The following is a 72,089-nucleotide window of genomic DNA, read 5'->3' as shown; positions in this document are numbered from 1 at the left end:
CTCTCGTCTGCATTTTGAACCAGCATGAATGCTGAAATCTAAATGTCAAGCCAATCTCAAGTCTGTGGGGGTTTGTTTAAGTGAGCACTGAGGAGGGGAAGGAGAGGCAGAATGGAATCCTATTTCTTCTGCTCTGAATGAAAAAGAAAGACCTGTAACAGGACCTAGAAAATGGACCCACGGGGGATTCCAGACATGAGCTTGCTTGTGCAAACATTTCAGGCATGGAAGAACAGAGACTCAGAAGGTGCAATGGAGTTTTCTTGAAGTTCTGTGCCAGTTTACCAGGGAAGGAACTCAGGGGAAGTGTCTCTCCACAGTGAAATTGACTCTCTTGGAATCGCTGCCCAAGGCTTGTTGTTTGTATAGCTGAAAGGAAAGAAATCATGCTTAGGTAAATTGTGTTGTTAGCCAAAGACCCCTGTCACCGAAGAGGGCTCAGAAGGTAGACAGGGATGATGGGGACCCCTATACTGAATGTTGACCATATCTTACTGGCTGTGTCTGGACTGTGTCTAAGGGTTATATCGCTTGCATGCTGGACATAGTAGTAATTATTCATGTCTAAATCTCTCTTCCTATTTTACAGAGCTTTTTGTTTATTTTCTCATGCGACCTTCCCAATAATTCTACCAGACATATAATATATGCCAGAACCACTTTGAATTAGATAAGTAGATATGTTTGTAACTACATATTAATTTTTGTTATTCAACGGTTAGTACATCCTGTAATAAACATATCTGAGCTATACTGAAATTATTCATTTGTGTGCATGCCTGTTCATGCACGTGTACGTTGATCTCTCTATCACACACATGTGATTTTCTTCTTATAACATTGTAATAGTCATGTGTGCATGTGTGTTGGTATGCATACAGACAGCAGAGATCAACAGGGATCTCTTTCACCAATTGCTTTATGCTGTATTGTTTTAAGACGGGATTTCTCAGCATATGTGTCTAGTTAGAACCTGCTTTCCTCAGACCTGGTGTTCTCTTTTCAATGCCAGAACCACCTTGGATTAGATAAGTTACTGGCTGACTGTTACATGCAACCCCCAGGAGAGTTAAAGGAGCCTGCATCACGCAGATGTCGGCCAGTGTTTCCTGAGTCAAGTTCAAACTGACCACAGTCAACCTCTGTCCCTAGTGTGAAGCTGGATCACTGAACAGGAGGCCTGTGATTCAGCTGTTCAATTTATTATCCTCTCAGTTTTTCCTTCAGCAGGTATCTGTGGGTCCCAGGGAAGCCCAGGAGGAATTCTACAGCATCAATGTTGGCGGGGTCTCTGCTTTCCAGAGAGATTTTGACCAGCTGGCAGGTCAAAGTTGAGACCTCACGTGTTAGAAAGAATCTGAAAGGCAAAGTTGAAGCATTGGTGGTGGTGGTGGTGGTGCTGCTGCTGCTGGTAATAATGGTGGTGCTCGTGCTGCTGGTATTGGTCCTGGTGGTGATGATGTTACAGCTACTGGTGATGGTGTGTTAAAGAAAGCAGCATTCTTGGCAGACTGCTGAGTGTCCCTCAGAACCCCTAACCTTAATTGGTCTGATCAGCTAAGAGACCTAGGTGGAAGTTTCACCTGGCAGAGATGAGCTGTATCCTTGGTCATCAATCTTGCTTTCACTGCATGAACATCAAGGCTCAAGGAGGAAAATAATTCATCCACATTTGGAAAAGTGCAGCTATAGGCAAATGTAGTGATCTCTCTCTCTCTCTCTCTCTCTCTCTCTCTCTCTCTCTCTCTCTCTCTCTCACACACACACACACACACACACACATACACACACAAACACACACACTTTTCTTGTCATAACATTATATTATAATCACCATGTCTTATTTTTTAACTTCCTAAACAACAGTTTGCCTTTAAATAGGGATATGATTTAAAAAAAAAAGCTCCCACTGTGGTTGATTCATCCAAGGTTCCAATCACTGAACGAGCCCTGTCTACACACTCACAGTTCTCTCGTAATGCCCAAGCATGAAGTCTGCAAGTGGGCAGTAAGAAGCGTAAACATGGATGACACTTATAGGACTGTTGTCCCACGGTAGACACTGGCATGTTTCCTACACGTGACTTTTGCCCACAATCCTATACAAGTGTGATCATCCCTAGATGATCTGTGATACCTATTCTACTAGGGACTGCAGAGATGGTTCTGCAGTTGAGAGCACTTGCTGTTCTTTTTTTTTAAAATTTGGTTCAAATTTTATGTTTTTTCTTATTTTTATTGTTTTTATTGAGCTATACATTTTTGTCCACCCCCTTTCCTCCCCTTTCCCTTTTTACCCTCTCTCGTGACCCCCAGTCTCCCAATTTACTCAGGAGATCTTGTCTTTTTTACGTTTCTATACAGATCCCTGTATGTCTCTCTCTTAGGGTCTTCTTTGTTGTCTAGTTTCTCTGGGGTTGTGGCCTGTAGGCTGATTTTCCATTGTTTCATGTCTAAAAGCTACTTATGATTGAGTACATATGATATTTGTCTTTCTGGGTCTAGGATACCTCACTCAATATGACGTTTTATAGATCCATTCATTTGCTTGCAAATTTCAAGATGGCATTATTTTTTCCAGGTGTGTAGTACTCCATTGTGTAAATATACCACATTTTCCTTATCCATTCTTTGGTTGAGGGGCATTTAGGTTGTTTCCAGATTCTGGATATGACAAACAAAGCTGTTATGAACATAGTTAAGCACATGTCCTTGTGGCACAATTGGGTGTCTTTTGGATCTATACCCAAAAATGATGTTGCTGGGTCTTGAGGAAGGTTGTTTTCTAATTTTCTGAGAAATTGCCAGAGTGACTTCCTGAGAGCCACAATTAATAAATGGGACCTCTTGAAACTGAGAAGTTTCTGTAAACAAAGGACACGCCAATAAGACATAATGCAGCCTACAGAACGGGAAAAGATCTTCACCAATCCCACATCAGACAGAGGACCAATCTCCAAAATATACAAAAAACTCAAGAAACTTTGACATCCAAAGAACAAATAATCCAATTTAAAAAATGGGGTACAGACCTAAAGAGAGAACTCTGAACAGACGAATCTCAAATGACTGAAAGACATTTAAGGAAATGCTCAAAATTCTTAGCCATCCGAGAAATGTGAGTCAAAACAACTCTGAGATTCCATCTTACACCTTTCAGAATGGCCAAGATCAAAAACACTGATGACAGCTTATGCTGGAGAGGTTGTGGGATAAAGGGAACACTCCTGCATTGCTGGTGGGAGGGCAGACTGGTACAGTCACTCTTGAAATCAGCACTTGCTGTTCTTGCCCAGGACCTGGCTTCAGTTCTCAGCACTCGGATCAGGGGACTCACAGATGTCTATAACTCCAGTTTCTGGGCAATCCGATGCTTTCTTCTTGCCTCTGTGGGCAGTGCATGCATGTGGTGCACAAACATACCGACATGTAGGTACACACATAAGCAATTTGTAAAAAAGCAGCAGTGCTATGTTAATTGCTATATCAATGGCAGCTACACGTCATTGCTTAAGAAATGAAGACAACAAAAAAGACTGTACAGACCCATTAGTGATGGAACATGCACATACCTGCACTCACACACATCTGTGTTTGGCTGAAGTGAGTGTGGAGCTGCAGAGTGGATTCTACTGTTGATTCAGAAAGGGTGAGATTTATTCGTGTTTGGAAATATTGCACTGTTAAGAGGCTGCTTGAAATCATCTCAGCTCCTGAATGCAGCCCCACCCCCTGGTCTCAGCACCCCAATTACAGAAACATTCCTGGATTTTTTAGTCTGGTGTGCACTGTGCTTTGGGGCATTTTCCACAGAGAGGGGGATATTTGGTCATGAGCCTTGCCAGTTCTTCCAGGCACTATGGAATACTTCTGTCTCCACATCATCACGATGTCTTTTGGATAGATAGCACAACCAGGTCTTTAGCAAATGGTTTATAGTTACTTATGCGAGCTTGCATGCCTCTGGAGGGTACTCAGTGTGCCTAATTCCTTTTTATGTCTCCCCAGCTTTAAGCACGGTGCCTGGCACATGGGAGGTGCCCAATGAGGGTTTGTTCAATTAACTCTGGAGTTTACTGCTCTGCTTCCGTTAGCTTCAAATTGGTTTCCCTCTCTGAGTTGACAAGCTTCAACTCCCACAAAACGAGAGCAGCACGTATCTGTGTAAAGTTTTAATGATTAAAATAATTAAAAGGCAATAGAACGGAATTATCTTCCCAACTTCCTCAAAGGTGAACCGAGTTGAACGCTGTGAACTAATTACCAATCAAAGGCAAACTGAATGTTGGAAATTGCCAATTGTTTGCCAAGAAATGTCACCATTGTCCCTAAAGCATATTTTTTTCCAGGCTTATGTTATTTCAACCCTTCTACAGGCACTGGAGACCTTTGAAAAATGAAGTATGAGCATTCTATTGATAAAAAGATAACCTTTAAGGGATTTTGGAAGAGCAGAAATAGAAGTCCCCAAGAGAGCCTTCCAGAGCCTTGTAAAAATGCTATTGGTTGAATTATTGTGATATTTCTACTTTGTTTCAAAAAAAAAATCCCTGCCAGGATTGAAAAATACCAGCCAATTAGCCTTGCCGACAGCCGGAGAGCCGTCATCAGCCTTCAGATGCTTGCTGAATCCCTCACTCGCGCCCACGCTGAGAAGAAGGCTCTCCCGTGGCTCCCACATAAACGTAATCAATAGACGGAACATATCACTTCTGGCTTCGGGTGCATGTAAAATCTGCATGTGAACAGACAGTCACCTTCTCTGGGCTTCTCTCTCCTCACTGTTTTCACGATAGTCCGTGTTCCTCAACATGTGGAATGTGCGAAAGAACCTGCTAAGCCCAGAGCTCCCAGTGACCACCCCTCACCCTGGACAGAGTTCCTGGGAGCTAAAGTCTACCCACACTGCACCTGTCTTTCCTGGAAGCCCCAACATACCAGCCTTTATGGATGCTGTTTCCCATTATGTAACGATGCACCTGAAATGTCACCTTGAAAGTACCATGGCAGGTAGAGGGATGAAGCAGAGCGGTAGATTCTGGATGAACTGAACACCCCTTCCTCTGGGCTTCTGGTCCCTGTGGCTTACCACAGAATACGTTCTCTTCCAGCCTCCCAGGCTCAAGAAAGCAGAGTAGTCTGTGCAAGGAGCAAGCCTTGCAGTGAAGGCTTTCTGGCTGCCTTGCTTTTTCTTTTTGGGCAAAGGGCAGAGCTCTTTAAAGGATGTGAAGTACAGTGGCCTTCGCTTGGAGAGCACACCCTGAATTTGTCCTGTCCACTTGGAAATAGATCAGTTTCTTTCCAATACAATGTTCTACCGATAACAGAGGGGAACACGCTTTCCCAAGCATCTCCCTCACAGAAAGAGTTAAGCTCATGCCCAGGAAGAAACTGAATTCCCATAACCTCTACGTCACACACAGAGAACTGTACAAGCACCTCGATAGTTGTGGGAAATTAATGAGTTTGAAATCTACCACTGATAAGGGCTGTTCTCACCATCCCCCAGCTGGAAGTGTTACTTTAACTCATACTTTCTAACCCAGACAACTTTTCATGCCTTGTGAAAACTATACTCAGCCTTCCTGACCCCGGGCATCCTCCCTGTCGCTCTGTGTCTTGATTAGACATCTCCATGCCCCAGTGGATGCCTGTTTCCATGCTTAGCATCAGTCAACCTTATGGTGCTTTGTCTTCTATTGGTGTCTGTATGTTTGGCTCTTTGCAGGCAAAGTTTGCCATAGTCTCTGTTGTATCTCCAGACCTAGTCAAATGTGCAAAAAATGACAGGGATCTCAACTGATGCTCAAAAAGTAAACTTAGAGAAATGATTCACCAAGAGGCTTAATTAAAGAAAGGTGCACAAAACACAACAAGGGAATTTAGGAAGCCGGATAGGAAATAGGAAGGGGGACTGGAGGGGAGGGGATGTCTCTTTAGATTAAGCATACAATGAATAGCTCTGAGGGTAATGTGCTTTCTGAACTTAAGAACTGTAAGCGGTCTTCTGTGGCTAAGGGATGTCCGAAGGCAATAATGGAAGGAAATTATGGGATGCTCTGAAGACCGGACTGAGACTTGGCAAGCAAGTTTTTTAATGAGTAAATCCTCTGGATGATTCTATTTCCCATATTTGTTAAAAAGGTAGAAATTGTTTTCTTGAACCTTAGCTCAAGTTTGGAGTAAAGAGGGGACTGAGACTCGGTGGGTGGCCTGGAAGCCCCTGTGGTCTACAGTGAAGGATTTCGGGTGGAGCATGGCTGCCCCATGTCCATGAGATTGTAGAGAGGACCCATCTAGGATCAGCATCATCTGAGTCCGGGATGCCAAGTGATTATGATGGCCGTTTATCTAACTCAGCATGCTCCTGATAATGGAGAAACTTATTTAATTCAGGACTTTAAAAACACAGGAGGTAAAATGAGATCTCAGCACTGTTCCTTGACAGGGTGTAGGAGCCATGGTAGGACCCCCAGGGTTGGTAGAGAACCCACATAGAGCTGAGCATATATGGTGGCTAACTTTGGTTGTCAAGTTAACATACATGGAGGGGGGATTCTCACTTGAAGAATTACGTACAAGAGTTTGGCTTGTGGGCATGCCCGTGGAACAGTTTCTTGATTGCTAATTGATGGAGCAGGGTCTGGCCTCCTGTGGCTGGTGCCAACCCTGGGCAGACGAATCCATATTGTTAGGTTTCTATTGCTGAGATAAAAATATTGACCAAAAGCAATGTGGGGAGGGAACAGATGATCTAATCTTGCAGCTTGTAGTTCATCATCTGGGGAAATCAAGGCAGGAAGTCAAGGTGGGAACCTGGAGGCAGGAGCTGATGCTGAGGCCATGAAGGAATGCTGCTTACTGGCTTGCTCCCCACAGCTTGCTCAGTCTGCTTTCTCACAATACCCAGGGTCACCAGCCAAAGGGAGGACTGGCCACAGTGATCTGGGCCCTCCAACATCAATCAAGAAAGTGCCCCCAAACACTTGCCCACAAACCAATCTGGTGAGGAAAGTTTCCTAATTGAAGTTCCCTTTTCCCAAGTGAGTCTAGATCATACCAACTTGATATAGAACTAGCCAGGGCTGTTGTACAATAAAGGTACCTGAGCAAGCAAGTGAACAGCTAAGCCACTAAACAATGCTATTCCATAGACCCTGCTTTAGTTCCTAACTCCAGGTTCCTGGTTGAGTTCCTACCTGGGTTTTCTTTGATGAGATGCAGCCAGTCAACCAAATAATCCTGTTCCTTCCCATGTTGCCTTTGACCAGTGTTTTATGATGGCAACAAAAACTAAACTGGATTAGCGGATTTTGGGGTGGGGGAAGAGGAACTCTGAGGAGGTCCCATAAGTCAGATGTCAGAGTAGGTCACTCACTATGAAGGCCAGGGCAGAGTTACCCAGAAGCAGAAACCAACCCTTGCTGGATCTGAGTTCAAGTACTTGAGGGGTTCAGTGAACCCAGGGCAGCCACCCTGCCATGATGCTTTTTATGATTCCTGACTCCTGATGTGTAAAAACCTACACATTCCAAATTTACATGTGGCAATTTGGAAGTAAGTCCCTCATCATAATGGCTAATAGCAAAACCCTTAGGCTAAGAGAACTAAGTTAACCACCACACATTGAAAGTAATATTAGTTCATTTGGAAGGTAAGGAGAGAGCATGCCAACATAAGAACCTGCATTCTTAGCCCCAGAACCCATGTAGACACCTGGGCGGAGCAGTACATGCCTGCAGTCTCAGAGCTCTCATGGTGATTTGGATGAAAAATTCTCCCACAGACCCATGTGTTTGAACACGTGGTTCCCGATGATAGTGCTATTTGGGGATATTATGGAACCATTAGGAGGTGGAGCCTCAATGGAAGAAGTATTGCTGACTAGGGGTGGGGCTTTGAGAATACAAACACACACACACACACACACACACACACACACACACACACTGTTTTCTCTATGTGGATGAGAATGTAACTAAGGAGGTTGCTACTCCTATGGCCATGCTCCTCCTAACTGTTGCTATGCCTTCCTCACCATGATAGACTCTATCCCTCTGGGACTGTAAGCTGAAATGAACCTTTTCCTTCCCCAGTTTCTTTGGTTATAGTGTTTTAATCACAATGACCACAATGAAGGTAAGACAGGTGGTGAGGTAAAGAAAGGAGGAACCAGGGAACCCCATAGTTAGTCAGTCTAGCTGAATCCGTGTGCTTCAAATTCATCGAGAGACCCTGGCTCAAAACCTAAGGTGGAAAAATATCAAAGAAGACACCTCTGGTTGGCATTATGTGTGTGCATAGATGTACACACACACATGCACACACATGGACACACACACACACAAACCAACATGTGTATGCATATGCCACACAATCCGTACACACAGTTATTTCATTTAGTATGATAAAAACATTTCTTTCCTTTTATTCATTTATTTTTTGAGAAACAGTTCTGTATAGCCGTGGTTTTCCTAGAACTTTCTCTGTATACCAGGCTGGCATCAAACTCAGCTATCTGCCTGCCTCCTGATCTGCCTCCCGAGTCCTGAGATTCAAGGCATGCACCACCACTGCCCGCCTTCATTTCATCTTTTAAAAGATAATGTCCAATAAATCCTGAATTTATGCTGTGAGACCACATAACAGCATTTCCCCTACAGATGTACCTATGGCCATCTAAAAATAATTCATATTCCACCTATACCACAGCAGAATTGGAAGGTAAAAGAGTGAACCAATTCCTCTAGACTCCGGTTAAAATATGATCCATGGACCAGTGGGGAAATCATAATCCTAAAGATGGAAATTATAACCCAAGCCTCACTCTGCAGATTCTCACCGTTGACTCCTGGAGCTGGTTGAGGTGTGTAAAACTTTATTTTTTTTATATATTATAAAGTGTAATTTAAGTGACTGTTGAGCTCAGAAGGTATTTCTGGGTGTCAAAGGAGTTTACGGAGGAGAGGGTGAGTTGGGGTGATAGTGGTCTGCGAGATCATAGGCCCTTGTGAAGACAGGATTTATTTTGAGTAGAAAGTCACCACTCAGGGGTTATTTAACGGCAGACTATGGATGCAACCAAACTTTCCTATCTCTGAGTCCAAGGACACTGGTGCAGAAAAAAGTAAACCAATTACATGTGGAATACACTTCACGACTATCACCCCGTGTCTTAATGCCTGTGTGTTCACAGGGCTTGTCCGGCCCTGTTGATGGTGTCTGTAGAACACTGATCGCATTTTCCCCAATGAAAATGCACCAGCATGTTGCTGCCTGATCATCGCCGGTTTTGGTAATTCTCTCCTGACGTTGCTGCTGCCCTGTAATTTATCTGTGGGGCAAAAGGTAGAATGGTCGGTTTCTTTTTTAATTTCTCCTCTCAGTCCAACATATGGTTCTGTTTAAATGTGTCCATGTTTGCAACTCACGGTTGACGTTTTTGGCGCTCGGAATAGCATCTCGCAATTATGCTTTGTTTTGAGAGAAGGGTCTGCTTTACCAGCGCTAGCCAAATTTATTGGCTGCTGAGAGCCCTGCAGAATGTAGACGTCTGGTCTGGGGGAGCTCAATGGATTTCTGTTCTTGGTACATGCACCCACTTATGTGCTCATGTCCCACCCCCCAAAACTCCCAACCACTACATGAAAGTATCTGAGTGTTGTACAAGGCTAAAGCTTTTTGTGTTAATCTATCCCATATGGAGTAGGCATTAAACAGACAGCAAATTCAGTCAGAGCCTGGGGCAAGCGTGTATTTGTAATGTGGGACACTGTCAAGGGACTTTTGTAGCAAAGAATAAGGGGCGGGGGGAGTCCAGAGAAAGGGGCATATGGAAAGTAGAAGAGAGCTTTTCAGGCTACACACAGACTGAAAATAATTATGTGTGTAATGACTGTGCGCCTCTGGGTCCTATAGATATCCACGGATGCTGAAAAGCTGCTGGAGGAGGGCTGGTCCTCTGGCATCCCTGGGTCTACAAGACTCAGACTTACCCAAGGTCGGGATATTGCTCTAGGGATTAGGCTAAGCTAGACGGAGGGCTGGTGTGAATCCAGTGTGCTGAACCTGACCCTGAGTACACGGAGAGTAATGAAAAACGAAGGTTCTGCAGAGACAACACAAGGGACATGGGAAGCCCTTTGTAATTTAAGCAAAAGGACTTGATCTTTGAGGTGTGTACTTCTGAGCAAGCGAGAGAGACTCAGATTGCCTGATGGATCGTATATCTAGACAGGAAACAACCAATGCTCTAGCCAGTTCACCATCTGGGACCAGGGGAGAGTTCTGAGACAGAGCCTGAACAAGGCCGCCATCTGAAGCAAGCCAGGCAGGGCTAGGGGGTGGGAAAGTGAGAGACCACGTGTGTGGCTGGCTCTGGAGAGAGGGTAGTTCATTCCTCAGATGGGGGAACTAGAAGATAATCTCAAAATGCCAGCTTTTCTCATTGATGTCTGTTTTCTGGGGCACGATGCTGCTGCTACATTAGATGTAATATGTAATATGTAATATGTAATATCTCACTTGTGGGCAGATTCTTCTGGGTATTCTCAGCCTTTATCAGTTTTCACACATTTGTTTGTTTATTTGTTTTTCTGTAGCTATGGAGCCTGTCCAGGAACTAGCTCACGTAGACCAGGCTGGCCTTGAACTCACAGAAATCTGCCTGCCGAGTGCTGGGATTAAAGACCACCTAGTGGTTTTTACACCATTTCTTATAGGTTCTTCCCAATAATTTAATACTATTACACTTTTATGTAGGACTTTTTCAGGGAACGAACCTATACAAAGACTAGAAGACCATTTCTGAGGCAGAAAGCATGCCTTGGCCACTTTGTAAACAGAAGGGAACTAGGACTGGGTCCTATCTGGTATCTTCATCTCTGATATCATCACTTTTTAAGAGATGTCTGTCATGTGCATCATGCCCAAAACACTGACCATTAAGCTTGTGTCTTTCCACCATGTCAGAACTTACTGAATAAGTTCACAAGGTTTAGAGCTTTCATTGACAATAGTTTGTCGTAGAAATACAACTTCCTCAGTCACCTGGCTGAGGCAAACGTGGGTTCTTTATTACAGTCTTAATTACTAATATTAACTCTCCTATTACATAGCATACAATATATCTACACATCTGTATATATATGTATGTATGGGTTACGGAATAAACACAAGTCAAAAAGGCTACAACAGAACTCAAGAGGGTTAGAAGCAGGTTGAGAGACTCTACATTGGTAAGAACCTGACCAGTGCAGGAGGGACTGGCTTCTGGTTGGGCTGCTGGAGGAGCTATGGGGTCAGGTTTGAGAGGGAAGCTGCAGAACCTGGCTCTGAGGTGAAAGATTGGGATACTGATGCATCAAATCCAGGTCCAGACAGGTGAACGGATGGACAGCTAGGCAGCTGAGTTGGCTCTTTGTACAGCAGGGGCTGTTACTGAGTTTGGTGAATCCTTATACAAATATCAGACAATACTTGGTGTTATGGGACCCAACCATCACAATGATAGGTATCCATCAATCCATGGGGTATAGATGAGGACTTTATAACCTTCCCTTGGTTTGGTGTGTCCGTAGCTCCCAGGCCTAACTTCCTGGGTAGGATTTTAGTATACTCATGCACCTCCATAGCTACAATTCACCTCGCTGTATGTATTGAATGCCACCCTGTGATTTATCTGTTTGACAGATGGCAGTTTCAGGGTCTACCCAGGGTCTACAGGCACCCTTCTCTCTCAAAATGGAGTCAGAAGCTTCTGGTAAAATAGAGTCTCCTAGGGCAGTGGGTAGCCTGAAAAACCATACATACATACATACATACATACATACATACATACATACATACAGTATGGAGTAACTTGGGTTAGGACAAAGCTTGTTGTAAACAGTGTCTGAGCTCAAGAAACCTTAGCAATCCAATGATCTCCACTCTGTTGTCTGAAGGAAGTAGAGGGACTAGCACTGCCCTGCCCTCTATGCCAGTCAGATCTGGGTCTTTCCAGTTGTCTATAGCTGTTCAACAAGTGCCAACCTCCTACTAGGTGCCAACCATAAATGCCAAGCTCCTACTAGGTATCAACCACTGAAGGAGCAGATGCCAGCAGGCCAGCAGAGTCAGAATAATCTCTGTAAGTGATGTGAGTGTGTGTCTGTGTGTGTGTGGGGGTGTTCTCAGGATATGTCTCACTTGCTCTGCAAGCATGAGGACCTGAGTTCTAATCCCCAGTACTCCCATTAAAAAGTCAGGCAAGGCTGCATATGGGAAGTGAACACAGTAAGATTCCAATAGCTCCCAGCCAGCCAGCTGAGACTGCATGGTGAATTTTCAGATTCAGTCAGAGGGACTCTCTCAGGGCATTCAGGTAGAAAGCAACAAAGGAAGACACACAATGTCCCGCTCTGCCCCCAAGATGAATGTGTGTGTGTGTGTTTGTGTGTGTGTGTATCTATACAGAACATAAATACATATAAACAAATGATAGAAAATAAAGCCAACCTAGTGATGGCATCTGTGCTTGGTGTCTAGTAGGAGCTTGATGCTCGTTGAACAGATCTATTCAACTGGAAAGACACAGCTCTGACTGACGTAGAAGGCAGCTTCTGACCCTACAGATGGAGAGGCAGAGCCAGGCGGATCCCTGGAGCTCCCTGGTCAGCCAGCCTAGGCTTAGAGAGCTTCAGACCAGAGACAGATAGATGGAAGCCGCGTGAAGAATAACACCCAAGTTTGGCATCTGACTTCTACGTGTACACATACACACAAATACACACAAACACAGACATACTTGTTATGAGAGGATTAAAGGAAAGAGACACACTCTTACTTATGGTCAATCAGAGAAATGGGGCTTCGGCTGGGTCCTACAGAAGTAACAAAGGGCCCGCAGTCGGAACAGACAGAATAAGCCTGAAGCAGACTACAGGATCCTGGAACCATGAACCTAGTTGTGCTGCTGGAGGCCAATAAATGGGAGACATTCTGTGGCGGGGTGGGGGTGGGGGTAAAGGCTGGCCTGCTGAGGGGCTCAGCCCCGCAGGAGTTCCGCCCTTGATCCTAAATGGAAAGGAGAGGCAGCGGAGGCTTTAAGCCGGAGGTTGACATAATTGGATTTGAACTTGAAAGGATCAATTCAGCATCCACTTTCCCAGATAAAACTAAGCAGAAACAGTTTTTGGATCAATTGCAAGCTACACACCTAGCACAGACCATTTCCAGCCATCTTCCTGGGCTTGGGCAGATCAATGGCGGGACCGTTTTTTCACAGATGTGAAAGACGCCAGCCAGTTGGGCTCTCTCACACATCCTGTGGCCAGGAGCTGTTTTAGTCTTTCTGAAGAGTTGAGTCTGACGAGGGAAGGCCAGGAGCGGCAACACTCAGGGCTTGTTTGGAGAAGTCCAATTAACTAGCGTAATGGGAATACTGACCACAGAGATTTGTAGGCCCAGGATGAGGTGAAGAAGGTCATATAAAATAGCAGAAGTCTGATGTGTACTCTAGAAGGAAAGCCTAATTGTTTTTATCGCCCTCTCCCACCGTGCGCATGTGTGGGCATGTACATTCATGCATACATGCACATAAATTTGTGTGTGTGTTCAGGTAGAGGCCAGAGGTCATCCTCCGGCGTCATTCCTCACCAGCATTCTGACACATCTTTTGAGACAAAGTCTCTTCTTCTCAGAAGGCTCACTCCAGCTTAAAGCCTTCAGTGGCTTCAGGGCTGAACCCCTCAGCAGACCCGCCTTTGCCCCAGCTCTCTCCTGTGGCTCACTGTTTTTAACCGAGGCTAGCTGGCCAAGGAGGCTCAGGGCTTCTCTTCTCTCTACTCTCCCATCCCTGAGACTGCAACACACACTACTAATGCCCAACCTTCTCCATGCTTGCTGGGACTTGGACTTGTATCTTCCTGTTTGAAAAGTAAGCTCTTTACCCAGTCAGCCTAGCCCCCTCCCCCTGTCCTGCTTTTGAACAATGCACGTTGACCATATTCTGTGCTGAGCTCGGGAGATTGGTTGATACAAAATAAGTTGTGTAGGCTGACCTTCAAGCCAGTGTCAGCATACTGGGGAGGACGGGAAGCCACCTTTATGGAGTGCTGGATGCCTTAGACAGGGTCTTATGATTTTCATGGTTGTGCGCTGTTTAATCCCGGAAACAGCTGCTGCAGCCTTCAGCAGCACTGCCTCGACTTACACAGGAAACAAAGAAGCAAGGCCCCTGTTGAGGCTGGACAAATGGGTGACAGAGCATGGTCACATACAGGTTCCTGAAGTCTAACGGGTGTGCTCTGTCCTGTTACATGCTCCCAGCATCCAAGAGTCAAGAGATAAGTGTTTGAGGGGAGGCGAGAGCACACAGAAGGACGGAAGCAGTGGTAGTGTGCTAATAATAGCTTGCTCGGGCTTTCTAGGGCTGTCTGAAGGATCACATGTGTTTATGGACCAGAAAGTTTGCTGGGTAAATAAAGGACTTCTCTCGTACCTACATCAGCCGGGATATGTTCACGTGATTGTCTGTGAGGGGAGCACAAACTTGGCCTGTAGCTTTTACGCCATTTATCTTCAAGGCTTTCTTGGCATCTCCTGAACCAGAAGGGAGGGTCAGGCAGCCCACAACCTCACCCATTCTAAATCCAAGGCAGACCCATCTGTCAGCTGTGTGGGGACATTTTTGGCTGCTGTGTGCTGTGGGCACCCAAGGTTTTTGTCTCTGAGTTAAATGTAAATAACCATGGTAGCCTACAAACTCTCTGGTGCCAACGGGGCTCCCCCCAAGTGCCTATGCCTGAACCCCCACTCAGTGCTGGGCCATTTCCATTTCCTGGTGGGATGGCAGCAAGATAAGTTTCAGCCAAGACAGACCCAGCCAGATTGCCCTGCGGTGGTGGGGTCAGGGAGAGCGTGGTTGGGAGAAGAGAGCTGGTTAAAATTACAGGGATTTTCCAGACTGCCTGCAGCAAGCTGGACTGGCTGGACTGTAAGCAGCTGTGTCTGGTAGCCAGGGTGTGACAGAAGGACTGTGTGACCCAAGTCTGCGTCCTCTAAGAGAAACCGTGTGACCTGGGTGAGGGTGGGGATGCTGCCCCAGCTGCTTCTGTGGTCAACATGAACACTACGGGCGTAAGTGCCTGTTTAATTGAGCACCACTGCTGATCTTTGCCTAAAGTTCCATCAGTCTTTCAGATTTAGGCTTCAGGAAGCTTAAGTTTATCACCACTCAAGAAAATTTGCTCAGATGGCACAGAGCTCCTCCTGGCCTCCCTTTTGTCTCTTGATATATAGAATTATGTCATTCAGATGATGGCCTAAGGGTCAAGTCTACACATCAGGCAAGCTCCCTTCCTCCGGAGGCTGCATTCTTCCAAGGTCAGGCAGAGGCTGACCCACTGCGCAGAAGTGAAGGCTTCCTCCCCCTTGCCATCTGCTACTTCTGCTCCACCATACTCTTTCTCCCTTGCCCTGGTTCCCCCGCCCCTCTGGCCCCTTCCTGTTCCCTACCCCATGCCCCCAGACAATAACTGCTGTCCAACCTTCTCTTGGTCCAGATCATTTATCCTCCTTCTTTCATGGCAAGGGGGGTCTCATGGCAGGGAAGGTTTCCAAGTCCAGCAAGGACTGCTCTGAGGCCCCCCTCTCCCCAGGATTCACTTCACTTAGCAGAGGCTTGTAGGCAAGTCTGGGAATTGCAAAGGCAAAAGTAATAAGAACCAGATGAGAGTGCTCCCCAATACTCCAAGGAAAGGGGAGATTTAAACCAGTGTGATTGACATGGAACTTACTGATAAGCCTCTCAAAGACATAAGCCACATCCCAAGGAGGACTCCAGGATGCTGAGAAAAGGAGGAAGGCAGATAGTCTTGGCTGAGACAGCAATTACCAAAGACCTCTCTATCAAGGATGGCAAAACACCAAACCGTGCTGACCTAGAGCCAGGATTCTGCAGCCCTGACTTCAACTGTTGTTATGCTCCGCTAACCTTCAAATATAAACTGCACCTCAAAGTCACCTCAAAGTCACCTCACAATTTCATTTACACACAAAAAAGACATTCTTTAAGCTAAGAGTAAATGCAAATTGTTCCATATATTTTCCCACAAAATTATTAATTTATTCGTTTACTTTGTGGGCAAATATGTGAGCATGTGGGTGCTCCTTTCATGCCATGGAATAGACATGTGGCTCTCGGGGCATAATTGCACAAGTCAGTTCTCCTTTTGCCATGTGGGGGTTCCAGGTTGTTACAGTTGACAGCAAATACCTTGACTCAGAGAGCCAGCTTGATTTAGTATTTTTCACTTACTTTTAAAACTTATTTTATTTTTTTGCTCTTAAATTTGCTTCATCTTTAAACCTTGGATAAATACAGCCTAAAAAAAAAAAAACAAAAATAAAAAAATCACACAGAATCATATGCGTGCCTGGACCCATCCATCTGTATCTTGAAGTTGTGTGCTCTTGGCCACACTTCTCTTTCTTGAAATGTCCGTGCTCAAGCTTGTTGCTCTGATCCTTTTTCTCTACTTAACAAACTTGCTAATTCTGCTCTCTAGTCACTCCTGGAACACTTCTGCAGGTTAGTCAAGGATCTGATTGGAGATCACTAGCAGTTGCTAAAGGATGAACTTTCCACTGGAGAAAGTGTCAGTCTGTGCTTCTCCAGTTCCTCCACTGTTGTTGACACCGTTGGTGGCACACATGCCAACGTGGCCTGTGGAGGTCAAGGGACAGCTTTGTGGAAGGGGTTCTGTAGGTGACAGCTTGGCTGCCACTGACCTGCCCAGCCTCTCTTGTATGTTTTGTTTCTCCCCCCTCCATGCCTTTGTGTTACGTTTAAGGAGTGCTGCAGGCACCAAGGATATGGAGCCCTGTGGATATTTCCACACCCATTTCCCTACTCAAATGAAATAATCCATCACTTGCCCAGGAGGAGGTCATCATATGTCTTGGTCCACCAGGTAGCCTAAGCTGTCTTTTGCTTCTTACAAAAGCAGGAAAGCTACCCGAGGCCCCGTTAAGGTGAACTAGCTCTTGGTAACATCCCAAGAGAGAGCGTCTTGACTTAGCACGTTTTCAGATTCAAAGCATACTCAGATGGCCACCTCCTTGCTTTTATCTTCCTTCTATGGGTCTGAAGGATTTCCTATCGGTTCTCCCTTCTCTTTGTGTACAGCCTATGATATCTCATCAGCCTTTCTCTGCGTACTGTTCCATAATCTTCTACATAGGACGTCAAACTTTTTCCTTATGTGGATTTTCTGAACCTTTTCTCAAATCTTAATTGAGGAATGTTTTTTGGAAAAGGGACTCTAAAGTTTTCCAAAATACAAATAAATTAATTTAAATTTCACGGACTCTCATGATGTTGCATATTCTGTATCTTAGAAGGAGAGAGGGGAAAAGGGAAGGGAGTGGAGAAAAATGTATAGCGCAATAAAAACAATTTAAAACAACAACAAAAAACAAATAAAAAAAGTTTAAAAAATTTATACTAAAGATACACAACATACTCAGAGAAGGTCCTCCAGGTAATAGGAAGGCAGCAAGCCATGTGAGCCTTGGGAATGTCCAATAGAGTCTTGGGAAATTCCAACACCCAAAAGCTGGCTACAGAAATGACTGGCCCAAGACAAGAGCTCAAGGGCAATTTGATTATCCTAGGGTCTCTAAAGCAAAACACACAGTGAGGCTGAGTACCCCAGGGTTTTCATTCCTGTCCATTCCAATTTTGAGCCTCACTATGAATTAAAACAAAAACACCTTGCCCTAAATATTCGAGGGCACACCAGTGCAATATAGTTGTATTCTCTGTTTTTTTTCTTAGTTTCTTATTTATTAGTCTGTATTTATGATAATTGATGATTTTCTAAAATGTATTTTATTTTGTGTAAGTGTACTTACACCAAGTGCATGCAGTAACCACAAAACCAGAAGAGTTTGTTGTGCCCCCTACATCTGGAGTTTCACACGAGTTGGGAACAAAACTTGGGTCCTCTGCTAGGGCAGCCGGTGCTTTTACCCACTGAGTCATCTCTCCAGCCTAATAATTGTGAATCTTCCTTCATCACTTACGTGTCATTCTGTCTGTATTTCTGGTTGTTATTCTGTATTTATGATGTGACGTTTTTGCTTTGTATGTATGAGAAACCACAATATGGAGGTTTTAGCCTCTTCGTCTAAGTATCTGGATTTTCTTTTCCTGGTCCTCTCTGAAAACTGGTTATTCAAGATTGCTTTCTCAAGCCAGTCCTAGCAAAAGTGCAGACACACGAGAGTTAATTATCAGACTGGTGTGAGACTAAGGAAAAGCTCAGAGGAGGAAACATTTTAAAATGCAAGTAGAAACGAGCTTTATTTAAGACAAAAGCCAGCAACAGCAAAGGTTTCCAGTTTGTCAAACAGCTGAGTATAATTTCTTTCCTTAATATGTGTCTGACACTCCTTTCTATTTATTAAAAAGTGCAAGTTTTTATCTTAACTTTGGTGCGCATGTGTGTAACGCATGTATGGATTCATAGTTATGTGTTTGCATGTGTGCATGCAGGTACACGTGTGTGGAGGCTGGGGGTTGATGGCGAGTGTCTCCCTTTATCTCTCTCCCCTTCTCTTCTCACAGGGGCTCTCACCAATTGGCTAGACCGAGTGGTGAACTCCAGGTGCATCCCCAATGCCTGCCTTTTCATGTGGGCATCGGGGATCAGAACACATGTTCATGCTTGCCCGATGGGCACTTCTCTCACGGAGCCGTCTTCCCAAGCTTCTAACAAACACTCCTTCTGGATCCCTTCTAAACTGGTGCCTATGTGTTGCTCTCTAATGTTTTCTTATGACTAAGATTTCAACCTAAATGTTATATCATCTTGGCTTGTAAGTATGTGTGCATCCCTGCATGCAGCTTTAGGGTACAGGCTTTATGATAAAGTCCAGCAGCTATATCACATGGGCTTACACATAAGTTAACAGTCAGTGTAAAGTTTGGCACAGAATTTGTTCAGATTCCTTGCTTCATAGGACTTAACCAAATACCTACAAAAGGTTAATATCGATTTTTGGAAGACATAATGAGCAGACCTCTGGGATTATAAATCTATGATTGCCCCTGTTTATAAGTATAGTTTGCTTGAGGTACAGTGTATAAGTTTTCTGTGTTTTATATACAGCACCCTGAATTTTCACAAATACATAAAGAATTATTCTATTTTGATTAAATATTGTAATTAAAAATTATATAGTATAACGATACAAAAACAGAGCCCCCCAATGCAACAAAGAGACAGAAAAAGTTATAGGTATAAACTATGTTTTGCGTAAGCAAGATTAAAAGAAAGGATACAAAAAATGTATGGCAAGGCGAAACAGAACATAGATGTTAGTCTCTACTGTTGCTCTCTGTCAGAGGTGGAACCTCACTGAAGGAAGCATGTCACTGTGGGTAGCGGTGAAGTTTGAGAGTTGATCCCACCACCCCTCTTCCAGTTGGCTGTCTCTGTTTCCTGTGTGTGCTTGAGACATGATCTCTTGGTTTCTCATTCCTGCCATTATGACTTCCTTGCCATGATGGACATTGACCCTAGCACTGCAGTGTGTTGAGCTTTGGATGTGGTACCCAATTTCTGTTCTGTTTAGTGTATGTCCTTAGCTGTTCCTTGTTTATAAATCTTAGGGTCAACAGTCACCAGCGATTTGCTCACAACCACACTGCTGACCCAGTGGAACATGTTTTGTCCCCAACCTACCTAGTGTTAAGTATTTTCCTAGTTTTACAACTTGCTGAGAAATCCTCAGACCAGCACTTGCCTGGGCTCCCATGGAAGTTCTCCTGACTCCCATTCTGTTGCCTTCTCCAGAACAAGTAGAATATTTCTCATGGATTTCTCTTCCAGATTATAGAAAGATAAAAGATTCATTTATGGAATGGTAAAGGAAAGGTTTTGGACATGAATGCTCACACAAAAGTGATAACTCTGGGGGATTAAGTGAAGGGTCAGAGGTTAGAAGCATTTGCTGTTCTGACAAAGAACCTGAGTTGAGCCCAGAGCGCCTGCGTCAGGTGTAACACTGGCTGCAAGGGTTCTGATAGCCTCTTCCATACTCCACAGGCGTCTGTATTCATGTGTGTGTTTCCACACATGTCCACATACACATACATAGACGGAAGTGTGAAACTCGGTATATGAGCCTTGCTCCCCTTGCAGCACATGTGTCCTATCTTCGTGGTCAGTTCCACTCTGAGCTTGCAGCTTTCTTTAGCAGATGCTTCAGTGCCCTGGTGTGTCTAAAAGCTTGGGGTCTTCACTACAACCTAGATACCATCTGGACAATGTTATATGTCTCAGGGACTCCTTGGAAGGAAGCCAGTCCTGTCCAGCAGTGCATGACCTTGGTGACTTTCTGGAATTGGTGGAGGCCTTGGTTACTCCATTACCTATGCCTTTTACAAAAAACGTGGATGACACTGTCAAGATCTGCTGTCGGTTTGAGATGCAGTCTGTATCAGAAAGCATGAGGTTTCTCATCTATCTATCTATCTATCTATCTATCTATCTATCTATCTATCCATCTATTTTTCTATCTATCTCTGAGTAGTTGCCCTTGTGGAGAAGCTGGTGCACAGCCCTATCAACTGCTCAAAAATCATTTGCAACTATACTAGACAGTAATCTTAAAACTTAACCATCACTTTACTTTTGCAGGATCCTATAGAAAGAACATCAACCCCATGACAGCTGAAAGCAATTCTAAAAGACGATGTCCCCTCTCCCCACAAAGTTTGTCATCAGGGTTGGAAACACCATTTACAGGTTGTTGATTGTTACTTGTATAAGGTAGAAGGTTGGGGTGAAAACCAAAAAAAAAAAAAAAAAATGAGATAATAGATAATTTAATGTAAACTAATTCACACTAATAATAGTGAGTAATAGAGTAAATACTTATGAGCTATTATTATTTATAGATAATTTACATTGGTATAGTTTTTTGCATATTGTCACAAGTTCAAATTATATTTGCTATTTCTGTTTACAATATGAAAACATATCCAGAAAGTTGTATCAATACACAAAGTGTCTAAACAGAGGATATGTTTTCATATTACATTATAAATTATTCCTACCTCTAATCAAGATACTTATACATTGTTTACATTTTGAGGACATTGTCCTCTTTTGCTGCACATTTGTTTACAGATTATTTAATATTCTAACATAAAGTTTTAGTACTTAAGTTATACAGGTATTAAATATTATAGGTAAATAGTTGTTCATGTTTGTTATACATATAGTCAGATTAATTAGGTTCTTTAAATATACAGAAATTGTATTCTGCCTAGGTAGCTAATCTTCAGCCACTTCAAGGATCTATAAAACATGGCATTTAAATAACTTAGGGTTCTGTTGACATGAGACATGATTGTTCCTGACAGCACCAATCTATTCCTGAGAGAATGTTGAGCACTGAAGACACTCCACTCAGAGTTTGTTTTCTTCTTGGCACAATTGGCCTTTGGGCAAGGAATTGTTCATGCCTCAACCACTGACAAAGTACATGGTATTCAGACTTGATAAGCAGGACACAAGGAAAAGGACTGTCAAACCTTGCCAAGCAGGGTAAGACGGTTCTAAAAAATTTCCTGCCTCTAAAAAATGGTCTGTCAGTTACGCTAGGCCTTAGCCAAAGTTGGTTACTTAACACTGCAAATGAGACTTTGGGTGATTGCTCAGGTAGCCAATTGTCTCTGTCATATACTGCTTGCTTTGGAAGCTGTTTGATTGCACTTCCAGACTACTCAAGTAATATTATGTCCCTTCTCAGGCCTTCAGTGGGGTTAAAGATTAGATAGTAGTAGTTACCACCCTCTTATGATTTAGCCAAGCCTATTTCCAATACAAGACTTAGACTCTTTGAGATAAAATGTTTGTTAAAACATTTATCATGTGTTCCTTTTAATCTTGTTTATGTTGCTTGTAATTTTATACCTAACATCTGTTCTTATTGTATATAGTGTTGTATTGGGTTTGGATTGCTCTTATTTAGACAAAAGGGGGTGGTGATGGGGAATCTTTGCCAACCAATTATCTTTAAGATAATTGTTAGTTACCTTAGGGTGTGGCTTTCTGGGACCTGGAGAAAAACAGCCCAGGTATGCTCTCTCTGCAAAGCTGAACTTTGACTTCTCGTTTCTGTTTCATGAGTTTTCCTTTTATAATAAATAAAAATATAATTGTTTTATTTTTTAGTTATTTCCTGAATCGAGTTAACTTCTACACAACTGTCCACTGGTCCCATTTGCCCTGTGATCCCCACTTGTTACAAGACACCCCTTCAACTTCTCTTCACTCTTTACCAGTAAGAATTGTCTCCCAGTCTGTTCTTGTCTGATCCCTCCCTTTATTCCAGGACTTTTACTCTTATTTTTATCTTTTATTTTTTTTGAGCATTTGTGACAAGGATCAGGAATGGAGAAACAAGGAAAGGAAACTCAGAGATCCTGGAGTCAAGAAGACCTGCATACTGGAGCATGGGTGAGATAAGGAAGGAGAGGAGGAGGACAACCTCGTTCCTGCAGAAGGGAAGCGTTGGAGGTGTGAGCCATGTGTGATGAGTGGCTTTAATTCAAGTATCAGCCGGGTTCTGTGGTTTAAATAAGCATAGACATGAGGGGGTGAGGAGGTAGTGGAGGCATGGAAGGTATCCCTAGGGGAAGGTATATACTCTGTGAGGCATCAAAGTGTTCTTTCTTGATGTTCAGAGCCTTGCTTTCCCTGGGTCAGCAGCTCAGAATGGTGATACACATAGGCATGACAATCTCTAACACTTCATGAAGAAGCCTTTCTTGTCTTAAGTCAAATTTGCCATAAAAATCAAACCGGGTACCCAAAGCATCCTACTGCACATTGATGCACATTTTGGCTTTGACACAAGAATCTATCTTCTCTGCTAGATAAATCCACTGAAATAATTTATGCAAACATAGCACTATGGGCTTTTCCAGAAAGAAGTTACATGAGCTCCACCGTAGGCCAGGAAGTCTGCAAACACATGGTGCCTCATGCCCACAGAAGCTTCTGCCATGTGCTGAGCTAGGCAAATCTCTCAGACATCTTTCATCTGTGCTTTTGCAAGGACCATGGGTTTGTGGACAAAGGGTTATTTTCGTGTCTGTCTTCATCGTTATTATTGTAAGAAATTAATATCACCCACCTTATCTAGGAATGCTTCGAGGGTCTTGACCTGACCCGAACCATGAACTTAAATTCAACTGAACCACATTGATTTGCAAAACTGCCTGCTGAAATTGAACCCCCGTAGTAATTGGAGCTGAAATGTACACTGAGATTGTCTTCGAAAACTAGACTTGGCCCTATGTTATTTTGAAAGGTAATTAAGGTTTGTAAGAATGCCTCTGACTGGTCGGTCATCAGAGGTCTGTGTGTAACATGATCCGGAGCACATGCAGTGTGACCAAAATAATTAAAGAAGAGAAAAACCACCCTAGACCCTAACATGACTGAGCTATCAGTTTTCAAACTGTTGCCTGCAAGAGAAGCCAACAGAGCCCAATGCAGCCTGGGCTATCTGCGTTTGATCTCTGGGACAGGGGAGGGATGTTGCTTGGAGCCAGCTCCTAGAGAGGCAGCCTAGGGCTTGGGAGGGCCACGGATTCACACTGAGCAGAGACCTAGATGTGGTGGCAGCTCCTGTGGGAAGCAGGATGGGAGAAGAAAGATCATGCATATAAATGAGTGGGGGGCACCTTTCTTGTTCAGGAAACAGATTTTGTTTTTAAGCTGGTAGAAAAGAAATAATGCTAGCTCACAATAGTACCCTTCCCCTCTATCTACATTAGTCTTTAATTAGTAACTTGGCTTTGTTGAGTCCCTCCACTTTGGTATATGGATGAAGATTTAGAATTTGAACTTGTCAATCATCCAGGTCAGGGAAAGGTTTTGGAGGTAGGACAAAGAACAGAAATAGATAGCCCCATCGCTGCTACCCAAGGACTTAGATGTGTGCGCACCTCTCCTGCTGAGCAGACTGAGGGCTTTGCAGGAACCATGACCCTGAACTTTAAACACTGCCAGGTAAAGCTCAGCAGTAGATGAACACACAAGGAACAAAACCCTGGGGTTATGAGAGAGAGAGAGAAGAGTGGGGTTGGGCAGTGGAATTTTTAACCCAATCATGGAGACTGCACATAGCAACAGCTCACCCATTCTACACCAGTGCTGCTGTGGAGGGAGCAGAGAGGGACACCTGTGCTGGGTGGGGCAGGGTTGACCCCTGCTGATGGCAGACTCTCAGGTGGTAAATGATACTCAGAACCAGTCTCTCACCGTCCCCATCCAGCTGGGCAGTGTAAAAACAATGGGTATGGGGCTGACCTTGTCAGGGTGATCAGGGTGGAAAATAAGCACATGTCTAGTGTCAATCTTTACAAGTGTTTTTTAATCACTGGATAAAAGAATACAAAGAAAATGAAACAGAAACAGCAAGCCAAGCATCTTATATATGAGCTCAAACAAGTAAGTATGTACGTGTGTATGGGTGTGGGTGTGTACGGGTGTGGGTGTGTATGGGTGTGGGACTTTATCTAACCACTTGGAGGTGGTTGCACTTTATCTGTGTCTTCACGCTCCAGCTGAGAGGCCAGACACACACAGCCCATGTTCCTGTCCTGAGAAGGAGTCGTCATATTTACTATGCAAAAGAGTCCCCTGCTCTAGCATTCAAGAATGTCACAGGTCCCAGGCTGTCATAAGCGGCACAGCCTAGACCCCATCTCAAAAAAGAAAAAAAGAAAAAATCAACCAAATAAACCTTGACTTCACACAAAGAATAGGTCTCTACAAGATCAGTGTGATGGATTGTACTGATATTAATGTTGACAAGATTCAGGGCCAACTGGTAGACACACCTCTTGGGGAGCTTACAGGGGTGCTTTCAGAGCAGTTTAACTGAGGGAAGACCCACCCTGCACGTGAGCATCACTATGTGGTCTGGCGTTTCAGACTGAATACAAAGAAGAAAAAAACTGACACCAGCATTCATCTCTCTCTGCTTCACAACTGTGGATTTGCCACATGACCAGCTATCTCCTGCTGCCACAATGAACCGGGTCCTTGAGCTGTGAACCAAAATAAGCTCATCCTTCCTTAAGCTGCTTATGTCAGGTGCTTGCCACAGAAAATTGGCCCTGAAAACTGAGGCCCTTGCTGAGATAAACCTGACTATATGGTTTATAGGTCTTTGAAACTTGTTTTGGGGAGGGATGAAGAGGAGTTGGAATAGATAAAGGCTAGAGAAAGCTGCAAACAGAGCTTAATGAACAATTCTCACAGGGCGCAGAAGGCAAGAGTGATAACAGAAACGCAACAAAGGTCACACTGACAGGATTCGGTGCCAAGGGAGCAAGGACCAAGTTGGGAAAAGGGCTAGAGCCCAATTTTGTTACATTCTGTCAAAACAAACAGAAAATCACCAAAACAAGAACAATTGGCTGTTTGTTGGGAGAAGAGTCGCTTGTTCCTCCAGGCTGCCCAGAACCTAAAATAACCACACAGAAACTGTATTAATTAAAATACTGCTTGGCTCATTTGCTCTAACTTCTTATTGGCTAACTTTTACATATTAGTTTAACCCATCTCCATTAATCTGTGTATTGCCATGTGGCTGTGGCTTACTGGCTAAAGTTCCAGCGTCTATCTCGGGTGGCTCCATGGTTTCTCTCTCTCTCTGCCTTCCTTCTCCCAGGATTCAGTCCAGTTTTATCCTTCTACCTAAGTTCTGCCCTATCAACAGGCCAAGTCAGTTTCTTTATTCATTAACCAATAAAAGCTACACATAGACAGAAGGCCCTCCCACAACAGCTGTTCTCTGTCTGTGTCCTGAAGATAGAAGTGAGGGAGATTAAATGCTGTAGACAAAGTTTCAATATACTATGGTATGCAGGCTATAGCATGGTGTTTTTCAGTGCTCTTAGTCACACCTATAGGGACAGGAAGCACAGCTGCATGCTGGTTGACAAAACAGAAACCTTATAATGTGTAAAGTTGGAGACATGAGGGATGGAAAAAGAGAAGTTATGATTGCAAGGGGGAAAAAGACTAGATTAATATCATTAAAGGGAAATGTCTCATTCTGTATTGGGACAATAAGAAAGGTGACCTGAGATAAAGAACTCACCCAGCGAAGGTTCAAATGTATGTAAATGCAAATTCATTTGGTACAGGAGAGCCTGGAATAAGAATGACTCTTTTTTTATTTTTGATGTAGTTTATTTTTTATTTTGATTTAAAGGCAAAGCTCTGAAAAGCAACAGAGATTCAATCAGCAGCAGTGTTAGCCATGGTATAAAAAATCCAGGGGCAGTTTCTGTAATGGTTGCTCTAACTTCAGATACTCTGGTGTCCATGGGATCAAGGCTTGATTCCTTGTTACTGGGCATTCCAGTTGGTAACTTGGAGGCAGCAACATCTTTGGCAGTAAACCATCATTTTTTCTTTCTTTTTCTTTCTTCCTTCTTTCCTTCCTTCCTTCCTTCCTTCCTTCCTTCCTCCCTTCCTTCCTTTTCTTCTTTCTTTCTTTCTTTCCTTCGTTTTTATTTATTCATATATTTTATTGGCCACCTCAGCCATGAGAGTTCTCCTACTTTGAGTCAGAGTCTATGACAATGGACTTTTCCCTATGATTATTCCCTTCCACAGGACACCAGAGTGGCTCTCTCCATACAGAGCTTCTTCCTGGGCTCCATTAGGACCAATAGGGAGCCCAGGAAAGCCTCACTCTCATCATCTAGTTCTGACAACACTCTATGAGCTGATTTCCTCTGGTTCCTTGTGGGTGGAACAGGCGAAGCTCCCACTTCCCCAGACTGGGTGGGAACAGCCAGGCTCTGTGGTCTGCCGCCAAACCAGGAGAAGGTAAGGGGCTAGGGCTGCAGTTGGCTGAGGCTGCCAAAAGAGTTAAGAATCAGTGTGACCTTGGGGGCATAGGAAAGGGTGCTGAGTGGCCACTGGGGTACGCCCTGGGGGCAGCATAGGCTTGGAAACTGGACCCAGCTTCTCCCCAAGACTGAGGGATAGCAATGGCAGAAAATCCTGAGGTCAGAAGGTCACCATCGCTCAACTACAATCTGTGGCCTCTTGGGAGTAAGAAATTATCGACCAAAGTCCCGTTGGCTGCTGTGGTCCTCCAGGCTGACTGTATGGTCATCTCCTTGGAGCTCAGCAAGCAGCTCTGCATGGACCTCAGAGAAGAGGTCCGGCTCCTGCTGGGGCTGAGGGGCCATTTCACACAGGTCAGGTGCAGTTCAATGAATAGGTGTACCCTGACCTGGATGAAGGTGTAGAGATCACCAGCCCTGACTCCTCCTATGTGCAGCATCTAGAAGCAGCACAGCATGGTGGGTACCCCCTCTGAACCTCTTCTGCCACCTCAACAGTTCATCACCTCTCCTGTTACTGGGCCATGCACCGAGGGTTTCAGTTCAGTGCTATCTGATATCAACAACTGTACTGTGGGTAATGCCAGCTTGAGAAAAAACAGATTCGGAGCACCAGAGGCCTGGACATGCAACGCAGTAGTGGCTGTTAGGTTGAGATTTAAAAAACCAATCCAGGAAAGCCCTGATGTGATGCAAAATTAGGAAGACATCTGCCGAACATCCTGGGAGGCTTTAACAATCCTTTCCTTTGTTGATTGCAGGGTAAACTGAGGAAGGGACTCTATACCCTGCCCCCTCATTCCCACTGCAGTTTGACAGCCAGGAAGCTGCAGCACAGACTCCAAGAATGACTCTTGATGAGAAACAACAACACAGGGAAGTGTTTTCTCAGGTTCAGTCACTGAGGTACCCAAGAGGTTTTTACAGCTGTGGTAGAAGAGGCAGACCATATCTCAAGTTGATAGCAAACCCAGCAGCAGCAGCAACACAGCTGATTTTTCAGTTGCAAGCATTATGGGGTCATAAGGGATTCCACTGAGCTCTTGAGACCAGGCAACCAATGTGTGGCTGGGTCAGATGCCCCAGCAAGGCCTTTGAATGGAGCTGTGAAGATGAAGCCTAAGTTACAATGAACCCTAGGATGTGGGGGGTGCCAGGACCATGGGATGGCTACTGAAGAAAGTTGCAAGCACATGTTAGAACCATGGCAATGGAGAGGTCACATGTGCCGCAGGCAGCAGAAATGGAATATTGGGGCTCTACCAGTCTGTTGGAGCCCAAGGGTGCTGGCTCAAGCCCCAGATGCTGCACATGGAGCTGCAGGATTTCCCCCTCACCCTGCTGGGTTTTGGTCTCGTTTTGGTCTTATCTTCCACGTCTCTATTTCTCTCATTTGGAAATGCAACGATTAATCTGTGCCATTGGGTATCACGAGTTTGGAATTGTTTATTTTTGATGTTCAATCTTTTATTTTACAAGAGCTCACAGAGAAGAAAGCCAGTCTTGGTGGGAACTCTGCACTTTTGAACAACGTTGGAACTGTAGAGGCTGGGGACTTTCAGAGGTGGATGGTTTGCAAGTTGCATCATGAGATGAAGCCAATTTAAAGTGATGCATTTAGGTCCCAAGCTTAACAAAGGACGGACTCTTCTTCATTGTCAGCTTGACTGCATTTAGAAGCACCTAGGAGATGCACATTGGACACGCCTGTGAGGGTTTTTCAGAGAGGTTTTATTAGGAGGGAGGAGTCACCTGAATGGGTACTCCATCCCAGGGGCTGGGGTCCTGGCTTAACTCAAAAAGTGGATGAGTGGAGCACCAGCATCCACTGCTCTCTGCTTCCTGACTGAAGGTGCAATGTGACAGTGGCCTCATGCTTCTGCTGCTGCAGGGGAGAGCGCCTCTACCGCCACACCTTCTCCACCAGGGCAGACTGCATGGCCCCTCCCATGGTGAAACAAAACAGACCATGGCTTCCTTTCGGATACTTCACTGGGAGGAAGTTAGAGAGCCGTTTTGAAAGGACTTCTAATGAAATGGAACACGTGGTCTAACATACACTCCAAAACCATTCAAGTCACTTTGGAGATTTATTTTGAATTATATGTCTATGTGGGGTTTATGCCCCTGTACACAGCTGTTGTCGTAGACGGGAAGAGCATGTGAGCTCTTCTGGAGCTGGAGCTACAGGTAGTTGTGAGCCACCTGATGTGGGTCCTAAGAATCAAACTGGGGTCCTCTGAAAGGACAGCAGATACTGAGCCATCTCCCCAGGTACCACCCAGCTCATTTTGATGTGAGTTTATGCAATAAAAAAATGAAATTATTTGGGTGATAGAAATGCGCAAGGCACGTGGTACAATAACAACGTCTCCATGGTTTGCCACTACTTCTATTCATTTCTAATCCAGAACGGGAAATGAGAAAGCACATTAGGCCAATAATGATGATGTAATTAAGAGTCAAACTAGAAGGAAATTCATTTAAAAAGTAGGTTATACAGAGAATGCGGAATGCCTAAGCTGTCTGTCAACATATGCACTTACTCTTCGGGGTCTCAGACAGATGGCTCAGGTGTCCCTTCTAGTCTTCAGACTGAGCTGTGTGACATGGGGCTTTGTGCTTAGTACCTGTGACTTTTCATTACAGTTTGCCTATTGATATCACATCCACAGCAAATGGCATCTCCCTGGTTCTTGTGAAGCCTTGTAGAGTAGCCCGTCAGATGCCTAGTTCCGCACATTTGGTCCACGTCCATCCAGGGTTTTGCTTTTTCTTTAAATCTACGTCTGAACAGCTTCTCAGTGCTAGAAAAGAAATCAGCTCACCCAGGGAAGAAATCAAATCAGCTGGCTGGGAGCTCTCCCCTCCCCATTCTGGGAAGTCGTTGCTTTGCCACATTAATTTCTTCATGAAATACTCATATGCTTGCTCATCTCTAATGCAGCTGTCTGGGAGCCCTGGAGGAAAAAAGCGTTCCCTGTGCTCCATAAGAGGCTACCCAGAACTAACAGACACATCCACGCTCGTGCGGTGCAGGCAATTGCGGAGCCCCTGATGGCTGGAGGAGGAGTGAAAGTGGCTGCGGTACAGCTGGTCACGTCAAGGGCAAACCTCAGCTTCTGAACCTGACCGCCGCAGCTGAACACCCTCCTCTGCGTTCTTCCTCCGCCTCTCTCAAGAACATCTTCACTTACTCCCACATCACTGAAGCCACAGGGCCCAGGTAGTCAGTGGCTTTTCTGTAACCCGTTCTCAGGTGAATCCTTGGAAAAGAGGGATAAACGTCACCCTGAATGCTAGGAATAACTGGTTTCTGGGAAGCACTCCAATGGCTGACCTGGGATTCTCAAAGACAATTTCAGTGGCCCAAAAGTCATTTGTATCTTTAGGTGTTGCCGTACACGATCAATGCTTTCTTTAGTTTCCTTCATGCCCTGTGATAGTGCATTCATCTAGAACCTGGAGAAGGAAGTGGAAGATGGGGTCAAGAGACACTGTCCTGCCCTTCTGCTGGCTGTGTCTGCCTATGTCTGATTATAGTTTACAGCACTCATTTTCGGGGCTGTTTCATTTCCTTGGTTTAGGGAACTAGTTTGCCTTTGAAAAAGATCTGGTGATGGGCAAATGCATTTGCAAAAAGAAGCACAATCACCTTCCATCTTTCAGTGAGGACAGACTTGATGAGCAACCATGTCATCAAGTTTATTTCTCACATTTCTGGGGGTAGGGAAGCACAAAATGCTAGGTACAGTGTAAGCCTGTCTTTGCGGTCTTGCACCAGACAACTGAACTGTCAAGGGTGTCTCTGTCAAGGCACTAATCTTGTCCAGAAACTGCTTGACTCAAGTGCTAATAACTCCAAGGCCTCATACATTCAAACTGGAGCTAATGTTTGATCACGTGAACTGGGAAGGTGGAGTAGGGGATGCAGACATTCAGTTCCTGAAAGAGTGGTTATTTTTGTCTATAGGTGAGGAACCTGAGAGTTTCCTGTGTCAAAGACCACAGGATTAGGTCATGGCGGAGGCTGTGTCTTACCTTTTCTAGCCATGCACATATATTTAAATGGAAGCAGACTGTATGCCAGTACAGTTTACTAGAAAATAATTCTTCACCCAAGATGCTTGATGCTTTGGCTTAGGAGAGCCTGGAATGCTGGCAGGTTGTTGATGACCCTTCCATCACCTGGTCCTTCTGTTCTACAAGTAACAATGCACCAGTTTGGACTACTGGCTTGCAGAACCCGCCAAGCCACCACACGATCTGAACGAGTCAATAATGTGACTTACATACAAAGCGGAATATCATCACTCGACCATTAAAACAAATGAAGTATGACAGGGATAGGAATCCATTAGAGTGATCCTGGAAGGCATCATTCAAAGGAAGAAAAAGAAAGAAAGGAAAAGGAAAGGAAAGGAAAGGAAGGAAGGAAGGAAGGAAGGAAGGAAGGAAGGAAGGAAGGAAGGAAGGAAGGAAGGCCAAGTACAAAATTTATAACCTTGAGTCAGTGAGAGACTCAGGTGGTAAAATACTTGCTGCACAGGCTTAATCATGTGGATTTGATCTCCAGAATATCCTTAAAGTTAGAAGGAGAGGCCAACTCCACAAAACTTCCCTCTGGTTTCCATGTACATGCTATGACGTATCACACACACACACACACACACACCACAACACACAGACCCCAAACCACTTTCAGCCTTGTTAAAATCAGTACAAACACACTTCCAATCTAAAAATAGAAACAATGGGAGCCTCCTTGGGTAAAGACACTTAGCATCGAGCCTGTCGACTTCAGTTGGATTCCAAGAACTCACACACAATATGAGAGCAGTAATTGCAGCAGGTTGGCCTATGGCAACCATACCCGCATGTAGCATGTGAACCCACTCACAAACATCCACTCACACATGTACACACATAAATGAGTAAACGTAATAAGCTTTTCTTTTAAAAACAAGAGCTCCTATCCAAGGCCCCAGAGTCATCTCGTCCCCTGTAATATCATTTTTATTCACATAGTGTCCCTTATTTCTCAGCCTGCCTGTTGCACACAATCATAGCAGCTTTGCCCAGTATCATATTGTTAGCATGTCACATTCTGACTGAATATTTACAAAACTAACATGAGCAGCGACCATGGCGCTTTAGAGGTGTTACACGGACATGGTAGATGACTGGACACAGCTGGCTGTTCATGTCTACTGGTAGCTTTAGAAGGCTTTCAATTTTTCAGGCAACTTCTGTGTGAGCAGAAAATAGGGCTGGGGCAGGACCTAAGCTGAAATAAGGGACCCGGCTACCCATTACTAGCCAACTGAACACATAGATACCAGTGTATCCTGCTCTTATAGAACACTAGATTGAGAGAAGTCCCAAATGATTGAAACCCATGCTATATGAAATACATTTTTTGTTATGGTTTGCAATTTTCTCAATAAGCATTGTTTCCTGAGCATCAGCCCTGACCCATTAGCCATCCTGGTATGGCTGTTCTCACCCCACCCCACCCCCCGAAGATATCTGTGATATCTAGAAACATCTCGTTGTCTCAACTGAGGGACGGCACTGAGATCTGGTGAGTAAAAGCCAGGGATGCAGCTAAGCATTCTGTGTTGGACTGAAGCCTTGACAGACCAGAACCTCTCCCTTCTTTCTCCATAACCTGCCCGCAGGAGACGGGATGGCAACAGGTGCCTAGGACTCTAGTCTACTGTCTTCTCAGACTGCTGGTGGACTGGATAAAGTGAAGTTTTAAGACTCAGCTTCTTACAGAGGCCTCTGTAAGCAACAGGTAACACCAACTGAATTCTGATTTCATTACCATTCCTGTTACCATTAAGGGTAGGGTATATTTATAGCTATCAAACAAGAATTGTATGGGAGACCCACACTTTAAAAGTTCTTGTAAGATCTGCACACCACTAAAAGGGCGGACACTGTGGTCAGACTTGCAGAGAAAATAGATTACGACTACTGCCTGCTCTTCCTGCATTCCTGTCTATGCAATATTCCCCAACTCGAACAGTCAATGCCACAAGAAACAAACATGTCAAATTAAATTTTCCATATTCCAAGACATGTTGAACATTGGCCAGATCTGTGATCTATGGATTTGTGTGTGTGTGTGTGTGTGTGCGTGCTGATACCATTTTGTAAAACTGAGTATTTTTTTAATTGCCTATTAAAAGAAAAGAATCACTTTACACAGACCCTAAACACACAAACATTGGCACGATGTGTAAAGCTGGGCGTACAGCAAGTTCTCAGTAACTGCCCTTGAGATTTTGACTGATGAGGCTCTATTGGTTTGTTTTAGCTTCGTTTCTATTGGTGTGATAAAATGACATGATAAAAATATATCTTAAGAAACATGACAGGAAAAGCTACAGGGGCAGGAGCTTCAGACAGTGGTTACCTCACATCCGAGAAAGAGTCCAAGACAGGCAGTAAATGAAGTCATGTATGCTTGCATGAGCACTTGCTTCACATCCTTTTTTTATACTTTCTAGGAGCAAGTCCATGGAATGGTGCTGCTTGCGTTCATGTGGATTTTCCCACCTCCAGTAACCAGATAAGAAAGATCCAGTAACCAGATAGATACTCCACTGTAGACACCGCATTGTATACACCCCACTGTATACACCCCACTGTACATACCCCAATGTAGATACTCTTCTGTACCACACTCCACTGTACACACCCCACTGTATGCACCCCACTGTACACACCCCACTGTACACATCCTACTGTGCACACCCCAGTGTACACACCCTGCTGTACACACCCTACTGTACACACCCTACTATACACACCCCAGTGTACACACCCCAATGTAGATACTCTACTGTACCACTATCATGGTAGTCTCAGACTATAGCTGCAGTAACAGCGTTTATTGGTCACAGGGTAGGTCAAGCATAGGTTCTGGGTGATTTTCCATATAATAAACCATTTCTTCCTCACAAGAACTACATCAGTCCACTCCAAGCCCCAGTAATGGGGACACTGAGGTCATTGCTATTGAAAGAGTTTAAGTGCTAAGTGAAAGGATGGCGGTTCTGAAACCCAAGAACCGCGAGGGGTTCTTGCCGATGTGTTCTGGCCTTTGCAAGTTAAGGGTAGATATGTTTGGTCAAAAGAGCCCTGAATACAAGCATGACAATGTTTTCAACCAGCTAGGATGGTCGCATCAGCTAGCAAAGACATCTTCCAGCTGGGAGCTTCCGAAGCCCGGGAACCAAATAACTCCAATATCTATGCAGTGACAGCAGTGTTACCCCAGGAACCCAGATCTCTGGAGCTTCAACTCTGTTCTTCACACACACCCTTTACCCTCCAGCTACACGGCCCTATCCTGGTGTGTACGATTAACCTCTGAAACCACTGCAGAGTTTAAATAGCCGTGTCTCCTCTGGCAACCATATCCTTTCCACGGGAGTCTTAAGCAGATAAGTTAAATCAGAACAATATGCCATACCAGAATAAGGGGAGGGTTGTGAAACCATTTTCATAGTGGGGGGGGGGCATGGCTTCAATGGGTAGTAGGTGTTTATGGACGAACACTAGAATAAATCCAAATATCTTCCCACTTAAGATGTATTGTGATTGACTTAGCTGGGAGGGGTGGGGATAAACAGCCTTCAACTCAGATGCACTCCCCTGGAAGTGGTGTCTTCCTCCTAGCTGGCACACTTTGCAGGGGCTGATTGTGCTCAGCTTGGGGGCATGAGCATTGTGGCATCGTGGGATGTTCTCTCAGTCTGTGACTTGAAGGTTATGAGCTCGGAGAAGAGATAGTTAAAGCTTCCTCGCGCCAGCGAGATGAGTTGTACCACACAGCGCCCATGCCAGGTCAGCAGTTTGGATGGAGCTGAGACACTTACCGGCTGTGCCAAGCAGTGTCAGACACCTCTGGAAGCCCCTGCCTAGGACCCCGAATTTAGATTCATGCTGCAGTCTGGGGAATGTTTTTGATGTCTGCCGGGCTACAGGGAAAAGCGCACTGCATGCACACTGCCTCTAAGAAGAGACAGAGCTCTCCAGGCTGAGCATCAGAGGAAGCTGGACCTGGGCAGGACTGCTCAGGTGAGTCGGGGCTGGGGGACCCAGAGGCTGGCCAGCTGGTTCCTGGCTCTGCCATGTTTATGGGAACTGTCGTTCTGCTGAGGCTGGCGCTGTGATACGGCAGATTGATTCCGGACGATTTCTCGGGTTTCCCTCATTCCTTGTTAAAAAGAAAGAACTGAGCTGAGCTTGCACTTTGTTCATAAAGTCCCCTCGAAAAACAGGAGGATTATCTCAGAGGGGACGGAGCCAAGGAGGAATTGTAGTCCAGACTCTCTGCTGAGTCCCCACAGCCCAGAATCTTATTAATGTATCCCCCAGGGAAATTTCTTGGGATGCTTCAAAAGGGACTGAGATGGTGACCACGGAATACACAGGATTGGGGGTGGGGTGGCCCATTTCTAATTCAAAACCCTTCTAGACTTACCAGGAAGCTGGTTGGTATTAGGGGGAAATATCTCATAACCAGGTTGTGTCTGAATTCTTCACAGGAAAAGATGGTTAAGCTTGCTGCAGCAAGCTTGAGCTCTTGTGGGGATCGAATTATGCCCTGGCTTGCTTTTGTATTAGCATCCCTGCTATAGGGTCTGGCATTTGACATGCATGAAAATGGTCCACCATCTGAAACAGTTTTGATGATAGCCCTGCCACATTGGAGAATTGGCCGAGGGCATCGTAGGAGACACAAAGCAGTTTTCCTGCAACAAGAACCACATTGGCTCAGGTCGGGGCAGCTTCAGGCTTAGGCAGGCACATCCACAGGTACCATTGCCCTGGTATCCTTAGCTCTGGACTAGGGGAGACTCTGGATCTGAGGGATGGAAAAGGGACAAGATAAAGCTAAGTTTTGGAAAGTCTGATTATGTGGTGAAATTGATAAAATAAATGCATTCCTAATTGGGGCCAGTCCTCCGGGGTTCTGGCCCATGGTGAGGATCTGGAAAGGCAATGCTGGTTGACAGGAAATAGTTCACAGGAAATAGTTTTAGCGTCCAAGAGCTTTAATCTCCTATGAGAGTTTGCTATTTAATCACCCACTGAATCCTTGCCTACTAAGGGCAAGGTGATAAAACCCCACTACTGAGGTGGGTATAACTTCTGACCTCCCGTTTGGTCTTGTCCAGGAGGAGATATGTCTGTTTCATCCATTCACAACATGGTTTGCATCCTTCTGCACTCCTGGTCTGCTCTCAGCTTCAGTGTTTATTCTGGCAGGCTCCACACCCGCATCACCTACGGTCATTGTTTAAGTTTAGCCACAAAATCAAAAAAATCCCCTCCAGCTTGAGTCTCATTGGTTACACGTTATGTATATTGATCTGCAGTAGCCCAACGTTGATGGTCTTTGAGCCTGGGGTCTACAGCTTCACACCCAGGAAGACCCCACACAAGTGGCGTGGGACACATAGGAGGAAGGACCTCATCCAACTTCAGGGAGAGACAAAGAACATCCACAACCCTGGGAAATTCAGAAGGCTTCCCCTAGGAATGTTCCACTGGGGAATGACAACAGGAAATGCAGACATTGGCGACGAGAATCCAGATGCTGCTTCAGAAGGCTGCAAGCAGCTCAGAAGCTATGTGATGCATGCTTAAGATCAGGGCAGGAAGGTCAGGCAGCTTGTACATACATGTAGGATAACATGTAACAGGACCCTTGATCTGCATTGCATGGGGTGTGGCTACGATCTAGCTAAGATTGAATTGTGATAAAGAGAAAGAAGACCCTGTTTAGGTCTGGATAGCACCTGCTCCAGCACAGAGTGGCTCTCTGATAATGGGTTAGCATTAACACTCGCAAACTAGATAATCTTTGTTTCAGATTTTTGTCCCATAATCAAATTCTGGGTTCATGATATGGAAACTAAGTCACAGGTTTGTGGGGGCACTGGTGCCCCCACACTGTTTCGTTGACTGTGCAGCAAGTCTGAGAACTCTGGTCCCTGTTATTCTTTCTGATCTGCCTCACCACCTCAGCCCAGGTGGCAAGCTATGGATGTGAGCCAGGAGCTGGAGTTAGCACAAAGACTCTGACAAGTGCATCAGAGCTCATCTAGGAAAAAAAACCCAGGCAGCCTGGTGCCAGGGAACGTTAGCATGCAGCTGCCTCTCTCTCTGTATCAGAGGTTGGAGAAGGCAGTCAAGTGACCAGAACGATTAGCCTGCAGCTTGTCGATATGGCTGCTGTGTTAGCGGTCTGGTGGGACCTCCGGAAATGATTGTTCCAGCGTACACTGCGGATTCCTCAGATCCATTTTCCTTCCCTGAAGGATTTTCTAAAGCAGTTCCATTGGGTGGCAAAGACGTTGCCTCTGACAGTTCTGATTAGCAACCCAAGGGTGGAGAGGATTTGTTCGCCTTCTTCTGAATCCAGTGTCTCCTATGTGACCTCACTTGGCTTCCAAAAAATAGCTAAATACACTGTGAATCAAGGAGCTCAGTGTGCAGAAGACTCTCTCTCTCTCTCTCTGACACACACACACATAAACACACACACACACACACAGAGAGAGAGAGAGAGAGAGAGAGAGAGAGAGAGAGGAGCATTGCTTATAACTCGGTGACTACCATGGCTCAACAAGCCTACACCATCCATATGTATAAGAGAGAACTTAACACACGACTCGCTCTCGTTAGAGAAATGAGGAGGGCCCTGTCATGAAAATAACATAATTTAGCAGCAACAACTTAGTTCACTTTATTAGGCTGAACACAGACACGTTAGTCAAGCACAGAGGGACACACAAGCACTCTCTATTTTCCAAAATACACTTTAAAACTTTGTACACTGGCTTTGAATGTCATTTATACGCCAGAGTCATAGTTTCTATTTTAACCCTCTCCCTACCCCCACCCTGTACATCTTAGTTTCTCTTCCTGTTGGTGTGATAAACGACCTAAAGAAGGGGCGGGGTGTTCGGACTTGCAGGTCTAAAGCAAATTCCTTCACAGTGTGGGAAGTCCCAGAGGCAGCAGCTTGAGGAAGCTGATGACAGCATACCTAGGCAGATGAATTGAGAGTGGTGTCTGCGGGCGCCTTAGTGTTCAGCTTGCTAGGGAATGGTGCTGCTCGTAGTGAGTATATCCCTCCGCTTCAGTTAGTGTAATCCAGGTCCCTCACAGACGTACCCAGGTGATTCTAGATTCTGACAAGATGGCAGCACCAACCGTTATATTGTATCAGAGTTTTTCTTTAAAATATTTTAATGGCTTTTGATACCATTTAAATGTATTTTTATTATATTATATATTAGCTACTTTCGCATCACTGTACCCAAAATTCCTGAGATACTGACTTCAAGGGGGAAGGAGCCATTTTAGCTCACAGCGCGAGAGGGGTTCGTCAGGGTTTGCTTGTCTTTTCTGGAACGGGGTCGAACATTTAGGCCACATAATTAGGGAGTCTGAGAGCTTCTTAACCACATGGTATTCAAGAAGTAGAGAGTGAGGAGGGGATTACCAGGCACAGCCTCCAAAGGCCTACCTTTGGGGTCCACTTCCTCTAAGCAGGTTCCTCCTTCCTGGATTCTCCAAAACCTCTCAATACAGTTGCCATCCGCTAGGGGCCAAGCCTTCAAACACATGAACCTCTGGGATCATTTCATGTCAAATCCACACAGTACCTGGATTCTTATGACAGTTTCCAGAACCCCTTTCCTTCCCTCTCTGCAGGTTGGGAAAGCCAGCTCCTGAGAAGGTGACCGGCTCTCATTACCACCAAGGGGCTGGTAGGATCCCCAGACTGTGCTGAAGTCTCCATACATCATGAGAGAGACCATTTAGGTTTCTTTCTGGCCTAAATTATGAATTGATGGAAGAGAGAGAGAGAAAGAGAGAGAGTTGTTTGACCTGAATGGCATGGTACTGATGAGGCTGATGCTCTCAGGTGCTAGGATGAGGGCTATGAGACTGCCTTAGGACACCAGTAGGGGGGGTTACCTGTGTCTGTGGGGGAGGAGCACAGCAGGCTGAGACTCTGCGGCTACCTTTTTATTTACTAAGTGCAGCGGGCCATAAAGTAGAACAAAGACGAGAATGTGGGAGAGAATTGAGGGGAGGAGGGGGTGGCAGGGGTTGGGAGAGAAGCAATTAGCATGCATTTTATACATGTTCGAAAATGTTCAAGAACACATTTAATTCACTAAAAAAAAAATCAAATGAAGAAAACAAATGCCTACTGTCACCTACTTTATGCAGGGCTCTTCTCTCAGCATGGTATCTAGTGAAACTGTTGGGGGCCTCTTGTCCAAACAGCTGAAAGAAAATCCACACAGAGAAACAAAGAAAAATGAAGAGTATGGCCGGGCTAATGTTGTTGGAAGACTGCTTAGACCATAAGGGAAAGGGTGCACTTTAAGCTATAGGAGAGACCCTGGGGGTGGGTCTCTCAGAGCACACTAGAGCAATAGAAGGAAAACCAGTCCCTGTGAAAGGCCAGCGAGGCAGGATAAAGTCCAGGCACAGGCCAGGGGGAAAGTTTTGTTTCATTCAAATGGGCTACAAGACACATGGGATGTATTGTAGGTGTGTGTACATGTAGGTGTATGTGCCTGTGTGTGTGCATGCCAGGGAATGGTAACTTCTAACCCTTCAAGATCTCAGCCTCAGGAACAGTGAAATTAAGGGAACTGACATGGCTTCAGGGAGTCTAAAGGGACATAGGCAGAGATGACAGAGATCTCAGCAGCCAGTTGAATGTGCCTTGCCCCGAGTGGGGGAAGGGGTTAGGGTTGAATGTCCTCTACTGCAAAGCCCACAGATCTGTGTGTGCACCAGAAAGGATCAGACCAAAGCAAAGTGTGGCTAGAGTTTGCAGGGTGTTCTAGAGTGCGGTGAATTACCCAAAGGGTCGTATGATTTCCACACACATGACATCACAGTGGCTGCTTGCCCCCATATTCATGTCCTTCAGAAAGCAGAATAGACAAGGTCAGGTTCAAAAGATCCAGCCCTTGTAAGAATTGTCTTTGTCTGGTATGGCATAAATACTTCTTTATATACTACTGCTCTGTCACGTACAGGTGAGGCCTGGGCGTCCATCTCCTGGGGCGGATCTAAGAGGACCAGAGCTCCCATCTCATAGTGATACTGATGAATGTGGCAGACCTGAGAAGAGCTTACAGCGCCTGACTGTCAGTGGTGAGGTGTCTGCTGCTGCTGGAGTTGTACTCCTGGCTCGTCCTGGAGCTTCCTGGTAATCCTCCCATCTCCATCTCCCATCTTGCCAGAGCAGTGCTGAGATTACAGATATCTGTCACCACATCAGGCTCTCTGCATTGGTTCTCTGTATTGAATGGTGGCCTTCTAGTTTACTGAGCTTCTGCCCAGTCAACCATCTTCCCCACCCTCTGCCTCCTCTGCTTCCTGTCTGCTTGGCCTCACCAGACCTATTCCTGGGAACCTCCTCCATCTCCACTGTGGGTTAACAACCTGTGAACAAGTCACTAACTGCCCCAGGGGAGAAGGAGAGGAGGCCAAGGTGTCTTAACCCACCGGTGTTAAGGAGGCAGTGAAATTCATTTTTACATTTCAAGGCCTAAGCAAACCTCTTCTCAGGGGAGGGTCCAGTCGAGGAGTTTGGGGGAAGGGACTGGTTCAGAAAAGGTAGGACTTTGGGGAAAGCCTTTCCTGAGGTCTGAAGCTGCTTGGTGCCCAGGTCGGGAAGTGGAATGCCAATGCTGAGCCTCTGATCTCGGACGTTCCCACCATGTCTGCTTTGAAGGTGGGGTTCTGGATCAGTTCTAGCTCTATCCACCTCTTCCTTGACCCCCTGGGACCTGCCTGGTTCTCTGCATGCCCCACCTCCGTCCAGCTGCTCTGAGATGCCTGTTCCCCCTCCTCATTCCACCATCCCCTAGACCTTCCCAGGTGGCTGTATATGCACTCTGTTCTCTTCCTAGGGGTCAGACTTCACACTTGTGCACTGGGCTTGGGAATGGGTCCAGGCAGGCGTGGGACTGGTAGTCACTCACCTCCCTCGGGAATTCCTCCCTTCTCTCCCCCACCCCTCACTCTGTACCCAGCAGCTGACAGAGGTGATGAATGAAAGAAGGGACAAAAGCCACATGTGACCAGAGAATAGACAAGAAGTGAACGAGCCTGGGGTTGCACCCATGGGCTAAGATTTTCAATGAAACCCTGCAGCTGCTCCCATGGGACTCCTTAGCTGCTGTGGAGGCTTCTAAAGGTTAGCCATGGGTAAGGAAGCAGGAAGAAGGGAGAAACCCTTTTGTTCTTAAAGAGACAGAGTCTACATTCTGATTGGTCTTTGTCTGGCACTGGGCTCATTAAAGGCAGAGTAGAGGATTTTAGAAATAGGGGGAGCTGTGAAGGATTGAAACAGTTATTACATAATTTTAATAGTTGATAGGCTAAGTATTAATGACCCAAACCGGAGACTAGCAGCGGGTATATCATACCCATATGATAGAATTGAAGAATGGGAATGAACGTTCCCAGAACAATTGCATTTGTGTGTACTGGGAAGGGAGGTGTTTTGTGATGCTGTGCATGGAGCCCAGCATTTTGAACACAGCCGGAACCCAGTTTTAGAAGCATCTAAACCTTGTCATGCCTTCACTGGGCACATATGAATCCCTTAGGACGTATCACCTTCTTTTCTTTGTGACTTTCCTTCCCTGCCCTTTAATGAGACCTCTGGCAACCTCAAATCCTTCATCTTGCATTTTCCCGGTCTGTTGTATATCCATCCCCTCGTTGCAGCCACAGTGTTTCTCAGAGGGAGCCACCATCTCTTAACCTGGTGTGAGCCAGGGCTACAGCTGAGAAAGCCGGAAGGTAGTGTGTGTCAGCCCCAACCTGCAGGCTTCAGAGAGGGTCCATGGAGACCCACATGGCTTCCTGGCTCCTACTTCAGCTGAGGGAAGATGTATTTCTTTTCATTGTAATCCCTTGCTGTCTTTTATTTTTGCCGCTTTGGGCCCTTTTACTAACAGATGGGAGATTCACTTCTCAATTCTGACATACACTACAAACGTGACACTTGATAAAATGGTTAAAATGTTAGATTTGATTTAGATCTTCAAATATATGAGGGGTTTACTAACATACATTAAGCCCTTTCAAGTTCATTATGTGTCATTCTGGCCTCCAAAGGGACCGTGGGAAGGGTCAGAGGGTTTGTACCCTTGTCCTGGATAAGGTAATACTTCCCCTAACACACAATCTTGATGAAACTCTGGCTAGTAGGTTCAACTCTCTATGAAGAGAAAGCTTTTCCCCCTCAATTCATTTATACAAACGGCAAAAATTATTTTATACAAGGGTAACTTGGGTAAGTGTTATTTGGTATATGTGTGTGTGTTCTCAAGTACACATACAGGTTCCTTTCTATCTATGTAATGGTGGTGGTGGTGGGGTGTGTGTTCTCAAGTATGCATACAGGCACCCTTCTATCTATGTGGTGGTAGTGGTGGTGGTGGTGGGGTGTGTGTTCTCAAGTATGCATACAGGCACCCTTCTATCTATGTGGTGGTAGTGGTGGTGGTGGTGGGGTGTGTGTTCTCAAGTATGCATACAGGCACCCTTCTATCTGTGTGGTGACCATAAGACTAGTTCAGCTGCTGTTTCTCTGCTGTTGTCCTCCTTGTTTTTCAAAACAGGGTCTCTCACTGATCAGGAGCTCAGCCAAAGTCGGCTTGGCTTGCAGTGAGCCTCATAGATCTGCCTGTTTCTGCAGCCCCAACGCTGCTGGAATTCTAATCCCATGCTGCCATGCCTTGCTTTTTACCTTGTGGATATGGAATTCAGGCCTCTGTGATTGTAAGGCAAGTTACTCTCCAGCCCCTCTGCTGTCTTCATTAACAGAACAAAGGGCAGGGTTGTGGGGGGAGCATGAGTGGCCCTTTCTGTCCCCAGAGCTGGGTGTCCTTTTGTCTGTGCAAAGTTTGTCAAAAAATACCCTTGGAGCACATTGCCCTACTTGTGGGTCAGAGGCCAGCGGCCACCCTCAGCTTCCATGTGCTGTGCCTGTGCAGTTGGGACTCACAGTGGCAAGCTCTATCGTGCACCTCAGCAGAGAGAACTAGGTCTCCTTGGCACTCATGTGGCATTTCCAGGCAGTCACCCAGGCTAGGTGGCTAATGCTCACTGGTGAGGTGGACCAGGTGTTGTGAATCGGTAGAACGTGCTCATTGGCTGCTGACAATAGTCACCATCACAGATGTGCTGGGGTGCCTCCTCATTGGCTGCTGACAATAGTCACCATCACAGATGTGCTGGGGAGCCTCCTCATTGGCTGCTGACAATAGTCACTATCACAGATGTGCTGGGGAGCCTCCTCATTGGCTGCTGACAATAGTCACCATCACAGTTGTGCCTGGAATGGGTACTTATCCCTAGACTCCCAGGACAGGCCAGAGGCTACTAAGTTCATTGTGGAATCTTCTAGCTCTCCATAGTGCTACCTGTAGAAGGGATGCTGTGCAAGAGCCACCACTATTTCTGACATCTGCTGGGTTCCACCAACAGGAAGCACCGGCCTCTCAGAAATCTAACTTCTCAGGTGGTAAGATAACTGTTGTCTCAGAGAAGAAAAAACAAACAAACAAAAAACCTAAGGAGTAAAAACCCTACAGAAGGGAGTCTCCAAGAGAGGTGGTATGGCGGATTTTCCTCCGGCCTCCGCATGACCTATTGTCTGACATCAGGCCCAGTATTCATATTTGTGCCTCCCACTTGTTCCCCCGCCCAGGAATTGGGGTCCCACGTTATGCACATTTCACTTCAGTTTCTTTTCTGTTTGAACCCCAAAGCCTTTGGGGAGAGGTGGAACTACTTAGGTGAGCTGAGCTGATGGAGGTTGCCTTCTTCCTAAAGGCCGGTCCTGAACCCAAGGTATCCAGCCGTCCAGTGGAGAACAACACACATGTCGATGGCAGCTTCTGATGCCTGACAGAAACTCAGCGTAGGAAGCATTCTTGTGGTTCTAATTTTATGAAATTCTTTCTATCGGTATGACTTACATCTGGCAGCTAAGGAGGCTTGGGGCTGCTTGCAGAAGTGCTTAGAGACAAACCTGCAGACTTCCTCGGCTGGTATTCCCTACATACAAACACAATAGTGATGGGATTCTGAAGCCCAATTAAGTGGAAAAGGTCCCTCTGGAGGTAACAATAGGCCAGTGCCCAGCAGCAACAACAACAAAAAAAGCTACTTAGTTGGCCTCTTTTGTTAAAAAGAATCCTTAAAGAAAGCCCCCCTCTGAATCCCCTGAATGGGGACTGAACCAATCTCCCATCTTAGGCGTCACACACAGGGTTAATTGAATACTTGGAATGGGGGTGGGTCCTTCTTTTGTGGCAGTAGCTGGTCACAAAACAAAACCCAGTCCTTGGGTCTTGAAGGGGTTTCTAGCTCACACCCCTTTTGGAAATTAAGCCTTACAGTTCCGCCTTCCAGGCCAGCCTAGAGCCCTGCAGAGAGACGGTAATCTTTCCAACACAGAATTTACTGGAAAGGGGGAATGTAGCATTTCAAGTTGCCAGCTGAATGCAGAAGTCCCTGCAGTCAGCTTTGCCCCCTCTTTGTCCCCGGTACACTGGGTTGTCAGCTGGCTCCCGTGGCGGAGTGGGTGGAGGAAGGGGGCTTGTCAGTTCTGCAGCCTCCGTCACCCTACCCCCGACTCCCTCCCCATCCCCCACAGTAAGCTGGGCTGGGTAATTAAACCTCAGTGGCCTGGAAAGTTTAGAGGGCACTAAGCGCCTGCTGCTTCCCGAGTCTCCTCCCCAGGCTGGGAAACGGGCTTTAGTTACATTGTGTCTTTCCAGGTAAACAAGCTTGGGAAAGGTCATAGGTGGGAACTGAAAGAGCACCTTGCTTGTGTGAATGGTTTGCTTAATTAAATAATCACAAAAGTAACTAATTGCAGCAAAAAAAAAAAAAAAAAATTGAGAGTTGAAGTCATTAATTAATGGTAACCAAAAATTGAGGGTTAGATTTGTTTCCACGTGCCAGTTTTCAAGCTATCTTATTAAACAGGATATTTTCTTGGGATACTAAACGTTGGAGAAATGTTTATATTATTTGCTTATTTATTTTTTGCAGCAGCACACAGCAAGAATTGTAAAAAGCGGGGGCTCTTGTAACGGGGGGGGGGAGAACCTTGTAACAGCCTTGATAAGGAATGCCTTGTTTTCTCAGGCAAAGTGTTTTATTATTTGGGGCCTGTGCCTTTTTTCTTTCCTTTTTTTTCCTAATTGAAAATATTTGTTTACAGTTTCATACAAATACGATGAGTTGAGATTATATTCACCTCCCTTAGCCACCCGCTTTCTTTCCCCTCTGGGCCCCTTTTCAACACCTCTGAAGAAACAGTACCCTTTCCTCCCAGTCAGCCAGTAGCTACCCCCTCTGAGGGAGGAACCAGGTCTCTAGGGCCCACTCTCTGTCCATGATGGAGCATAGAAGGACCCCATCTTGTGCGGCTACCCATAGTTACTGTGTATTATGGCCACCATCCCAGTTTTCTTCCCTGTTGCTGTGATAAAGATCATGGCCAACAGCAACTTGGGGGGGGGGACGACGGTGGGGTCACCTCTAGGTAGATAGATGGTCCTGGGTACTATAGGCTGAACAAGCCACAGGAGCAAGCTCGTAAGCAGGGTTCCTCCATGGTGGCCTCATCAGTTCTTGCCTCCAAGTTCCTGCCCTAACTTCACCCAGTGAAGGACCATGCTGTGGAACTGTAAGCTGAAATAAGTCCTTTCCTTTCCAGGCTGCATTTGCTCCTGGTGGTCTATCACAGCAATAGAAACGCTAACGAAGACAAGAGGTGGTCTTCATCAGGATCCCTGAAAGGTTCTGTGTGGAATCTGAGGCTGGGAATTCATCTCTGACCTGTGCAAAGTGCCTTTGGCATTAAGGAGACCCAGAGGTGTTTTGTGATATCACTGGACACCAAGATTTGAAAAGACACTAGAGCCCACATTGCTACCTTGGAAAATAACTCTTTGTTTCTTTGGCATGCGAGAGAACCAATTCTGCTACCACCACCGCCTCTTCTCTGTCTCCATCTGTCAGGACGGGTCACCGTGGCCTGTAATGACGAGAGGTAATGCCTCGGGCGGGAAGGACCATCGTACAGGACCTGTTCTAGGAAGTTCCTTGGAGGAACAGAAAAGCACTCCGACTTACATATTTCTTCCATCTAGCTAAGATTTTTTGTTTGTTTGTTTCAAGAGGGAGAAAGAATGTCTTTTTTCATCACAAATGAAGCAAATGTATTTTATGGTTGGTGAGGGACAGAAGTCATCAGGAGTTTCTCTGTGCCTGGCTCATTTGGGCCAGTTTGAAGAGACCCAGGCTGGGAGTATACCATGAGTACAGCCAAGGCTTCAGTGGGAAGTACTGAGGACGTAGTTGAGTTCGCGCACTTGCAAAATAACGTGAATCTCCTAGGACTGTCTTAATGGCGCTGTTCCCACTGCAGTGGGTGTGGTTGGCACACACCTGTAAAATCCTGGCACTCAGAGGAAAGAGGGAAGAGCGGCAGCAGAAGGAAATCCAAGACTATGCTTGCCAGCAGGGTGAGTTCCAGGGTAGCCTGGCTTATATAAGACACTGTTTCAAGAAACAAACACTAACCAAAAAGATCATTCGGGGTTTAGCAGAGAGGCATCCCACATAGGGGAAACATCGCTACCAGATGTTCTAACTTGCGTCACCTGAGGACATTCCTTGAACGTTGGTATTCAGATACCTAAGCTTGTGTCTGGAAGTCAGAACTGATGATACTTGGATAACCCTCACGGGAATACGATCACTGCCTTGATATATAGCTTATTGTGATGTTTCTCACAATGCTCTTGTTGTTTTGGTTTTTTTTTTTAATTGATGCTGTTTTTATAGCAATCCCGACATTCATAGCTATACGTGTTGAGTTAGCTGTAGAATGTTTTCACGAATGCTTCTTAGTGCCGGATTCATTTCTGCTCCTGTGATAAAACAGCTGGGGAAAAAGCAACGTAGGGAAGAAGGCTTGGCTCACAGTTCCAGGTTACAGTCTATTCTCTAGGGGCAGTCAAGGGAGGAACTTGGGGCAGCTAGCCATATCCACAGCTAGGAGTCGAGAGACCACGTCTGTTTGTATTCAGCCCCAATGTGTGGGTCTCCTCACTTTAACACAGTCACAACAGTCCCCTATAGACATGCCTGCATGCCGGCCTGATTTAGGCAGCCACTCACTGAGTCTCCTTTCTCAAGCGAGTCCAGATTGTGTCAATGGAACAATTTGAGTGAGACTGGTCTCCATAGGCTCAGATGTTTTAATACTTGATCCAGGTTGGTGGCCTTGTTGGAGGAAATGTGTCATGGGGAGGGTGGCTTAAAGCTTCAAAAGTTAAAAAAAAAAAAAAGAAAAGAAAAAGAAAAAAGACTGGCCATCCCTATGCTTGTTCTCTCTCTCTCTCTCTCTCTCTCTCTCTCTCTCTCTCTCTCTCTCTTTCTCTCTCTCTCTCTCCTTCCTCTTTGTGGATCAGGTGTGAGCTCTCAGCTACTGCCCCACCAGCACCATGATGATGGACTCCTATCACTCTGGTACCATAAGCACCCCAACTCTTCCTTCTATAGGTTACCTCGGTCATAGTCTTTTATTACAGCAATGGAAAAATAACCACTGCCATCAAACTGACAACTTAAAGGAACCATCACAGACAAAGGGAAGCAACCATCCTTTCTTGTTCTTCCTTCAGTCTGAACTTTTAGGCATCTTGGCTAGGATGGGGATATTGGTGCTGTGAATTAGAGTCTGAACCGGGATTGGCTGGCTAAAGGGAGCTGCCGTAGCAGTTGGGGTGCATGCACCCAGCAACGCAGGGTCTCAGGAGAGAAGAGGACAAAGCCTGATGCACACCTTGGGGTGTTTTGTTTCTGTTTGTTTTATTTTGCTTTGCTTTTCCCAGAACAAGGAGCAGACACCGTGCCACGATCACGGAGCCTATACACCGAAAGAAGGGCTCATTTTAACCATGCAGGAGGCTGATGTAGCAGTTCACTCTAATTCAAATAAAGAATTGATCAATTAAAGGAAACCAGCTATTAGAGGAATCCGGGTTCCTTCACTCACCTGAGCTGCGAACCTTTCTTGCGAGCATCCCCTACACTTCTTAGTGTCTTTGTGGATAAGGGACTCACATTTAAAATCCCTTGGACTAAGAACTTTGCCCTACATGGTCATTCACTGCCCTTTGTGTTAGACCCAGTGAGTTCCTGGATAAGAAGTCTGGTGGCTGCTATTGCCAACTATCTCCATCTGCCCTTCATCAATGGCTTCCGTGAGGTCACTTTTCTTTTCTTTCTCATTAAATCACAGAAATAAGAATTAAAAAGTGTGTGTGTATCTGTATGTGTATTTGTGTATCTGTCTATCTGTTTAGTCCAGAGAATGACTGTGTGGAGTCAGTTCCTTCCTTTGCTTAGTTGCAGTGTGGTTCTTAGGTTTCCGTGTTTGAGTGACAAGCACTTTTGCCCACTGAGCCATCTATCCATGCCTTAAGTACACACCCTGGAACTTGGACAGATTCTGCCCCATGCAATGAGGACCGGTCAAAGGTCTGGTCACAGGCCCTGGGATCCTTTGTGAGGAGTGATTCTATCCCATCCCCGCCTTTGTGATTTTGATATTGGTAGTGGCACAGCTCCCAGGAGGTTGCTTGTTTTCTTGGGCAGAAGTCTACCATGTCATGTCCTTTTTGCAGCTGGAAGAGGCAGATGGGCAGTGCTGTGTGGCCCAGCTCCGAGTGCCAAGCATTTCCGTAGCACCTCTGAACTATACAACCTGTGATGACAAGTTGCGGTGTCTCTCTGTCCCCTTTCACATGGTGTAGAGGATGAAATTTCTGACCCACAATCTGCCCTGCAACACCCAAGACAAAATTGGGATCCTAAATCTCAAACTCCAAGAACTCTGGTCACGTTGTTGAATCTCTTACTTTGGAAGTTACTGGTGTCCAGTCTAAGTATGGTGGTGGGAAAAATGATTTTATTTGACCCAAACTTGGCCATGCACAAACTCCACACTCTCTCTCAACCACTCAGTGCTCTCAACATAGCATATTATGATAATAGACTTTACAGAGAATGCCGTGGCATCCTTACTGACACAGGGCCACATAGCTCCATGGAAATCCACATGGAAGAGATGAAGCTTAGAATACCAAATGAGGATTGAAGCCTAAACTCCTGCCAACTATTGGAATGAGACATGTATTCAGGGCCCGACACACTACACTTTTAGACATCCTGGGCATTGAAGCTGGGTGTTTCTGTCTTGGAGGCTATAGGCACTGTGTGTCACAGGCATTAGAACTAAGCAGCCATGAACTGGGATGGGGCAGGATAAAATCTCGCAAGGTTTAATATTCCATCTCAAGGCAGGTAGCAATAAAATACATACAGGCACTGGCACAAGGCTGCGGTGAGAGTCCTAAGGAAGAAAGCACATGCCCGGTATGGAAGTCTCAGTAAACACTAACCCATGTTGTCTACAAAATTTTAGGTAGGAGTCAAGTGACAGTTTCAAAGTCATCAGAACTCAGAGGCCCTGAGCCCAGACTAAAGGGTGGCTGCCACCACAGTGAGATGCCTGTACTCTGGCAGGCATTTCCCTGACTCCAGAGAAGTCACATATCCAGAAGGTGATCCTGGATCACCTGTGGGGACTTACCACCATGACATAGATGTACCCAACATGACTGACTGCATATGAGACACACTGCCAAACACAGAACAGGCCTTTGATCATTCCAAATGTGTTTTGAAGAGAAAAGAAAGAGATGCAGCCCAAGTGACACAAGGTGACCCAACAGACATGGCAACATAAAGATAGCCGTAGCCGCAAAGTTCGGTGAGCTCACTTGGGACTCCCTTTCCTCTTTATCTCCGTTAACTATTGAAACATCCTTGAGGACTACGTCCCGGATGATCTTGAATCACAAGGTCAAGCTGTGCTGAGTCACAGCTTGACCTTGGACAGGGGCAAAAGACTCGCTTAGCTTCCTGTTGATACTCTACTATTGGGAGTTCTCCGAGGAGGTGATGGTCCCAGAATCCTCCCAACATTGTTCAAAAGCGGCTACCAGGCGGTGGTGGCAGTGGTGGCGCACGCCTTTAATCCCAGCACTCGGGAGGCAGAGGCAGGCGGATCTCTGTGAGTTCGAGACCAGCCTGGTCTACAAGAGCTAGTTCCAGGACAGGCTCCAAAACCACAGAGAAACCCTGTCTCGAAAAAACCAGAAAAAAAAAAAAAGCGGCTACCGTCAGGCCACCCTCTTCCCCACTGGGCACTGTGGACACCAGGTAAATATACCCTGGAAAATAGCTGGTATGAGCAGGCATCTGGTTTATCTTGCCTGATGTGACCCAGTAGAAAAGCCCGGTGTGTGCAGTGCATCTCATTACAGTGCTGGTAGAGACAGGTCCCCTCTGAGGGCTGGCTCGCTGCTACCAGCCCCCTCTCTACAGCGTCTCTCTAGACATTTCCTGTCATGTCCGTGTGTGTGTGTGTGTGTGTGTGTGTGTGTGTGTGTTCCCTAGTCCTGTGCTAACGAGGATCTTTGAAAAATGACTGGTATAGTAATGATCTACGGAACTTACCGGAGATAGCAATTAAACACGGTTAATGGCTGGGGTACACTGACACATTAAAAGGCCTGCAGACGGCGATTTATGAAGACAGCTCTGCCGCCAACTTGGTATCTGATGCATTTTTCTAGTTTCCGCTTAGGCAGACTGGTCTCCCATTTGGAAGGATTTCCAGGCTTCTTCTGGAATATCCAGTTGCCAGGACACCAAGAGAAAAAACAAAAAAAACCAAAAAACCAAAAACACATACCAAGCTTTGCCATCCCTCCTTGTGCATCCGTGTCTCATGGTGCTGGGGCGGGCATTGTCCTCAAGAGGCCCTCATCAACAGTTCACTTTTCAGGAAAGAAAATTGGGAGTAGGTGTATCAAAGGAGAAGTGAAGGGCTGGGAAGACAGGTGACGCAGTGAACAATGTTCTTGTCACCTGAACGTCGAGACTGTGTTTTCATATCAAGCCCCACATAAAATCCCAAGCTTGGGGGCTGTTTTAGTTAGCTTCTCTATTGCGGTGACAGAACCGCATGACCCAAAGCAACTTGGGAAGGAAAGAGTTTATTTCAGCTTACTGGTGATCATCCATCATGAAGGGACGTTAAGGCAGGGGCTCAAAGAAGGAATCTCGAGGCAGAAGATGAGGCAGAGGCCCTGGGGGAAGCCACACACCGTCTTGATCTTGACGGCTTACTAGGCCCAGACCAAGGGTGGCACCATCCACAGTGGTCTGGGCCCTCCGACGTCAATCAATAACCAGGAAAATGCCAACAGACACGCCCACAGGGCAATCAGAAAGAGACAATTCTTCAAGTTCCCAGGGGACTCTGGATTGTGTCATGTTGACCAGAGCTACCCAGGACTGTGGCACACACTTACAGACCCAGGCCTTCGGAGGCAGAGGCAGGAAATCCCTGGGGCTTATTGACAGTCTGTCTGGTGAGCTAGCTCTACTTTCAGGGTGAGACTTTTTCAACAATAAATTGAAGAGGTTGAAGACAGAGGACATGGATCTCTGCCCTGCATATACACAGACACACATGTGCCTGCTCACCCTCACATACAAGCAATCTCACAAATTCGTACCCCCACACGTACACACATACAAAGAGAAATTGTAGATTTGACATCAGAGATGAGTTTTCTACATGGTAGGACATGATTTGATGGCAATGATGGAAAGGAATCACTGGGTCTCACTATCTTAAACTTGGCTGATTTCTCGCTCTAACAGATATCCAGCTTCCTGCAGTGAACAGAGCTGCCCAGCTCACCCGCGGTCAGCAGGCTCCAGGATTATATCATCTTCATTATCTAGAGTCCTACCTGTGACAGGTGAAGAAACCAGCCCAATCTCCGGTGACACAACAGAGCGCCACAGATACCACATTCTTCAATGTCTGCACCCTAGCTGTTGGATCTGTTTACCTTTGTGGTTCTGGGTATTTGTCAAGACAGCGATGTCGAAATCTGAAAGCTGTGTTGATAACACCACTCATAAATCAGCTTTCTCAGTCATCATGATGATGTTGTTTTCTCTTTTTTTGACCGAAAATGTGTTCCTTTTGGCCTTTGCATCGTGAGACCCAAGGCAGAAGTGCCCAGATAACTCGGAGATAACTCAAGATGCTGCATTTGAAAGCTCTGGCTTACCTGAGGGGGACACAGAAGAGGTGAAGAACCTTCCCTGGAAAAGTAAGAGTGTATTTGGACCATGGAAATAACATGTGTTTGGGCAAGGCGATGGCTGGTTCTTGTTGATGCCACCTGTTTGGTGAAATCTCTGAAATAAGCACTTTGCTCATTCACAGGATCATGGAGGGCATAAGGATCTTGAGGGCATTGGTCCTAGGAGCATCAGTGAGATAACACGGTGTAGAGGGGACTCTCTGCTTCTACTGGAACCGTCATTCAAGGCTCAGAAAGAATATCTGGGTTGGACATGGCTCTAATGCATCCTGTCTTCAGGAATTTCCTGGGGAACATCGGGATAGCGTATTCCCTGAGGAACACGGAAGAAGAAAGTACAGCTCCTCCCCGGGGTTTGGATCATTCTGAACGACATGAAATTCTGCTTAAGTCCAGGAGGAGTGGCTTAAAGCGTGCTGTGATTGAGAAGGTTGAAGACAAATTAGGATCATATTTTATTCCACCTGGAGAAAAGGTGATGCAGTGGATTTCATGTTCTTTAGAAATATGTCCAGTCAATGCTGGTGTTGAAAAAAAGGACAGAGACGATCCTTTTTCGGGCAAGCAAAAGCAGATATGGACTTGGTTTGTGAATGGTGGATGGAGGAACCCAGCATGGTATTGATGATCTCTAGAAACTTCCAGACAAACAAATGTGGGTGTCCCCTGTTAGATTCCTGAGAGTGGGTACTGCAGAAGACTTCTGGTGTTTTCTACAGATAAATGCTTACACAGAACTGTTTATTACTGTAATACAGTCATGCTATCACAGGCTTTATTATTTTCATGTGTTTTAATAGTTGCATTCCGAACTTTGCTCTTGCCCGAATCCTAAGAGGTGTTTCGCTGTCTTTTTATTTTTTAATTTTTTGTTTTTCTTTCTCAAATAGAGCTGAATAGGGGACAGAGGGAAGAGTGTGGTCATTGCCTGGTTCTCCAGTGCACTTGAAAGAGGTGGTGAATGGTCTCTAAAGGTTGGAGAGGTGGCCTGAGAGATCACTCACAAACTTGGAGCTCTAGAGCCCATCAGGAAGTCATACTGCCCCTCCTTCCCCCGCCTGGCAGGCTCACTCTGCTTCCATTCACTCGGGATGGCTCAGGCTTTGCTCCACCAGTTCTCAGCAGTCAGTTATTAAGGGAGAAATGGGAACAAAAGCACATCTCAGCCGCCAGGCGTTCTGCATTTGTGGGCGTGGATGGAGGAAACCTCAGCGTAGCCATTGTTAAGAAGCCCAGCAGCTGGCAGCTCGGGCCAGCTGCACCAGCTTCATGGGGGCTGCTCCCAAGCTGCTGCTTTTCCAGCCTCATTCAAGGCCAAGTGGGGCCATGTGCATGCTTGTTGTCCCATAGGTTTGCAGGGAAGTGGGAGGCCATTTAAAGGGCACACAGCCTACCATGTTAAACTTCAATTTGCATGGGGATGACTTGGCTCAAGGTCAGGTTTTCCTTGGACCCAGAAGTTAGGTTTTTTTTTTTTTTTTTTTTGCATGTGTGGATGTGTGCGTGAGGAGGAAGGAGGTAGTGAGCATTTATTTATTCCCAAGTCTGTCTTTGGGAAGGATACTTTATGGCTGGTGGTGTCCCCTAGGGTTTCAGCATGAATTAATATGTTCCAGGCACACGCACAAGCGCCCCATGCGCACCTCCATCCTGACATGATAAATGGCGGACTCGACCTGGGGCCCAGAAGGTCATACTGTGTTAACGGATGAATCTTGACCCCTTTCTTTCACCATACCCTCCAGGAGTCCCAGGCTACTCCTTGTTCCTTTCCAACTCAGCCTCCCCCACCCTAAGCCGCAGCTTCCTTTGTTAAGGACCCAGAGGGCAGCTGCTGACTCTCAGGTTATATGGAGGAATTGAGGAAGAAGTGAGTACAGGCTTCACCAGGCCTAGCGGCAGGTTGCCAGTAACAGCCCCCAGCAAGCTCCTCTGTTCCCTAGGTAATTTTTTCCCCCATGGGTGCTATACATATAGAGAAGAGGGTGCAGTCTGGGAATTAACTGATCCCCTCACAGAACGTATATACATTAAAAAAAAAATCTAGATAGTAAATAGTCCATTAAAATCCTACGTTACGTGGCTTTAAACAGGGCCTTGGTGTCCTGCAATGTTGCAAAGCTGTTGCAAGGCTGCTGCAAGGAAACCAGCCTTTGTTATCCTCTGTGATTTTCCTCCTGCAGCCCTGTCCTGTCTCTGCTCTGCTTGACTCATCTGGAGGAGTCTGGTGAGTTAGGCATCACTGAGGGAGAGAGAGGTGCTGAGCCTGTGGAGCTGTGCCTTCAGTACAGGCCATCCCAAAGGCTCGCCTCTGTCTCCCTCTACCACCCACCAAACACCAGGCTAAGATGGTGAATCTTAGGGAACCGGGATGGGGATGCCTGTGTAATCACAGCTGCAGGAGAGATGTGGTTCAGGTCACACTTGCTCCATATAGCACAGGGAGAACTGACTGTGGCTGCTCCATCTGGTGTGGCATTTTTACATTAAAAGCTTTCATTTGAAATGAAGTGGGGTGTACAGCTTCATTCCTGGAAGTCTCAGGAAAAGCCCTTTTCTGACTGTTTTTTTTTTTTTTTGCTTTTGGAAAGGCAAAGTCTTCTCCTCCAAAGCTGGGTTGGCTCCCTGAGCCATGGTGGTATTCTCTCCACTTCAAAAATACACAGGGCCATGTGGAAGCGTTCTAATTTTTTTTTCAGATCCCAAACCATATGCACCAAATTTTCACAGACTTGATCTTAATGTAGATAAAAGTGAGAACCCCCGAGGGGGGACCGTGCTGTAGAAATCCCTGCATTGTAGACTCTAATTTAATCATCTCTAGCCACAGAATTTCTTTGCATAAATTACAGCCTCGATGATAACATCGCTTTCACAAAAGGTGGCCTCTAATCGATTCGCCTCTCCCGGAGATGGCCGGGCTTTCCAGGCAGAGGAGCAATGTGCAGTTGGAGAGAGCTGCGGGTTCCACCTGGGGCTTCAGAGGCTCAGCAGCCCTTGATGGCTGTTTGCTTATTCAGCTGACTTTACTTTTCACCTTGACATTTGCTAACTGGTTTTTATTTTCTGGGAATAAAGGGTTATTGGCAACTGCCTCTGCCTGGGCAGCTGGAGGAGGGGCATCTAGGAGATTAGCTTGGAGTGGAATCTGATGGTAGAGACTGTTTTCTGCAAACATGCCTCTCCTGCCTCCTCCTCTCTCTTTTCCTGCCTTAAAAAACATGATTTAAAAACATTTTTTGTGTGTGTGTGTGTGATTTGGGGTATGCTTAAATATGATCAAGAGCAATGCCTAGCCAAGCTGTGCTGAGCATTTCTGAGGGTCTGGCCTTCCCCTAGCCGTTAGCCCTAGAAGAAAGTCTTTTCCAGACTACAGAACACATTAAAAGCCTTCCTATTGAAGGGAGCTCCTCCATCAGCCAGCAGTCTGTATCTGTACTGTGATGACTGAGAAGACTCTGGATGGTCCTTTGGAAAGAATGCATTGGGGGAAATTCCTACAGAAGTAGCTGGTCTCCATCCTTGGAGCTTTATTCCACAAAGGACTTCAGACAGAAGAAACCTAGGAACTGGGCAACACATCACTTCTGTCTCCAACAGGGTTCACTGGGGACACACAATCATTTGCACACTTTCCCAACTGAAGGGTGCTTTCAGTGACAAAATTCTCAAAGGAGGTTGAGCCTCACACACATATGTGCAAAGATACATATTAAATACAGCTCGTATTTAATAAAGGTAGAAGGCTTGAGTAAGAATTCTGCAAACTGCCACAGTCATGCAAAAATGCCATGACTGGGCAGGGGAGATGTTTCGGTGGGTAAGAGATGTTGCTGAGTAAGCATGAAGTCCAGGGTTAGGGTGCCCAAGGTTCACATAAAATCTCCGTGTTGCCTCACCCACGTATAAGCCCTGGAGGGAGGGGTGGAGAGATTGCTGGGGTTTCCTGGCCATCAAGCCAGCAGGATAGCCATGAGCCCCGGGTTAGTGAAAAAATCCCAAGGAAACAGGCAGAGAATGGTAGAGCAGGACACCGATAGGCTCTCTTCAGTCTCTTCACATGCGCACAAGGCCTCAAGCACCAGCACGAGTGCACACATGCGAACACCAAACACATGCAATGCTGTGGTTATAAATGATGCAAATCTCTACCCTAGTTCTTATTCCCATAATATACTAGCACTGTCCCCGATAGCATCCCTACAGAGAAATGTCGGTATTTATTTTTGGGTGTGAAATAGCTTGAGACAGGACACCTATGTGTATGTAATCCTAGGTAATTACAGGTGCTGGCTGGTTGGGGTGGCTAGCTTACTGTCCACATGGCATCTACACAGCAATGGTCAGGAGCCAAGATGCTGCATGGAATGGCAGGGAACTTCATACGCCCTTTCGATACTGAAGGTTTTTATGTGTATAAATAGGAAGGTACTGATTCATTGGTGATGGGTAGCAAGCAAATGATCCTCACTCCACAAGAGCCCTGCCAATGTTAAGAGCTTGATCTGCCCCTGCCAAGCACTGTGTGTCTTCTGTGTGTAGCTTGAAGAAGGGAGACTGGGGACACTTTTCTGGGAAAACCAGCCCGGGTTTTTGGAAGAAAGTCTAGAACATTTTGGTGATGGATCTTAGCCCCAACGCTCAGCAGTTTTGCTTGTATCTATGTCTCTTTACATTAAGAAAGGCAAGCCTGCTGAGACAATTCCATAGGTTTTGTCTTTTGTTTCAAATAGATCCAGCACTGGATATTACTTTGAAAGCAGAGAATCATCATCCCTGGCTTTGGAGGACTTTCATGATCTCTCTGCACAACCGAATCATGGCCATCATCATCCTCTCTCTCTCTCTCTCTCTCTCTCTCTCTCTCTCTCTCTCTCTCTCTCTTTCTCTGTGCGTGTGTGTGTGTGTGAGAGAGAGCATGTGTGTGTGTCTGTCTGTGTGCTTGTGTGTGTGAAAGAGAGCATTGTGTGTGTGTATGTGTGTGTCTCTGTGTGTGTGTGCATGTGTGTGTGAAAGACAGAAAGCATTGTGTGTGTATGTGTGTTTCTGTGTGAGTGTGAAAGAGGGAGCATTGTGTGTATGTGTGTATGTGTGTGGGGGGGGAGGAGAGAGAACATATGTACAGAGGCCATAGGCTGACATCAGATGTATCCTAGATAGTTTTCTACCTAATGTTTTGACCCAGAATTTCTCAGTAAAGCTGGAACTCATGAGCTCAACTAACTTGGCTCATTGAGTGAGCTCCAGGGACCCTTGTGTTTTCCCCCTGGCATTTGCCCCCAGCTTTTTACATGGAAGACTGGGGGCCTGAACTCAGATCCTCAAACTTGTATCACAGGTATTTTACCAACTGAGTCCCACCCCAGATGGGGGATTTTTCATCTGTAGAACAAGCAGCAAAGCTCCCTTACAGAGCTGGAGCATGGAATGCTGTTTGGCAGGAAAATCCTGTGGCACACACAGAAGCTTCAAAAACAGCAGCGATTTTCTGTGTGGGTGTGCACAGCAGCCTCCCATGCCTGTGCTTTCACGACTGTGGATTTAACGATGGCAGGTTGAAAATATTCAGAAAAAAATATCCCTCTGTAACCAAACACATACAGATCTGTTTCTTTTTGCCAGAGAGGCACAGTGCGAGGCTTATTTGCAGAGATTTTTACACATCTGTAGGTGTGGTAGGCAACGGAGAAAAGGTTTAAAACACACAGGAGTCTATGGTAGGTGGCATGCAAATGTCTCTTCACTTTATACAAGCGCTTGAGTGTCTGCAGATGTTGGCATCTGTTGAGGGTCCAGGAACTAATCCCCAGTGAGCACAGAAGGCAGACTGCCTGTTACTTGGTGTCGCGCCTTTAACATTATTTAAAGCAAGTATATTCTTCTGGATTAAGCATTAAATGATCAGGACAGCAACTGCTTTCAAAGACAGATAGGATGACCTCTTATCTTTCCCACCATGCAGCAAGTGCCTCAGATTAACTAGACGCCCTAGGTCTTTCACTGTAAGCAGAGTGACATGCATAACCCTGAAATTCTGAGCAGAACATGGAAGTTACTTGGGTAGAGATTGTTGTAGGGCTGTGGGTCTTAAATGAAATGAGACCCTCAGCTCTTCTTTGTATTTGGCTTGTCCTACAGGGAGCCTGGTGGGAGTGTCCTGTTCTTAGGTGTAGTGTGACCAAGAGACCAGTGCTGCCGATGTTGGGTCTGTTTTCAAGTGTGTCCTTCCAAGGTGTGGTCCCCCCAAAATGAGCTCCTAGGTCTCCATTCAAAATGGGTTAGAGGTGAGGGCCAAAATTCAGTCCTTGTCCAGGTTGGCTCCTTTGCAAGAGACTTCAGGAGCACCCTCTTGTTGTAGATTGAATGGAGGCTCATCTAAGTGTCTGATATTCATTCTGTATAGTTGCTTCCCTTCTGAACCCCAGGTTTTGCTTCCTGGGAGAATAAGGCAGGCCCTGTGGAAGGAGAAACCCTTCCAGCTCCACACGGCCATATGTACAATCAGATCAACTAGATACCATGCCCAGGCAAGCTGAACAGACGTGGCAGGAAGTTCTGCTTGGGTGATGATGGGTATAGTATCAGAGGCCCAAGGAGATTTTATGCAAACTTAAAAGACTGGCTCCACTGTGTGTGTGTCTGTGTGTGTGTGTCTGTGTGCATGCATGCATGCAGGCATGCACTCACATGTGTGCTTGTGCATGTGTGTCTAAAGGCCATAGTTTGGTGTCAGGTTTCTTTCTTCTCATTGTCCATCATGTTAGTTTTTGAGTCAGGTTCTCTCATTCAATCTTGAGTTCACTGATCTGTCCAAGATGGCTGGCAGTGGACTCCAGGGACTCTTTTGACTCTTGATTCCAGCACTGGAGTTGCAGGCATAGGCTACGTCTAACTTTTTTTTTGTGAGTGTTGAGGATACAAATTGAGATACTCAATTGTGTGTTATCTCCCCCAAGTCCCCCAGCCCAGCTCTCCATTTGGAAAGGGTCATGAAAGTGTGATCTCGTGGATGACTAAAGGAAACCACATCCTTTGGGAGAGAGTGGGGGGAGGGCAGGTTGTGCAGACTGCTCAGACAGGGTGCAGGTTGACCAGAAGGCTGCCCCCAAGGGCAATGAGAGACAAGCCAGGTAGATAGAAGCTGAAGCTCAGCCCTGAGAGCCATTCTAACCTGAGTCTATTGGCATGACTGTCAGCTAGTGGAACCATTTATCCACAGGGAAATAATAGCTCAGGCTTGTTGCTTTGGGCTTCAGGCAGAACAATGACTACCACATAAAAAGGCGGGGGTGGGGGTGGGGAGGGAGTGCTAAAGAGTCTGTGGAGCAAGAACCAAAAACACAGTGTCAATTCAAGATCTTTTGGATGCTGTGAACACGTTCTTTAGTTAAGCCTCCCCTCGTCCTACAATAATGAACGTGCTCTCCACCTGCCATGGGGCACAGGCAGCCCCTGAATGACTCTACACTGTCACTCTCTGAAGGTCTCTGAAGGACTCCTTAGCAGTCCCATCAAAAAGCTTGAATAAAGAAATTCCATGCACAAAGGCTATGGCTGTAAGAAGTATTCAGTCCCAAAAATACTATGTACACAGCTGGCCCTACCTATGCATGAAGGTTTGGGGCCTCTAATTGGCCCAGTTCCCACTTCATTCCCCAAACTGCTTCAGTGCCTGGAGGCTGAGACAGTAGCATTTTCTGCAGGAGACTGTCACCTTTGGTAGCCACTTCCAGCGGCCACGGAGGGCCCAGTATCATGGGATTCATTGGGATTCATGTCTTTCACAGCCTGGCTATTTGGTGGTTTTGCTGTGGTGGATGGCATTTCACGCACGCTGATGTTCAGTGCTTTCTTCGAGCTGGTCCCATTCTCACGGCCCGTAGGAGCATGAACCCTACCCTGCCTGTCTGTTCTCCTGGGATTTCTGTTTTTTCTAGGCCTGAAGTAGGGGCATCCTTGTATTCTCTTCCTCCAAGGTTATACTGTTTTTTTTTTTTTTTTTTTTTTTTGGAAAGAGGTGCTGTGTGAGTCCAGCTTGGCCCAGGCACCAACACTCCCCCTGTGGCTCAAAGCAGCCAAACCAGAGTGCCTGGCTGCTAGGTACCAGTGGCTCTCTCACAGGGTGCCTGGCCGGAGGGTTCTGAGCAAGGCCACTGACTCATGATGTATGCAGGGTACTAAGAAGTATAGGTCAGATATCCTTAGTGTGAAAAAGACAGAACCCTGAACTGGAGAAGCAGCAAGGTTTCCCCTGTGGAAGGCTGCCTCCTACTCCTGTGCCACTGGCTTTGTGGGCCTTCTGCCTCTACCCACGCTGTGCTGCCTGCCCCATCCCCATCACTGCTACCCTTCAGGTGACATCTCTGCACCCTCCTCCAGACATTGCCCTTGACAATACTTTCTGTTGTTCAATAGCCCAGCTTGCTGAGGGACCCCATGGATGCCCCACATTCTCCACTCATTTGATTTTCCCACTAGCAGCCCAGAGTTCCCTGGGTCTGTAGAGCTGAGGGCATTCTTATTATATACTTTTAATTATACGCGTTTAATCTCAGGACCAGATTTATCCTGCAGCCTCACAAAGAGCTGAGACTTAAACACCATTCCACTTTGAAATATCCACACTTCACAAAATCGATTACATTGAAGATATTTAGGGAAAAATGCAGATTTAAAAAGATAAAAAAAGGTTTGCTGATTTTCAGTATTCTAAGTGGCACGTGAGTGCATTGTCATCTACTGCTATTCTGGAGACCATAAGCTAACAAATTATTGTTTTTTGGCTAACTAAAATTGTCAACTGTTGGGTTAGGGAGATGACTCAGTGTGCAAGGTGCTTGTCTCACAAGCATGACTATCCACAGATAAAGCTTGGGTGAGGTCTATAGACCTCAGTTTGGGGAAAGGCAGACGGGACAGAAAGGCAGACTGGAGCTCCCTGGCCGGTTGGCCTAGCCCAGTAGACTCGTGTCAGGCTCAGTGAGAAATCCTGACTGAAGATGGAGAGCACCGGAAGAAGACATCTGATATCAACTGTGGCCTCCTCCAATACAGGCACGCCCATGCGCATAAAGCGGGGAGGGCAGATATGAAGGAGAGGAAGAGAAGAGAGAGACAGAGACACACAGAGAGACAAAGATAGAGAGGGAAGGAGGGACAGAGGGTTAGAAAAAGAGAGGGGGAAGAACAAATGGGGAGAGGAAAAGAGACACACACACACACACACACACAGAGAGAGAGAGAGAGAGAGAGAGAGAGAGAGAGATTGCCCAAAGGAAGAAGGAAAAGAAAAAAGAAGCCCGGCGATGGTGGCGCACTCCTTTAATTCCAGCACTCTGGAGGCAGAGGCAGGCGAATCTCTGTGAGTTCGAGACCAGCCTGGTCTACAGAGCTAGTTCCAGGACAGGCTTCAAAGCCATAGAGAAACCCTGTCTCAAAAAAAAAAAAAAAAAAAAAAAAAGAAAGAAAGAAAGAAAAAAAAAAGAAAAAGAAAAGAAAAAAGAAGTGTCAATACTGTCCCAGAGTAAAATCTTCTTCTGGAGCTGACAAAAACATGGAAACAAACAAAACCAAACAAATCAGATTTGCCGTGCAAAGATCTAGCTTTTCAAATGACACTCCACACCTCACAAAGTCAGGATATGGGACATAGTGGGCTTGTTCACAACTGACAACATGTCTTCTCAGCTCTACAGCAACTCTAGTGTAAAGTCAGGAACTCAGTTTTACATGCTGCACACATGTATATGGACAGTGTGTGTGCACAGATATGCATGTGTCTATGTGTGTGCATGCATTCATATACTCACATGTAGAACTGGTTTAGTAGCATTTCAGTAAAAATCTCCTCATAGCGACAAGGCTGCCTCTGCCACCTGTTTGGATACCTAGTCACTTTCAGCACCTCTAGCCCATCTTCAGAATGCTGCCCTGATAATGCTTTGCCTCTACGTTTGGTAGAATGCCTCCTTTGAGCCTCTCTAAGCATGGTCCATGGTACAAAACACATACTATGTCCTGCCTACTGTATATAATCAGTGGATGAGCAGGAATCTCCTCAAACCCTTCCCAGAATCTTCTCTAGGATCACTCCTGCACTTTTTCATGCCAGCATAAAGTAGGCTAATGGAAGATTGTTGAAGAAAGAGCATTCTTGACTGTTGTTCCAGGGCCTCTTTCTCTTCTACTTTCATCCTGAATGAACTGACCCAAATGTCTTGCTCCATAAGTGCCAGGCTGTGCAGGCTTAGCTAAAACGACACAATTTTTATCATTATACGTTCTTTTCAAAGTGCTTTCCCATCCATTTTCTTATGCGGGCAGTGATTTTTATTCCCATTATACAAATGAGATCATGATTCAGAATGATTTGGTAACTTTTCAAGCCAATCATCAAAGCCCTGAAGCTCCTGATCAGAGAGCCAACTTAAGGAAGCTTTATCTTGCCCCTTCTCCTCCAGTTTCTCTCTTCCCATACACAAACACTCTTCCCTCAAAACTCCTTAATCCCATCTGGTTCCCCAGACACTGAAAGGTTTACCCTCTTCCTCACCTCCACACATGTCTTGGCTCACTTTTCAATTCCAAAGCTTGAGAAACTTACAGGCCTCTGTGATGTTTCAGAAGATGTGAGTGGCAGGAACTCAAGAGACCTCCTCCATGGATTCCCAGGAGCGTGGGACCACCATGCTTCTAAGTTAAATCTTCTTAAGTTAATGTTGCTGTTTGCTTGCTTTTTCTTCCTCGAAGTAGTGGGTGATAGTCAGAGTTGATGTTTTCCAGAGAACTTGATGACATTTTTATTTGGTCCCTGAATAGAACAATGGTTTAAGCCCTAAATCCTGATAGAACATGGAATTTCTTTGACTAGATTGGAAATGTTCCCCCGGAAGGCTGGTTGGCAGATGGAGCATTCTCGTTTCTGTAACCGAGACTGAGAATGTAGGTGTCCACACAGGTGATGGTGAGATCCCTGGAGCTCACGGGATTCTCCAGGGTTTGCACAAGCTCCTCTCTTGGTTCTAGTACAGGGAGAACTCCAATAGATTCAGGCAAATCTGGGCTTATACTCACCATTGCCCATTTTGAACTTCTTGTCTTTGAAACCACTGCTCAGTTTCATTCTGATATTTAGACTTTTTTTAATCCTCTTAAAAAAAATCACCAACAAACAAGATATTCTCCAAGGGGAACTGTCAGGATTTGTTAAACCAGTTGATCAAATAAATCATTAAATGCAAGAATTCCTATTCAGGTCCCTTTCATGTGATAAAAAGTGAATATTTTAAGAAGTGTAACAACATATAAGTGAAAATATAATCCATTAGAAAATGAGTTTGTTGTTATACTTAGTTTGAAATGGCATACAATTAATTTTTTTCCACCATAGGAAACTTTAAAGGAATCCAAAATAAGTACATTCTATTAATTTTCTTACAATTTGTGGTAGACCAGATGTCCCCACTCTGCCTCTGAAATCTTTCAGTATTTCTGGAGGTAAATATTGCTGAGTTGCAAAGCTGGGTTCTCAGGATAGTTAGGAACCTGAATAGCAGCCAAAGATGTGAGCATACATTGGACTAAGTCAGAAAGAAAACTCATGGGTATACTCTTCAATTTATTTGTCAAGGGGCTTCAATGTGACAACCACAGGAGACAGAGTTGAGACTTTGAATCCACTAAAGTCTTCGATAAAACCTTCCCTCCCTTTCTCCTGGTGGGATTTGGGAGGAGGCTTACACCCATAGTGAGAATTCTGCTAGGGAGATTGCCAACTTGGATCACAGACAAGAATACTTGGCTGTTTCCACCTAGCTTAGAGTCTAAGTAAAACTATGTAAGAAGGGCTTTCCAGAATCCTTGGGATGGTGACTCTGACTAACAAAAGGTCACTATCAAGAGAGAGAATCAAGATGTTCCAACCCTGGCCCCTGGTCTAAGGGAAATACAAACCATTCTAGAAAATTCAGCTTTATAAAAGTCAGCTCTCAAAGTCTAGGACTCATTTGGAATGAGTATATGCAAAGTTAACATATATTAGATGAGGTTAACAACACATATAGCCCACACAATGCAATAATTAATAATTAGAAGACAGATTTGAATAATGTAGCCCACAAGAAGCAAATGGAACATAAAGGAGGCACGCCGATGTTACTTTCTAGACTCTACCAGAGAAATATATCTTTTGTCTGAAACCCATAGGGCAGAAATGGAAACGGCAATGGCTGTACAAATATGAACTATTTCTTCCGGATCCTTAGAACTTGGTGAGTTCTAAGGATAGATCCAGATGTCTGTCTTGACAGCTTCATCACATGCTCTTAACTAGAGAACATGGCACTCTGAATTCAAATCCATCTCCAGGGACATTTTAAGGACCAAGGAACCAGTTCTTTCTTGTTGCAGAATCCGAAGCTGGTTAGATGTGGATTCTACCAGGTAGACCAGATAGACTGTGCTGACTCTATGTGTGTTCATACCGTAGGAGAGTATCATCCAGTCATGGCTGCCTGCACGTGTCATGTATCACTGTTGGAGTTGGCAATACCTCATGGTTGTTCTTAGAGTCAGCTCCTGTAGTTACCAGCCACATCAAACCTGACACTGTACTATGTTTCCTCACCACTACATAAGAATGTAGCTTTATTTGTTTTTAGTTTTCACTTTTTTGCGAGTTTCCCTATGTAGCCTAGGCTAATCTTGAACCCCGATCTTCCTGTTTCTGTCTCCTATGGAAGAAGGGAGAAGGTCTGCTACCACCCCCTATGATAAGCACCTTCTATGGACAAAGATGACCCTGCCAGTGCCTTGCTAGACATGTGTACCCAGATATGTGGAATAAATAGCAAAAACATGAGAATGGAAAACTATTGCTTTTTTATTTCAAATTTAATTGGTGATATATAAAACTGAACTACGGGGCCGTCTAAATGCAGAAGAGAAACATTCCCTCATGAGAACAAATGTGTTCTGTTACACTTTACATTTAAATATGGGGTCTCTTAGATTGCAATCTGGGCACTGTAGAGAGAGAAAAATTTAAAACTAATTAATTATCCATTTTGTTGGTTGCTGTTTTGATTCTCATTTTGAGATGAATATTCACTATGCATCTGTAGTAGTTTATCTCAAAGCTTTGAATACTTTGGTCACTAGTGGTGCTACTTGACAGGGATTAGGGAGAGTAGCCTTGTTGAAGTAGGAGGTGTGTCCTTGTGGGAGAATGGGTGCCGTTGTTGGAGGACTTGTATCATTGGGGGTGGGCTTTGAGGTTTCAAAAGTCCATTCCATGTCCATAGTCTCTTCTTTCTGCTTCCTGTGGACCAGATGTAAAACTCTCAGCTACGGGCTGGAGAGATGGCTCAGTGGTTAAGAGCATTGCCTGCTCTTCCAAAGGTCCTGAGTTCAATTCCCAGCAACCACATGGTGGCTCACAACCATCTATAATGAGGTCTGGTGCCCTCTTCTGGCCTGCAGGCATACACGCAGACAGAATATTGTATACATATAAATAAATGTTTTAAAAAAAGAAAAATGCTAACACTTATTTTTAAAAAAAAAACTCTCAGCTACTTCTCCAGCACGAAGCCTACCTGTATGCCGCCATGTTTTCTTCCATGATGACAATGGATTAAACCTATGAAACTATAGTGTTTTATTTTGTAAGAGTTGTCTTGGCCACGGTGTCTCTTCATAGCAATATAACAGTGACCAAGACAGAATCCTAAGCTGGCCTCAAAATCCAGGCAAACTGCAGACCTTTCTCTCCCAGTATTCAGAGTGCTGAGAGTACAGCACTGCCAACACCTAGTGAGAAGAAATTAGATTATTTAAAGCACATCTTCCTCATACAGGGTTAGAAATTCTCACAGAAATTCCTATGTCATTGGAAATTGTCATGCTTGCCATGTTTTTCCTAAAAGGTTCCCAAAATGGAGGGAGGAGGAGACAGAGACAGACCATCAAAGAGAAAATGATAGACGGGGGAAGACTGGAGAGAGGAAAGGAGAGCAACACAGCAATAGAAGAGGAGAGGAAATGGAGGGAGAGGAGGAGAGAAAGAAGGAAGCAGGAAAAGAGAGACAAAGACATATCAATGGAGGAGAGGGTGTGATAGAAAAGGAAGAGAAGGGAGGAGAGAAGAAAGAAGAGAAGAGAGATTAACAGAGAGTGGGAGAGAGAGATTTCAATGGAAGCTGCGTGCCTCGCAAAGATGAGGCCCCAGAGGGACATAGACCTTGAATGGCACACAATCTTTCTGTAAGTGCTTCACTTCCTTTGTGAGATAGTCCCTGGTCATTAGACACAGCCACGCCCTTCCTCTATCTCTGCCTCTGTCTAAAGACAGCCCTCAGAACTTAGTTCACTACAGCTCGACACACTGGAAAATGCTGGTTACCCAAGTGAAAAGGGTAGTTCAGATACAAAAATACAAAGAAAAAAATCTACATGACCAGCCTGAGGAAAGGCAGTGATAGGAAGGTAGCAGAGTGAGAAAAAGAGAAGAAACCCTGACCGACGTGGTCGGGCTGGCTTCCGCTCTGCACTAAAGGCTAAAGGAACCTGCCTCTAAACACACAGATCCTCAGCTTTCAGCTATTCCTGAGCAACATCCTAACCAGCAATTTGGTTAAATGGAGAAGGATTCTAGTGGGTCCAGATTTCCCACCCCCAACAAATAAAGGCCTATGCATTTTGCATTTTTATAGAGGAATAGAGTAAGTCGGAGATGGAGTAGAAATTAAAATTCAGGCTGGCGATGTCTGTGCAGGATTTTATGGCTTTTGCACTGAGCCCCTCTAGACATATACATTCTGTTTTCTACTTAAAAACATTCCCCATTCTTTTGTCAATCCGTTCGCCACACTGGGATAGGAACACTGGGAAAAGGAAACATACTTAGAATTCTGAGGCTCCATTCTTCTATTGCATTTCAATTAGAGGCGCCATTTGTCTTGTGAGCTTTATCTCCAAGAACACCCCCATGTGCTGCTGGAAGATAACACTTTTCTCAGGTCTCCGAAGTTGCTGGGTTTTGCTGTGTGTCTCCTAACACCCCGTAGGTGTATGTAATCTCACTGTAACAGAATGTTGTCTTGTCTTGTTGACTAATTAAGCTCCCTCATTCCAAATCTCAGCAGCTGAAAGTTCAAGTGTTAAATGGTGGGAGAGCAAACCCAAGAGGGGATATGCAAGGCAGCTGCCCGGGCACCGGCTGGGTTTTCCCTTCTTGTTCGTAGGCTGTGTTCTTTCTGCTTCCTGGTGCCAGGTGCTGCCTGGTTAAAGATGCTACCGGGCTCAAGGCACAGCCAAGTGCGCTGTGCAGGCATGAGATTAGAAGCTGTGTTCCACGTGGGGAAAGAGCTAATTCTTTCAGCAGGATGTTCCACTGTGGGTGTGGGAAATGGCATCGTCGAAGGTTTGTTAAGTCACAGTGAACCTGGAGTTTTGATGGAGAGCACACCAGGACCCCGAGAGGATACCCAGGCTATCACCAACTGAAACACAAGATGCTAAGCCACAACATGTAAACCTAGTAGGGAAGAAAGAGAGGTGGGCACACAGAATATAGTTTGGTGGGTGTCCTGATTAGTTTTTACAGTCAATTTGACATAGGTTAGAGTCACCTGGGGAGAGGGAACATCAATTAAAGAGTTGCTTTAACCAGATCGGGATATGGCCATGACTGTGAGAGGTTGTCTTGATTCAGGATTGGTGAAAGAGGGTGGGACCCATAGAAACGGAAGTTCTGACCACAGCAGAGAAAGCTGTAACACTACATAGGGTACATGTTAACAACTGCAAAACTCAAGAAGCTAAACAGAAAGCATTGCTACGTCTTGCTCAGTGTTTTCCTGAACATAGCAAGAATGAGCTTCCCTCCTACACTGCACGTTTGCCACAGTAGTGACCCCAAGGCTGTGAATGCTCAGGCAAGTCCACCAACAACTGGACCCAAGGGCCAGGTTATGAGCCTGTCCCTGTTTCTCAGATGGTGTGGCCCTTCTCCCAAAACTTTCTCCACACTAACAACTAACAAGCTGGTGGGACTTGGGGTTTGGTGGTGTTAACCAGAAAAAGGAAGCTCAGTGTGTGGAGGCAAGTACCAGAGCATTGAGAGACACTGTGGGTGAAGGAAAGAACAGGTGTGAGAAGGGATGGAGAAGAGATAAACCCAGTCCTGGAAGCTGAGCTCAGCCTGTATGGAGGATGAGTTGAAAAAAGAAGAGACCGCTCGAATCCAAGCAAAGGAGAGGATGGTGACTAAAGAGCAAAACCAAAAACTGTGGGTTTTTTTTATAGTTACATTAATTTACTGTGTGCATATGTGCATGTGCATGAGCTTGTGAGTGGCACAGTGTGTGTGTGTGTGTGTGTGTGTGTGTGTAGTTCAGACTACAACTTTCATCAGTCAGTTCTCCCTATTTTCCAGGTGGGTCATGGGGGTAGAACTCAGGTCCTCGGTCTTGACAGCAAGAACCTGTACTGTCTGAGATAACTTGTCTGAGAAGTGTTGAGTTTCGGTGAGAGTTTATTTCCCTTAACTGAGCTGAGTGATGTTTTTATGCATGTGTGAGTTAATTATAATAAAGTGCTTGTATCTTTAAACACTGTGAGTAGTTTCAGTAAAGAAAATCAGCTATGTATCTATTCATTCCTTGTTCATAGATAAATCTTCATGAACAATTATTTCCTCAATGCTCTATCAGGCTGTGAGGAATAACAGTAACACACAAGAGACAAGAAGAAAAGACTGAGCAAAAGAACAAGACGACCACCATACTGGTCACAGGTCTACTGGACAATGTTATGACTTGGCCAATGGTGTTCTCAGAATGTATGTGTTAACCTCTGTCTTCTATCTGTAAGATTAGGGACTGAGAAGCAATGAACATACAATACTTGTGGTCATAAGGGTGGAGACCTTTCCAGGGAGATTTATGCTTTTATAAGTGCCCAAAGACCCAGCTTGCTCTCATCAGTGTGGGAGGACACAGCCAAAAGTGATGAGTGTCAACTGCATCCTGGTTATAGGTCAGCCCCAGACTACTGGGAGTCGGTGTATGCTGATAAGTATTGCCTGGCTAGAGGTACTTCTCCAACAACTGAGTGGACAGAGATAGTGGCGACCAGGCTTATTGGACTAGCCCTGGCAAAGGCCAGAGGAAAGCCAGTTCACAGAGGAGGTTTAGACCTCTGTGACTTAAAGAAAGGTTGAAATGTAAAAAAAAAATACCCAAGTACAATACTGATGGGTAATTTTACCACTCTTCTTTACTCACTTTTAATCCATTTAAAAAAAAAAAGGAAAAGAGAGAAAACAATACAACTATGTCACGTTTTCTTTAGTTTCTGCCTCTAATGACTTGCTTTCCTTACAACCCAAGTCTCCCGTGACAAATCCCATTTCTTTGATATCTAAGCTTATGTGTTTCTTCTTCACAATAATGAACAATCTAAGACCTGATGGATGCAAGCCAATCATAAACCAAGGGCAGAAGAGAAATGCCATAGAAAGGTGCATATTAATATCTTCCTTTGACTGGGATACATACTTGAGAAGTCTGTCAAACTTCTCATTCATAAAAGGGTACTCAGACTGCCTAACTCCCTGGCAGACAGTTAGAATAGAAAAATAATAGATAGTTAAGTAAATGGGTAGAATAGATAGATGGATGATAAATAGATAGATAGATGATACATAAATAGATACATAAATAGATACATGATAGACGATAGATTTCAGATGACAAGCATGATGGAGGGGTTGTTGGAGAGAGGGTTCAAGAGTTAAGAGCATTTGCTTTTAGAGGATAAGAGTGGTTGCCAACACCCACAGTAGGTTCACAATCATCTGTAACTCCAGTTCCAAGGGATCTGATGCCCTCATCTAAACTCTTTGGGGACATGCACTCACATGCATCCACACAAAAATCTTTTAGTCTGAAAAAACAAAACCAAAAACAACAACAAGGGGCTGGAGAGATGGCTCAGCGGTTAAGAGCACCGGCTGCTCTTTCAGAGGTCCTGAGTTCAATTCCCAGCACCCACATGGTGGCTCATGCCCATCTACAACGGGATCTGATGCCTTCTTCTGACATGCAGGTGTACATGCGGAGTACTCATACATAAAATTAAATAAAGTTTAAAAAAATTAAAAAAAAACAACAACAAAAAAGAAAATGATAGAAAATAAATAGATGCTTAAGTAAATAGATGTATGGATACATACACAGGTATTTAGATGATAGACAATGATAAATATACAATAGTTAATGGATAGCTAGATGATAGATAGACGGGAGACGGACAGATCAACTGACACAGACATAGGTACTATGGTGTTTTCAATGGGAATGACACTCATAAGGTCATATGGTTGAATAGCTGGTCCTAGTTTGTGGAAATGTTTGGAAAGGATTATGAGGTGTGGCCTTTGTTGGAGGAGGTATATAAATGTAAGTTTCCTGTCTCAGAGCCACTCTGTCCAAATACTCGGCAGTTGCTTCCCAAATTACCACACAGAGACCTAATATTACTTATAAATGCTCAGGCTTGTTATTAACTAGCTCTTACATTATAGTTAAAGCATATTCTTTATTTATGCTCTGCCACATGGCAGTACATTTTCTTAGTATGGTGTGCCCACCTTGCTCTCTCCTCATTTGTCCCATTACTCCTGACTCTGCTCTTTTCCTTCCCATCATACTTAGTTTGGTTGCCCCACCTATACTTCTTGCCTGACTACTGGCTAATTGGCATTTTACTAAATCAATTTGAGTGACAAGCCTTTGAAGTGTATAAGAGAATTGAATTTTTACACAGTATTTCCCTCTTTTTGTCTAATTAAAAAGAAAAGTTTTAACTTTATTGAGCTGTACATTTTTGTCTGCTACCCTCTCTTCCTCCCCTTTCCCCTTCTACCCTCTCCCATAGCTCCCATTCTCCCAGTTTACTTGATTATATACAGCAAAATGTTATCAAGCAAGAATTACAGTTACAATAGCCAGTCCATTAGTATTTTGGCAAAATTAAAGAAAATATCTTATCATTGACTTATCTTTGTGAGTCCAAAGTTTTGTATCTAGTTTACCTTTTATTGTAACTAAGGAAAACTCTAACTATCTAGTCTTCAGTTCCATCAAATACCCCAGAAGGGTGAAATGTTACCTATTGTTACCTCAAGATGCCTGGACAGTCACACAAAGTTCCTCTGTAACATTGGGGCATCCAGGTCTGACATCCAGGCCTAGCATATCTGACAGACTTATTCCTGTGAAGCAGGGAATTTTGAAGGACTCTTTTACTTTGTCTGACAAAGTTTGGCAGTAGCCTTTCTTGTGTCCTGCTTGTCCAGTTTGGACAGTAACAGTTAGCAGTTGAGGCAAGGGGAATTTCTTTGCCTACATGGCCAGCTTTTGCTATAAAGAAAGCAAACTCCTCCAAAAATAAATAAATAAATAAATAAATAAATAAATAAATAAAAAATAGCCGGGCGGTGGTGGCGCACGCCTTTAATCCCAGCACTCGGGAGGCAGAGGCAGGCGGATCTCTGTGAGTTTGAGACCAGCCTGGTCTACAAGAGCTAGTTCCAGGACAGGCTCCAAAACCACAGAGAAACCCTGTCTCGAAAAAAACCAAAAAAATAAGGAAAGAAAGAAAGAAAGAAAGAAAGAAAGAAAGAAAGAAAGAAAGAAAGAAAGAAAGAAAGCAAACTCCTTATGGAGCTTCCTCAGTGCTCACCATCCTCTTTGAAATAATTAGTGCTGCCAGAAGCAGATGTATCTCACTGT

The 72,089-nt window shown here is 45.2% G+C and overlaps 1 long non-coding RNA gene and 1 pseudogene across 1 annotated transcript; one reads left to right on the top strand and one right to left on the bottom strand.

Moving 5' to 3' along the window:
* Nucleotides 1-26,683: 26,683 nt before the first annotated feature.
* LOC130880775 (transcription factor 19-like protein) lies at nucleotides 26,684-27,396 on the bottom strand (annotated as a pseudogene).
* A 7,283-nt stretch (nucleotides 27,397-34,679) lies between these two features.
* Nucleotides 34,680-53,061, top strand: LOC130879160 (uncharacterized). The gene is made up of 4 exons (XR_009057557.1): nucleotides 34,680-35,032; nucleotides 40,033-40,205; nucleotides 45,747-46,557; nucleotides 51,839-53,061. It is a non-coding gene; the product is annotated as an uncharacterized LOC130879160 (long non-coding RNA).
* The last annotated feature ends 19,028 nt before the right edge of the window (nucleotides 53,062-72,089 follow it).

Source organism: Chionomys nivalis, chromosome 1 (assembly GCF_950005125.1).
Source record: "Chionomys nivalis chromosome 1, mChiNiv1.1, whole genome shotgun sequence".
Lineage (NCBI taxonomy): Eukaryota > Metazoa > Chordata > Mammalia > Rodentia > Cricetidae > Chionomys > Chionomys nivalis.
This window is presented reverse-complemented; position numbering and strand designations above follow the sequence as displayed.